General features: G+C 46.2%; 1 protein-coding gene across 1 annotated transcript; it reads left to right on the plus strand.

Moving 5' to 3' along the window:
• Positions 1 to 6,014: 6,014 nt before the first annotated feature.
• Positions 6,015 to 60,527, plus strand: EXOSC3 (exosome component 3). Its single transcript, XM_030192104.1, has 5 exons — positions 6,015 to 6,094; positions 6,804 to 7,203; positions 34,533 to 34,682; positions 41,182 to 41,333; positions 60,243 to 60,527. Exons 1-5 carry the CDS (start codon positions 6,015 to 6,017, stop codon positions 60,448 to 60,450), a joined length of 990 nt encoding a protein of 329 aa, XP_030047964.1. The 3' UTR covers positions 60,451 to 60,527.
• The last annotated feature ends 421 nt before the right edge of the window (positions 60,528 to 60,948 follow it).

Below are 60,948 nucleotides of genomic sequence, written 5' to 3' on the forward strand. Positions count from 1 at the left end.
AACGGTCTTCTATTGCTCACCATTTTAAGATTAGCAGATGTAGCTGTGGCAGGAACAGAAGCAGACATATTCAGAACCTGGAGAGCCCTAGGTATATAGGAAGGTGGCAACTCCTTACAAAACACCCACACAGCGGTAGGATCATCAGATTCCTGACCTGCTGAGCAGAAATGCTTCCCAGCATACCCTCATGTTGTCCTCTGGCTGGTCACAAGAAAGGGGATCTGGTTTCAAGAGCCGAAGTGGCCGTTTGGCTGAGAGAGGCAATTTCTTCAGCTGGCCACTGTATGGGACAGTCTCTCCTGTTGCGGGTGGCAGCGGTTTCTTCCAGAGCACAGTTGACTTCCTTTTCCGTGTCTCGTCTGGCTTCCGTGGCTGCCCTTTGCAGTTCGGCCGGCCCTCTGTCCTGCCATGGATGGCTTTCTTGCAGATCACCCACTTGATCTGCTGTCCTTCCCTTGCCAGGCTTTGCAGGCTTGGCATGGCAGCGCTAGGCATTCCAAATTTGACGTGGCAGCGCATGTAACCGCAGCCTGTGGATCATTGCTCCAGTCTGCTGAGGTTGTAGTACCCCGCCTCACTTGAGGACTGCTTTGGTGCATCCCACAAGTCTGTAGGATGCTATGGAAGGTAAAATTAGTTCTTACCTGATAATTTTCTTTCCATTAGTCCCAACAGATCAATCCAGAGGCCTACCCTTTGTTGTTCTGGGTTGAGTGTTTTCTTCTAGTTGCCTCAGTTTCATCAGATTCCTTCATTTGATTTTTGGCTACAAAAAATAAAAAAAAAAAGACTTCCAGTTGGGTCATGGAGGAGTGAGGACACGAGGGTTCACCGCTCCTGAGGGACCGCTAAAATCTGCGTTATAAAGCCTGCTCCCCCCCCCCCCCTGGGATTTGATAAATCAAAGCAGACGGGCGGGTCGGAGACAGACTAGAGCTCTCTGGGGCCAACTACGAGGCACAGCTGATGCCTAAAAGTGCGCAGAGAGAGGTTAAAGAGAAAAGCCTATCGCAGGAGACAAAGATGGCGGACACCGCTAAGCTCGGTATGGACAGCAGAAATCACAGCTGAAGTGACAACAGCTGTGGAACAAACACTCGGTAGGAAGCTGCAGTTAATTTTAGATAAGCTGGATGGCATGGAAGAACGTTATACGACCTTGGTGGCAGAGTTACAGACGGTCCAGCAGAGGGTGTGGAACATCGAGGACACCATGCAGCAGGTATCGGCAGAGCAACCGCTGCTCTCAACGCGCATCTCAGAGCTCGAAATGAAAGTAGAAGACCTAGAGAATAGGTCTCGCCGCAATAATCTGCGCCTGGTCGGGTTACCCGAAACCCTCCCTGAAAGAGACCTCCGCACATTTTTGGAATCGTGGCTTCCACAAATGCTGCAGCTGAAAGATCAGGATGGTTCACTTCGGATGGAGAGAGCTCATAGAATGGGGTGTATATTTTTCTGGGTTATTTCCAGTCCTTGAGACACCCCAGACCAAATGGAGGTATCCCGAACACAGGAAATTCCCAAGGCTGCTCCCAATATATTCACCTCGTCTATCTGAACTCCTTAATTACCAGAGTTGTGCACTTTACTCTGAATAGTCAAGGGGAAAACAATCGGGAGAACAGTAGATATAAGTTACCAATCAGATACTTTTATTTATGAGCCACCAAGTATAATTACAATTAGTCATTGCTCTGTAAATACAATTCACAGAACACCATTTGTGATGAGAAGTACAACACAATTTGTTATGGGAATATAGTACCCCAGCTACAAATAGGTACTTTCTGGGACTGAGTCTTTAATGTTATATTTCGTTACTCGAAGCCAATTAGTAAATATAAAATATAAAAGACTCTAAAGTTATTCATGAGAAAGCAATTGGGGCTACTTGCAATGGATTGGTTTCCCATGGAGCGAGCAGCCGTGGCCAACTCTCTGGTTTGAAGCAGGGAGTACACTCATTTTATAGGTCTATTCAGGATACAGATAAGCACACCTGATTGGATCTATGTTAATGTCATAGTCAACACCGGTTGGCTATGGTAATGAGTAGCTCCAAATCCTGTAAACATGTTTATATCTTTAGATTAAATACGCCCCCTGCACCTGGCAGTTGTTTACCAGTTACTGGCCATTCTGAACCAGGGGCGTAGCTACGGGTGGGCCTAGCTGGGCCCAGGCCCACCCAATTTCAGCCCAGGCCCGCCCAGCACCCATTGCCGGCCACTGCTGCTTTTCCTGTTGAGCAGCAGGGCCGGCGCTACAAAAAGAAGAAGCGCTAACGGCGCTAAGGACGACAAATGTTTAAAAAAAAAAAAAGTGCGGCACCGGCAGGCACTGTCTCGGCAGCCTTGAGGCATTGGCTGCTGGCTCGCAGGCTCCTCCCGTCTGCGGCATCTTCCATGCCTCCATTTTCAGGAATGCCGCGGAACCGCCTTCTGCCTTCTGCCTCTGTTCTCGAGGTCATCTAGTTTGTATTGAAAGTCCTCTGCTTGCTCCTGCATCTGTGAGACATGTGAATTCAACACTCCATGCTGCTCTTCCTGATCCTCCAGCTTCTCCTCTAGAGTTTCCACTCTGCCCGCCAGTTCCTTCAAATCTAACCTGAGGGCGTCCACATGCTCCAGTATTTCCACCCGCGTTGCTTTTATTTCATCGCGGATCGCCGCCAAACACTTTGCCAGATCCGCTGACGAGCTCTTCTTTGAGGCGGACTGGCGTGATGCCACATGCGAGGCGTCCGAGTCGGAGTCCGACATCGCAGGAGAAGCGTGGCGCGAAAGGCTCCTCGCGGTTTGTCGCTTTGGTGCATGCTCGCCTTTCCGCTGCTGCGTCGCCGATATTTTGCTCATGTTAGGCAGCAGAGTGTCTGGATTGTCGCCAAATGGGATTTTCGCTAGAAATAAGCCTCTATTATCGCTAATTTAAATGCTTTAAGGTAGGGAAGTGTGGGAGCTAGAATTCTAGGCAGCCATTCGTCCTCGTGACGTCACTTCCTCAAAAGTTGGCTTTTTTGGGGGAATATCAAGCCAGCTCTTTCTCCCTTCCTTCCTTCTTTCCTCCTTACCCAGCACTCCCTCTTCCTCTTCAGTAGTATTTACCCACCCCCTTTCTTGTTTCTATCCATCTCCCTCTCTCTCCCCCTTCGCAGCAACGACAAAGTGGATGCAGCAGCTCACAGGTTTGCTTGCTGTGTTTGAGTGAACGGTGATGGCTGCGCGGGGGAGTGGAAGCAGAGACTTACCAAATGGCTTCCTTCCTTACCGTGGACTAGAAAGGAGCCAGCATTTCCACTCCAGCGGCGAACGGGCGGGCGGGCGGCCGAGCGAGCAGGGAGAGAGGATTTATGGAATACTACTGGAAGTCCACGTGTGAGGGGATAGTTGTCATATAGACGAAGATTTATCTGTGAGCCTAGTAAACGACGAAGCGCTTATCACAATAATTGTTACAGTTTAAGTAGTTCACAGGAGGGGAAATAAAATGTTGTAATGTTTGAAATTGTTGAAGTTTAACTAGAGGGAGAGGGTGGTGGGGGGGAGAAAATGATAAAAACTTTGATGACTGCAAGTAACATAATACCTTCATTGTCTATTGATTCTTGATTGATTGAGGTTTGATACATTAAGAATGGTAAAGATATCCATTGTGTGGAAATTGTCATCAATAAAAAACGTTGAAACATAAAACGAACCTCCAATGTTCTGAAGCTGACTGTGTGGCTGAGGCATTCGTGCGCTGCTCTGCTGTAAGGCTACTGAACATCAGGTAGTTCCGGGAACGTCAGCCGCAGCACTGACCAACCGCATGAGGCACCGCCCTGCCGCCCTCGCCGCAACGCCACGCCCCCCAGGTCGCCGCCACCAGGCGTGCAGGCTCGGCCCTTCTCTCTCTGTTAGCTCTGGTCCCGCCCTCAATTCCTCTTTCCGCAATGAGGGCGGGACCAGAGCTAACAAGGCTGCACGCCTTTTAACGCTGCTTTCAAAACCTGGAGCGAGTGCGGCTGGAACTGGGAGGGAGGGAGGAAGGGAGGGACGATGACCCTAGAACTGGGAGGGAGGGAGGGGGACCCTGAAACTCGGAGAGAGGGGGGGAGGGAGCAGGGAGGGGGTGGGAGGGAGCGGGGTGACCCTGGAACTCAGAGGGAGAGAGGGAGGGAGGAGGGACGACCCTGGAACTCGGAGGGAGGGAGGGACGCGACCCTGGAACTCGAGGGGGGGGGGGGGCGACCCTGGAACTTGGAGGGAGGAGCGGGGCAACCCTGCAAATCGGAGGGAGGGAGGGGGCGACCCTGGAACTCGGAGGGAGGGAGGGAGGGGGGCCAACCTGGAACTCAGAGGGAGGGAGGGGGACGACCCTGGAACTCGGAGGGAGGGGGGCCCATGGCACACACTCTCACACACACACACTCGCACCCAGTCTCACTCTCTCTCTGTCACACACACACTCGCACATTCACTCTCTCTCTCTCACACAGTCAGTCTTACACACACTCTCTCAAACATACACACTCCGAGGACAACCTTGCTAGCGCCCGTTTCATTTGTGCCAGAAACGGGCCTGTTTTACTAGTTGTTTATAATTACCAGCACATGGAGATAATAACAAGGGATTTGGTAAATTTGCCAAACAACCTCAACACCATAGGGCAATCACTCTCTCTCTCACACAGTCAGTCTTACACACACTCTCTCAAACATACACACTCCGAGGACAACCTTGCTAGCGCCCGTTTCATTTGTGCCAGAAACGGGCCTGTTTTACTAGTTGTTTATAATTACCAGCGCATGGAGATAATAAAAAGGGATTTGGTAAATTTGCCAAACAACCTCAACACCATAGGGCACCAATTCATTTATTGAGAAAACTGAACAAGCCAAATTACTTCAGATCACTAAACAGAAAATTCATGCTAACAGAATACCTGGTCCCAGTCAATCAAGCAGAAAACAATACCACAGAAAAACTAAACACAAACTAGAAATAAAAATACCGTGTTTCCCCGAAAATAGGACATCCTCCGAAAGTAAGACCTAGTAGAGGTCTTGCTTAAATTTGAAAATATAAGGCCTCCCCCGAAAATAAGACCTAGCAGGGGAGGCCTTATTTTTCGGGGAAACATCGGGGTCACCCCCCCCCACCCGAGATCGCCGGCTCCCCCCCCCCTCGATCAGCGGCTCCCCCCGCCCTCAGTCGCTCCCGGAACTAACCTCTTAATCGCTTCCTTTCACCTTCGCACTCGCCGCAAGCAGCAGGGCTGGCCACTCCTTCTTTCAGTGTCCCGCCCTCGTCTGACGTTACGTTACGTCAGGCGAGGGCGGGACACGGAAGGAAGGAGTGGCCTGCCCTGCTGCTTGCGGCGAGTGCGAAGATGAATGGTGAAAGGAAGCATTTAAGAGGTTAGTTACTTCCGGGAGCGACTGAGGGCAGGGGGAGCCGCCGATCGAGGGGGGGAGCCGGCGATCTCGGGGGGGGGGGGGGGGGGGTGACACCGATGTTTCCCCGAAAAATAAGGCCTCCCCTGAAAATAAGACCTAGCAGGTCTTGGGGAGCAAAATTTAATATAAGACAGTGTCTTATTTTCGGGGAAACACGGTATGTAGACAGAAATTAAACTTAAAACTAAAGAAGCCAGTTTTGCATGTAGCAGAACACCAGAGAAAGAGATTAATTTTTCCCATGCTGTGCCAAAGTTAAAGATATCAGATATCAGGGATGGTGTGTAGGGGGGGGGGGGCAGTTAAATTGCCCTTGACCCTCTGGCCAAAGAGGGCCCCATGATTGCCTGAACCTGAAGAATGCAAAGCTTTGTAGTGGGCTTTGGGGTCCCCTCCCATTCCTAAATTTCTGCCCTGGACTTGGCATTTGCCCCCCACCCACTGCTTGGCAACACTTCCCTTTCTTGTTCTAACTTGGCACCTTTCCCAGAAGCAACAGCGATGCAATCTGTTGCCTGCGCCAAACTCAGTCTTCCCTTTACCACTTGCTGTTTCCTCTCTGGCACGATGCGGCAGCGGGAAGTCTACAGGGCTGGTGCAGGCAGTGGATGTACATCAGTACTGTTGCTGCTGTCGAAAGTGCTAAGGTATGGGGGTTGTTTCAGAGAAAGAGGTATTGCTAGGCTGCAGGGGAGGGGGATTAGAGAAGTGCTGGATCTGGGGACAGAGGAGAGGGAGATAGATGCAGGACAAAAGGGGGAACTTTAGAAGGCCCTCCCATCCAAACTCTGGGCCCACTCAAAATGACAGGTCTGGCTACGCCCCTGCTAGTAAATAAAATATTTTCTGAAATGGCAGTGGGATTGAGGTGTGCCAGGGGGTGGAGCCATATAGAGTGGGTGGCGCGGGGCTGGGGGCATGTACTGATTGAAATCTCCTTTGAGAGGGAGATTTTAGTACCTCTTGGCAGCTCTGACATATACACAAATGTAGAAGTTAGAACACTTTCAAATCATCTCTCAATAACTATAAAAGTATTATTATTAGATTTTGCTCACACCTTTTTCACTAGTAGCTCAAGGTGAGACATTCAGGTACATTGGGTATTTCTCTGGCCTCGGGAGGGCTCACAATCTAATTTTGTACCCGAGGCAACAGCGGGTTAAGTGACTTGCCCAAGATCACAAGGAACAGCAGTGGGATTTGAACCGACCACCTCTAGATGTTAAGCCTGGTGCTCTAACCACTAGGCTACTCCTTCAGTAAAGAAGTACAATTAAAGGTATCTCGTCACAGAGAAATTAAAAGCAATTTGCACAGACAGGTGGCTTAATTTTGGCGGGGTTTTTTTGTAAGGGGAGACGGCAGGGGGCAGCAAGCTGAGGCAGATGTGCTCGTTGTTGCTATTTCCTCACCTCTTGCTTTCTCTCTAGTCTTCGTCTCTACTACTCTCGCTTTCCCAGTGCTGGCGTGGCAGCAGCGCGTATTGGTGCTGCAGATGGCATTGCGAGCAGAGCAGCGGGTGGGGCAGCCAGTGCTGCCGGGAGACGTGCTGCTGACGCCCCTGAAAGACCGGGAGCAAGAAGACGAGCAGGATGGCGCGCGTCTGGCGCTGCGGGTGCCCTCCCCGACGCGGCTTCGCGTAACTTGCGGGCCAGGGCTGCGGCGGCAGGGCGGATCATTGCTCGTCACGCGCAGTGGCATCCTACGCCACCGCGCGCCCTCGCTTTACTGGGTGGATTCACAGCAGAAACGGGTAAGAAAAAAAAAAGTGGGGTGCGCGGGAAATCGGGGATGGCGGTTATGTCCACCAATAAATGCATATTGTGGTGCATGCTTACCAGTGTGACAAAAATGTCACGTTTCCCCGTATTCCATTTGCAAACTCATGCATGTCTGGAGGACTTGGTGTGAAGAGAGATTGTGAAGTGTGTTTTCTTAGGCTAACAGAGGCTGTGAGTCAATATGAGGTATCTCTGAGTGTTGTTGTGTCTGTCTTGAGTGTGCGGGGTTGCAGATGGGGTATGGAGAGGGAGGGCGGGCTTTTGGTAGATATTCTGGCCCTCTCCCTCCATGTGCCCAACTTCTGGAGTGAGGAGTAGCCTAGTAGTGCAGTGGACTTTGATCCTAGGGAACTGAGTTCAATTCCCACTGCAGCTCCTTGTGACTCTGGGCAAGTCACTTAACCCTCCATTGCCCTTGGTACAGAATAAATACCTGAATATATGTAAACTGCTTTGAATGTAGTTGCAAAAAAACTCAGGTAGTATATCAAGTCCCATTTCCCTTCCTCTTCCCTTCTCAACCTCCTACCGTTTGCACACTCTTCCCCTCCCATTTATTCTCCATAGACTCTGCATCCTTCCTACCGTGTTTCCCCGAAAATAAGAGTGTCTTATATTAATTTTTGCTTCCAAAGATGCGCTAGGTCTTATTTTCAGGGGATTTCTTATTCGGGAGTAGTAGGGGGACAGTGGCGGTCGGGAACAGTATTGAAGTGGGGGGCGGTATCCTGCAGGAGTAGGCCGTGGCTCGCCTATCTGCCCACAGTGACTGCAGGACTCGAGCAGAGCAGAGCTGCCCTGGCCGGGCTGGGAATGGAGGAGGGGTAAGAACTAGGGAAGGTAATGGAATGTGGGGCCGGGCTGCTCTGGCTGGGGGTCTCGGGAGGTTGTGAGAGGGCTTAGGGCACAGGATCATCCCTACCGTATTACAAACGTAAAAAAAAATTTCTACGGTAGCTCCGTTCCCCATTGGTGGTGCTTTATGCGCTCCTCCTGTACATTCGCAACACTTTCCATCCTTCTAGTCTGACTTAGCCCTTGGGCGATGGAGCAGCGCCGAAAGGGCTCGGTTACTCATTTTCTTTTCTTTTATTATTTCTGCAAAGGGGATGTTTCTTTTCTTTCCGGGCTCACTTACCGGTAGTTGATCTTCACAAAAGCGTGAAGGAGGTTGGTAGGAGTCCGCTGGACGATAGATTTTCCACCTCAGACTTGTTTCTTGCATTTATTTTATGTTATTTTCGTCTTTGGGTTGCAGCGAAAAAAATTAAGGTTTCTGTGTCCATGTCCCATTGGGGCCAAACAAAAACTTTGGTAGGTCTTACTTTCGGGGGAGGCCTTATATTTAGCAATTCAGCAAAACCTCTACTAGGTCTTATTTTCAGGGGATGTTTTATTTTTGGGGAAACAGGGTATTAGAAATAGCTCCCTGAGACCCTATGCAAAAGAACGTCCAAAAAAAGCAAATTGGTGAATTAATTTATTATTTCAAAATACACTCTTGCAAGAATGGGTGTCTCTGATAGCAAGCAGGCACACCCACCCCTTAATTCTTAGTTTATATTTCTTTCTCTTTGTAACATAGGTTTTTGTTGGATATTGATTTCGTATCTGTAACCTATTACATACTATGTCAGCCATCACTCCTCATTGCTGTTCCCTTCTGAGAACTGAAAATGTTCCATAGAACCTCTATTCATTGTTTAGTTCTTATTCTCAGTTTACATTTTCTTATCTCAGTCTTCAGACCTTAATGTTAGAACTCTGTATCCCTCCAGTCAGCAATTTTAAAGTCATCTTAAAATGTTATATTAATTTCTATGTATTAATATGGTGGTTCTGTGGAGGAGTGGCCTAGTGGTTAGGGTGGTGGACTTTGGTCCTGGGGAACTGAGGAACTGAGTTCGATTCCCGGCACAGGTAGCTCCTTGTGACTCTGGGCAAGTCACTTAACCCTCCATTGCCCGCCGCATTGAGCCTGCCATGAGTGGGAAAGCGCGGGGTACAAATGTAACAAAAAAAAAAAAAAAAAGGGCTTGCAGTATTAGTACACACACTCACACAAATTTAGTTATACTTTTATCCCTAAAGATTACCTTTCTACAAGGGCATTTACCTTTGCAATTTTGTTAAGTGAAAAAGCAATATATTTACATATTTCTCACATTCCACTATTGCATTTCCACATCCCTTTACCTCCCCACAAGATCTCTTCCCTTCTATAAGCAATCTCTTTTCACTTCATCCTCGCACAGAGTCTTTCTTCCTCCATCTCTCATTTTTGATCCCCAGATCCCCTTCAATTCTCACCTCCCATCTTTCATGTCTCTTCTTTCTCACCACTGCACCCACTTGCCATTCTTAGAATTCAAGCACAGTCTGCAGATCTTAGCCATAGCCTCTTTCTTTCTTCTCCTGGGCTCCCTGCTAGCAGACCCCACTCCTCTTCACCACAGCCACATTCTCTCTTGCTGAGGAGAGACAGATTATCTGCTTCGCTCTTCACTACTACCTCAATTTGAATTTCTTTGCTGGCACATTGAAGTTAGCGCCACCATGTGATCTCACCTACCTTTCACAGAATTTATAGTTTGCGCTTGCACAGTCCTATGTATTACAGATGGACTTTAACTCTCCATGATAGGCAGTATCGCTTGGGTGAAATGCACCTAAAAACCTTCAGTTATAACTTAGAGTTAGGATGATGGTCTAGAGGTCCTTGGTCACCCCATTAGGTGTCTGACCATTCCTGGGTTGTGGATGTTAGCTCACACCTCTTTAATAGTATTTCAGGGTAAGTTACATTCAACTGCAGGAGGTATTTCTGTGTCCCCAGAGGACTTAGAATCCAAGAGGCCTGTTTACTAAAGTGCAGTATGCTAATTTGTGCGTTAACTGTCTGCCTTGTTATGAATGTGGAAACTGCAGGTTATGAGTTCAGTTTATTAGGCACTTGCTTGACCACCTTTCAAAATAAAATCAAAGCAGTGTACAATCTAGATGGAAAAGGAAAAGAGCTCCATTATATAAGTTGGCAAAGAATCGGAGAGAAAGAGGGGGAAAAAAAACATAACCAGAATCCCACAATAAACCAGACTAAACTGTTGGACTACTGAACCCCGACCCAGCGAAGTCCGGGAAGGCTAGGGTAAGCAAGGTTTTAGCACTGCTTTGAATTTAGTGAGGGAGCTCTCTCCACAAAGGTAGGAAGGGAATGAATGCCAGAGAAATGGGATGGTACAGAAGAAGGCAGAGTGATATGTGGCCTGAAGGTGAGAACAATGAACTGAAGGAAGCGTGAGATGATTCTTGTAGGATGAATGAGGGGCTCATGAGGGCCTGTAGGGGGAGATTACAGAGGAGAGGTAAACAGGAATATTGGTGTTGGTGTAGAGCATCCTGTGAGTGAGGATCAGTGTTTTATACTGCAAATGGAATGGTACAGTAGCCAACAAGAGAGAGAAAAATTCTAACCTAGTCCTTAGTGGAGCGCATGATCAGGTGCGGGAGATAATGGTGCTGGGGCCACTTCATAACAGTGATCATAATATGATCAGATTTGATATCAACTTTGGAGTAAGTACACACAGGAAATCCAATATGTTAGCATTTAACTTTCAAAAAGGAGACTATGATAAAATGAGGAGAATGGTGAAAAAAAAAACTTAGAGGAGCAGCTGTGAAGGTCAAAACTTTACATCAGGTGTGGGTGCTGTTCAAAAATTCCATCCTGGAAGCCCAGGCCAAATACATTCCGTGTATTAAAAAAGGAGAAAGGAAGACCAAACGACAGCCAGCATGGTTAAAAAGTGAGGTGAAGGAAGCTATTAGAAAATCCTTCAGAAAATGGAAGAAGGAACTGACTGAAAATAATAGGAAACAGCATAAGGAATGGCAAGTCAAATGTAAAGCAAAAGGAAGGCAAAGAGGGACTTTAAACAAAAAATTTTGGGCTGCTTTGACCTGGGCTCGCCTTCTACTTGTTTACGGGGAGTTTTAAGCCGCTGTTTGCGCTGTTTAGAGCTGTCTGCTGGCTCCGCGGTAACAGTTGTGGCAGTTGCTGTGGAACCGGCAGTGGTTTACAACCGCAGTTAGCTGCTCTACGGGCCTACTAAAATCGCGCTCCTCTGTTCCGCCTTAGTGCGGGGCTTTACCGTTTTGAGATCGGGGATCGGGCTTTCCTGGTCTGAGTCGGCGGTTGCTCCTGTTGGCCGCGGTGAACTTCCAGCTGGCTGAAGGCTCCTCTTTGGTTTCCCTGCCCAGCGCCTCCTGCCCCACGGAGCTGACTGAGAGCGAAGTCGCCGCAGAAGTGGGAACAGACACAACTTGGGGGCTTGACCTTCTTAGCGCCCACCCACCTCGTCCGGATTCTGGCTGCTACTGCAGTGGGCGTGTTTTGCCTGCACTCTCCGCTCCTGTGGAGTCTTTTCTGCACCAAGGACTGAATCTGAGCGTGCCTGGGCTCCTGTTTAGCCTGTGCTTCAGCAAGTACACTGTGGCATCCTCGTGGCTGTGTTGCTACCGCATCTGGACTGTTCCTGCTTCTCTCCCCTGCTTTCAAAATGGCCTTGCTTGCATCTTTTCTTGCTTGTCTTTTTCTCTCCTTGTTTTCTTTCTCTTTTTCCCCTCTCTCATTCAGAAAGTACTCCTGTCCCCATTCCCATCCTTCGCACCTCCTGCAGACTGCCAAGTCGTCCTCTCAGACCACATACCAAAGAACGCCAACTACTTCACATCTGCCAATCGCAGTCCTCACCGCCAGCCTCTTGCCCTGTCTTGGTGGGCTACGTATATGAATAAATATAATTTTTGGTATCCTCATTCGTTCTCCTCACTCTTTTGTTTCATATCTCATGGGCTACGTAAATGCCAGATCCATAATCAAAAAAGCCTCAAATTTTAACGATTGGATCATGCAAGAAAGCCTTGACCTGGTCTTTATCACGGAAACCTGGGTCCGCCTCCAAACAGACCCTGTCTTGCTTGACTTATGTCCCTCAGGTTACAAGCTTGTCCACTGGCCGCGTCCAGGTTGGAGAGGTGGAGGTATTGCTCTCATCTATCGTTCCACCTTCGTCGTAGAGCCCATTGCTGGCTCCATTAAGCCACAACTTGAAATCGTCTCAGTGAGAATATCTAATAAAACCTTATTTGGTCATCTAACTTGTGTCCTATTTTACCGACCTCCCGGCAACTGGTGTGATGTGCAACCTATCTTTACTGATTTCATCTCTACAACGTGTTGGTCCTGCCTCAATGTACTAATCCTGGGAGACATTAATCTGCACCTTGAAGATTCCTCCTCTGTACACACGCGAGACTGTTTGGCCTTCCTCCGCTCTTGGGACTTCACCTACTGGAATACTCAGGCTACCCACTCCAGAGGTCACACTTTGGACCTCTTCTCTTTTAAGTCGGCTAACCACTACAATCTGTGCATAGCCAAAGCTTTGTGGACAGCTGTCCCTTGGTCTGACCACTTCAAGCTCACCTGCTCAATTCTGTGGCAGCTAAAAGGGCCACGTAGCCTGCATTCCCCAACAACGTACACAACGAGAGGGTATATTGACCCTGCGGCATTCTGGCAGTCTATATATGAGTCTGACTGGCCTGGCCCGGCAGATCCTGGCAGCTTTTTGCACAACTGGGATAACCATTGTAGAACCACCCTAGATGCTATTGCGCCGCTCAAGGAGTGTTGTATAAAGAGGAAAGTAGCTGCCCCATGGTTCAATGATCACCTCAGAATGCTCAAAGCAAACACTAGAGGCTTGAAAGAGCCTGGCGAAAGTACTAGGACACTCAGCATTTATCTATGTGGAGGCAGTCTCACAGAACGTACAACTACGTACTCAGGCAGGCGAAAAAGAATTACTTCAAGAAAAAAATTGGCCTGGATTTCAAAGATGCCAAGAAACTCTTCTTCTTTGTAAACAAGCTAATGGATACTGCGGTACTTACCTCTACGGGAGGTGGTACCCCGCCTGCTGCCGATTTAGCAAACTTTTTCCAGGACAAACTAAAGAAGCTGCAGAGCGCCCTTCCGCAAAACAATTCCAACATTGGTGACTTTATTGCAGGCTTGGACCCGGGGCCTGACTAGCATCCAGCGGACTGTTTACTCTCCAGCTTTTCCACCCTCTCAGTTGATACTGTCAAGAGGGAGCTTCGCCGATTTGTTCGGAAGTACTGCAGGCTGGATGTATGCCCCAACTATCTGCTTCAAAGTGCCCCTGCCTGTTTCCTTGAAGACCTGACCCTGTACCTAAACCATATGCTCGGTGAAGGCAAGTTCCCAGCAAGCCATGGTAACATCTTGCTGACCCCGGTGCCTAAAGACGCTAAGAAACTCAGTAGCAATTTATCCAACTACCGGCCAATTGCCTCCATTCCCCTTTTCGTAAAACTTATGGAGAGCCTGGTGAATAAGCAACTCAATGCTCACTTGGACAAATTTAATGTTCTGCATGCCTCACAATCGGGATTTCGACCGCTCCACAGTACTGAGACCGTGCTTGTCACTCTCCTATCTAACTTCAAGCAAGAGATAGTTGAGGGGAAGAGCATTTTACTCTTGCAGTTCGACATGTCCAGCACCTTTGATATGGTTCACCATAATATACTTCTGCGACTCCTCGATTACTTCGGTGCAAGCGGAAATGTATTAACCTGGCTTAGAGGTTTTCTAACATCCAGATCCTACCAAGTACAAGCCAACGCCACTCGGTCTTCTCACTGGAAAGCTGACTGCGGAGTGCCGCAAGGCTCCCCGCTATCACCTACCCTGTTCAATGTGATGTTGATCCCCCTGGCAATGGCTCTCTCCAAATTGGGGCTAAACCCGTTTATCTATGCAGATGACATCACTATCTACATCCTGTTTGAGAAGAACCTGAATGAAATTACCAGTCGGATTCGTCACGGCTTTAACACCATGCTTGACTGGGCCCATTCTTTTTGATTCAAGCTCAACGCCGAGAAAACGCACTGATTGGTCCTCTCCTCTTCTTATTGCAAACTCTGGCCTCCTGCGCTAATTACTCCTGAGCTCACCCTACCTATCTCGTTATCCCTAAAAATCCTGGGTGCCTTGGTTGATTGAACCCTGACGTTGGAGCAGCATGTGAACTCTACAGTCCAGCAAATGTTCTACTCTCTAGAGACTTAAGCGTATCAAGCCTTACTTCCCCCGGGGTGTTTTCCGCAATCTGGTCCAGTCTCTGGTGATTAGCCGTCTTGACTACTGCAATAGTATCTACGGAGGTTGTGCAGGTATGCTCCTAAAAAAATTGCAAACGGCCCAGAATACAGCTGCCCGGCTCATCTATGGGAAATCCAGATTTGAAACCTCGAGACCATTGCGTGAGTGGCTGCACTGGCTTCCTGTGAAGGACCGCATCGCGTTCAAGACCTGTGCATTGGTGCACAAAATTATCTATGGAGATGCCCCTTCCTATATGGTCCCTCTTGTTAACCTACCGCCCAGGTACTCCCGAAGATCAGCCCGCTCGTACCTCACTCTCCATTACCCTGCTTCTCGTGGCCTCAAATATAAGGCCATCTATGGCTCCTCTTTTCCTTATCTCAGCACTCAACTGTGGAACGGGCTGCCTCGGGAGATCAAAATCACTTCAGCTCACCCAACCTTTAAGAAACGTCTCAAGACCTTCCTTTTTGGCAGAGCATTTACCACGAGTCCTGCAGGAGCTGCAGCCTTTTAGCCCACAGCTCACTTTGTGATACCCAATCACCCACCCTCTCTTCCATTGCCTCATCAGACTTCTCTTTCCCCCTCCTGTGACCTTGTCCACTGTACTTTGTGCTATTGTGTTATGGTTTGTTTATTAACTATTGTACGCCACATTGAGCCTGCCCATGGGCGGGAATATTGTGGGATATAAATGTTGTAAAAACAGGCAAAAACAGTAAAAAAATTTTTTTAGGTATATTAAAAGCAAGAAGCTGGCAAAAGAATCAGTTGGACTGCTAAATGACTGAGGGATAAAAGGGGTACTCAGGGAAGACAAAGCCATAGCGGAGAGAGTAAATGAATTCTTTGCTTCAGTCTTCACCAAGGAAGGTTTGGGAGAGAGACCAGTGCCAGAAATGGTATTCAGAGCTGACAAGTCAGAGAAACTGAATGAAATCTCTCTAAACGTGGAGGATGTAATGGCGTACTTTGACAAATTGAAGAGTAGCAAATTGCCAGGACCGGATGGTATACATTCCAGAGTACTGATAGAATTGAAAAATGAACTTGCAGAACTATCGTTAGTAATTTGTAATTTATCTTTAAAATCAAGCATGTAACACCGATTTTTTTTTTTAAAGGTTCCAGAGGAGATCCTGGAAATTATAGATCGGAGAGCCTGACGTCGGTGCGAGGCAAAATGGTAGAGACGATTATAAAGAACAAAATTACAAAGAATATTCAAAAGCATGGATTAATGAAATAAAGCCAAGATTGATTTAGTGAGGGGAAATCTTGCCTAACAATCTATTACATTTCTTTGAAGGGGTGAACAAACGTGGATAAAGGTGAGCCAGTCGACATTATGTATCTGGATTTTCAAAAGGTGTTTGATAAAATACCTCATGAAAGATTCCAGAGGAAATTAGAGAGTCATGGGATAGGAGGTAGTGTCCTATTGTGGATTAAAAACTGTTTAAAAGATAAAAAACAGAGAGTAGGGCTAAATGGTCAGTATTCTCAATGGAGAAGGGTAGATAGTGAGGTTCTCCAGGGGTCTATGCTGGGACCGCTGCTTTTTAACATATTTATAAATGAACTAGAGATGGGAGTAACTAGTGAGGTAATTAAATTTGCTGATGACACAAAGTTATTCAAAGTTGTTAAATCGGAAGATAATTGTGGAAAATTACAAGGGGACCTTACAAGACTAGGAATCTAAATGGCAGATTACATTTAATGTGAGCAAGTGCAAAGTGATGCATGTGGGAAAGAGGAACCCGAATTATAGCTATGTAATGCAAGGTTCCACGTTAGGAGTCACCGACCAAGAAAGGGATCTAGATGTCATCGTTGATGATACGTTGAAACCCTCTGCTTAGTGTGCAGTGGTGCTAAGAAAGCAAATAGAATGTTAGGTATTATTAGGAAAGGAATGGAAAACAAAAATGAGGACATTATAATGACTTTGTATTGCTCTATGGTGTGACCGCACCTCGGATATTCAAAAAGATAAAGTGGAGTTAGAAAAGGTACAGAGAAAGGCGATGAAAATGATAAAGGAGATGGGACGACTTCTCTATGAGGAAAGGCTAAAGTGTCTAGCAGGGCTGTGGAGTCGGAGTCGTGGAGTCGGCAGCAATTTTGGGTACATTGAGTTGGAGTTGGAGTCAGCAAAAATGTACCAACTCCGACTCCTCATACATTTGAATAAAGTACTTCTCTGCTGTGAATAAAGCTTAGTACCTAGTTGTTTCACTAGTGTGAAGTCCAGCTGAACTATTTTGTTGGAGAGCTTCCCTCTGCTCAGTCTCCCTTTGCATTTACTGACCTGCTGTAGAGCACCTCCTCTCTGACCCCATAGTGAACTTAAGCTCCAAGAGAAGATCATTCAGCACACACAGATAAGGCAGCAGAGAGACTCCACCCAACTTCTTCTCTCTCTGCAAGAAGAGCTTTATATTTTAGTGGAAGTGGCACACCATTCACAATGGCAAAAAGAATGTCAGGAAACATGACAAAGTCTGCTGTTTATGAACACTTTACAATATCAACAGATGGGAAACATTATGTATGTCAGTGTATTATAGAAGATGATGATGGTGAAAAAGCATGTGATGCAAAAATTAGCAGTTTCAGTGGTTATGAAAAAAATGCACCTACAAGAGCATCAAATTTAAAAAGACACTTGCAGCGTTTCCATCCTAAAGTGTTAGAAGCTGTGAATGAGAAAGATAGCAATGAAAACATTCCATCTACTTCAGGGTCAATAAAAGATCAGAAATTTACTGGAGGCCAGACACAACTATCAAGATTTTTTACAGCTGACAAAGTTACTATAACAATGACACCAGAAAAATTCAAAAACCACATCATTGAAACGGCAGTAAAGAATAGTATACCACTATCTTTTTTTTCACAACCAGCCTTTTTAGGCTTAAATGGAGAAATGGCTAAAAAGCTTGGAGTTTCTCTGGAACGAGAAAGTATAAGGAAACTTATACTTGAAGAGGCCAAATGTAAGAAGGAAGAACTAAGAAAAAGTCTGAAGGGACGTTTTGTCTTTATTAAAATGGATGCATGCACACATCACAGAGTCAGTTATTTTGCAATTAATGTTAGATTTGCTGATGAAAACAAAAAAACAATAACCCGGACATTAGGAGTAAACCAGTGAGTATCTGCAGAAGTTAGTGGAAGGTGTTTTAGAAGATTTTGAAATTAAAAAGGAACACATTCTATGTATTGTAACTGATAATGCTTCAAATATGTTAAGCACAATTGAAAAAATGAAGGAAGTTGATGAAGAAAGCAGCATACACATATCAGAAGATGACAGTTCTGCAATTCAAGAAAGCTGTGAAAGTTTGGATGATATTGCTGAAGAAGCATCTAAGCTTATTACCATTCAACATATGCGTTGTGCTGTTCATACTCTGCAACTAGCAATAAGAGATGGATTGAAGGATCGTCATGCGGCTACACTAATTAGCAAGTTGAGGCAAGTAGCTGTTGCAGCCAGGATCCCTAAAACAGATGCTATTCTGAAGAGACGTGCTGGAAAAGGAGCCATTTTGGATCAAGCAACGCGCTGGGGAAGCACTTACTTGATGATAAAGCGTTTGCTTGAACTAAAAGACTTTCTTGAAGAACTGGACAATGTAAATGTTTCATTAAAAGAAAACCAGTGGGCTCAAGTTACAGAATTAGGCTACTTTTCTTACCCTTTTGCTGTTACCAAGAAGCTGCAATATGAAGATTTAACACCAGGTAAATTCTTCTTGGAATGGAAGGGCTTGATATATAACCTTAACAAAAGTGGGGGGTTAATTGCTGATGGCATTGTATCTTCAATGAGGAAAAGAGAGGAGCTCTGCTGGATAATCAAATTCTCTTAGCTGCTATTTATGTTGATCCAATGAGCCGAATTTTGTTGAGCATTGACCAAATTGCTACAGGAAAACAGGCACTCTATGACATAGCAGTTCGCATGAAAGGGTTGCTACCTGAAACTCATAAACCACTGGATGAAGCTAAAGCTATAAATACTGGTGGTATTGGTAACTCAGGTTCATCCTCTTCAAATGAAGAAGAGAATTTTCAAGCCTATTTGGACAAAATGGAAGCTTCAAAAGCAAAGCAATGTCGGTTAAGCATGGAAAAGCAACCTGTAAATGTCCTTATAAAGAAATTCATGCAAGAGTTTTTTAAAGGATTAAAAGATGTGGAAAAGTTTGACCGCTCATCGAAACTGACTATAGAAGAAGCCATCATTGTTTATCCAGAGATTGTCAGTGATGCAGCTAGAACCGTAACAGCAATGCCACCCACCCAAGTCAGTGTTGAAAGACTGTTTCCAGCACTGAAAATAATCAAATCAGATTTAAGGGCTTCTATGAAGGAGGATCTGGCAGAAGCAATTCTGTTTCTAAGAACAATATATTAGTTAATTTTGGATTATGTTTAACAGCTATTCTACAGCTATTTATGCCAAGTTTAAATAATATATAAGTTGTTTTAGGTTTTCCAAATGTTTTTGGTTTATGTAGGTTAACTTTGATTTTGTTCTAATTTCCAAAGGATGTTGTTCTAGAATTTCCAAAGGATGTGGTGGTTCCAGATTTTTATACTTGCTAATGCTATGATGACTTTATACTTGATAAAAAAAACAATAAACATAACCTTGTTTTTTTATGTGTGTTTTTTTGTTTAAACTTTAGGATTAATGAATATTTATAGTTTCTTTAATAAATAAAATAAAAAGTCACAATGACATAGATTTTAAACCCAAACATTAACATGCAGCCTTGCATGCTGCACTCTTTCAGTCAACATGCAAAAAAAATACATATTAAAAAATGAGGAGTCAGAGTCGGAGGTACCATAAACTGAGGAGTCGGAGTCGAAGGATTTTTGTACCGACTCCACAGCCCTGGTGTCTAGGACTCTTCAGCTTGGAGAAAAGATGGCAGAGGGGGAGATGTGATAGGGGTCTATAAAATAATGAGTGGAGTGGAACGGGTAGACGTGAATCACACATCTGAGAAAATATTTCTTCACTCAATGTGTAATTAAACTCTGGAATTTGTTGCCAGAGAATGTAGTAAAAGCAGTTAGCTTAGCGGGGTTTTAAAAAGGCTTGGATGGCTTCCTAAAGGAAAAGTCCATTGGCCATTATTAAAATGGACTTGGGGAAAATACACTGCTTATTTCTAGAATAAGCAGCATAAATGTATTGTACTGTTTTGGGATCTTGCAAGGTACTTGTGATCTGAAACAAGATGCTGGGCTTCAGTATGGCAATACTTATTTAAGGGGACATGAAGCGAGTGATAGGACGCCAGAAGAAGGGAGACACGGTCACAACGTGACGAATGTGTAAGGAGGTGAACAGCTGTATGTTGGACAGTTTGTAGTCTCTTCAGAGCAGAGTGAAGCCAACGTAAAGAATTAGAATATATATTTATATACCGCCTTTATCCAAGGGGGAAATACAAGGATGATATAATAAAAACACAAACAAGGACATATTCAGGCATTAAAGGACCATTGTTACATAGGCAAGTATACTAGCTTAAAGTGAGTCCATGAGTTTATAAAATAATATTGCAATAGTCAAGCTTAGATAAGACTAGCACATGGAGAAAGGTAGCAGAGGGCAGTATCATCCAAGAAGTATCTCAGGGAACAGATATATAATGCAAATGTGGGATACTAGATTCACAGGTCTTCAAATCTGGCACATATGCAGTGCAGATAGACCCATCGTGGGTCGTATTTCGGCTCACAAGCCTTCATCAGGATTCCTGCAATGTAAAACTTTTAAGGTACAGCCCCAATAAAACAGGGCACAGCATTGTATAAAAGCCAACGAAAGGTGAGATACCAGTATAGCGCTGCCGCATGTGAGGCAAAAGGGTGGTGTCTTTCACAGCAGTTTTCCAAGTACGTTTTTACAGTTCTGTGGAAGACGCTGCCATTTTGCCTTGGATGCGGCAGCGCTATACTGATATTTCACCCTTTGGTGGTTTTTATATACAATTGTGCCTTGTTTTTTTCGGAGCTATACTTTGTTTTACGTTGCAAGACTCCTTATAAAGGCTTGTGAGCCAGAACACGGCCCATGATAGGTCTATCTGCACTGCAAATGTAGCAGATTTGAAGAACTGTGTATCAAGTATTGCATATTTGCTTTGTATTGTGAGGACTGTATTTGTTAATACATTTTCTACAATACCTTGCCTGAGCTCTACCCCTGTGTACTCTCCACAGTGGAAATATGCGCTATGTGAGATAACATGCATATTTACAGAATAGCATGTACACCAACATATATGCTAGTATTTAATTATTTATTCACTTAATGAGCATGTATACATTGGTGTCTATTTTGTAGAATTGTCCCCTTAGTGCTTCCACAAGAGCAGGCGTTAAGTGCTGTTTGAGCAGGGTTGTCCAACCTTGGTTCTTGAGGGCCACAATCCAGTTGGGTTTTCAGGATTTCCCTAATGAATATACAAAATATCTATTTGCATGCATTGCCTCCATTGTATGCAAGTAGATCTCATGCATATTTGTTGTCTGCCTCAAGGACGTCAATTGACGCTTGGTCGCCATTTTTTCCCCCATTCCCAGCAAGGGTTCCTCCAGGGTCGGTCAGCATGTATAATTAAAACACAGAAATCAGCAAGTTAGTCAGTACCCCTGAAGACGCACTACGGCGAAACACATTTGTGTAGGGTGTGGCAGGAGTTTGGATTTATACCTCAAGTGGGAGGAGAGAAGTAAAGTGAAGGAGAGGTGTCTTGAGGAGTGTAACTGGAAGATAAATGGAATAACAGATAAGACACATGTACAAGTGATTTTTGAAGGAAGTGGAAATCAAAATAAGTTAGAAAAGTTGAGACTCGAATGCTCATTTCAACACGAGAACTGAGGCAATATGGCGATCGTCAGTAGCCAATTGCAATTATAAAAGATAAATGGAACTGCAATACCTTTGTCATTGATGGAATTTAAAGACAATTATATTTATAAAGAAGGACAGAACTGCAAATATTTTGTCATGAGTTGATATGTTATAATATTACTTGATACTGATGATGATGGTGTGATTGGTGCCAATAGGGTCCTTGAGGCAGATAACAAAGAGCATTAAGTGAGACAACCGAGTACAACGTAGTTGGTAGGAAAGAGTGCATGTATTGGATAAATGAGATGAGGTTAGGATATTAGAATTTTAAAGAATATCTACATGGTATAAATTATATGTATTTTGATTTATATGTCTAATAAAATAGTTTGATACAATATATATTGACAAAAGTGATTACTTAAGTAGATAATAAATTGCAATCAGATTGGAATTTGGGAACTCAGTAAAGATTTTTATGCATATTTGTTGGAGAAATCCTGAAAACCCTACCTGACGAGGGCTTAGGTTGGACACCCCTGTGTTTGAGAATAAGCATCATACATAGAATATTTCTGTGAAGTTGCAAACCGTACGAGGAGAGACTTGCCGACCTGAACATGTATACCTTGGAGGAAAGGAGAAATAGGGGTGACATGATACAGATGTTCAGATATTTGAAAGGTATTAATCCGCAAACGAACCTTTTCTGGAGACGGGAAGGTGGTAGAACTAGAGGACATGAATTGAGGTTGAAGGGGGCAGACTCAGGAGTAATGTCAAGAAGTATTTTTTCACGGAGAGGGTGGTAGATGTGTGGCATGCCCTCCTGCGGGAGGTGGTGGAGATGAAAACGGTAATGGAATTCAAACATGCATGGGATAAACATAAAAGAATCCTGTTTAGAGGGAATGGATCTATGGAATCTTAGTGGAGATTGAGTGACTATGCCGGTATTTGAAGAATAAAACCGGTGCAGGGCGGACTTCTACAATCTGTGCCCTGATCATGGCTGAATAGATATGGAGGACCTGGAGTGTAAATTTTAAGGGGCTTCGATGTTAGCTTCAGAACGTTTATTACAGGAACAGTGCTGGGCAGACTTTTACGTTCTCTGCCCTTAGAAAGGCAGGGACAAATCAAACTCGGGTATACATATAAAGTATTACATACCATGTAAAATAAGTTTTTCTTGTTGGGCAGACTGGATGGACTGTTCCGGTCTTTATTTGCCGTCATTTATTATGTTACTATGTAAGTAACTGTAGGGGCCATACGGGGTACTGACCTAACAGTTACTGCATATCCTTTGTATCTATCACACATTAATTTTTACATTTAAATCATGGTAAGTGTAGAACTTTACCACACATTAGTTAACAGTCTCCTCAAAACTGAAAAGTAAAGAAAAATAATATTATTTTAAGTGAATTTAACCAAATGAAATCCTAATTATGATGGGTCAAAAAACACAGACTGTTTCCCCTGCCAAATTATCAAATATTTGCACAGGAGCGTTTAGAAAATGTTACCTCCCGCAGCCATGATCCTGGTTCTCTACCCAAGAAACAGTTTCCTCCTTAGCTGTGTGGCACGAGCCATGTTTGGGAAACCTTGAATTTTCTGGCCATAAAACAGAAATTCCTTCTTTTTTTTTTTTTGAATAAGACCAACACTAACAACTTTTCCTTCTCAGCAGCGAACATGACAAGATAACTTGAGAAAATTAAGACTTCCTCTCTCAAGGGAGTTAAAAGCTTCTTTATTCACATCCTTTACGCAAGAAGAAACATAGTAACATGAAGACATTTTTATATTCTCAAATTTGAAATAGCAAGTACCTCCTTAAAATAACTTGTAAGCAAAATTTTTAACAGATAGTTATTTTGTATGGGGGAAATTAAAAAATCAAAGATTTTTGGATCAATGAGAATTTTAATCTTCTCCACTCAGAAACGGGCGGAGAGACTATCTTCAATGGCTAATGAGCCAGTATTCTGTGGAGTTGCAGTCTGAAGCTCAAACATTTCAGCAGCTTATCCATAAATGAAAATTTGTCTCCCTCTAATTTAGTGGCAGTCTGTTGGGAGAAAAGGCAAAATGTCCCACAGTTCCCTTAGTCATATCTTTAGTCCTGGTCTTCACAGTTTGTATGTCTTTCAAAGTAATTTCTTGTGACAACTCATATCTAACCCTGATACCTCTAGAAAGGAACACACAACAGGCTTCAACAGTGGTACCTGAGCTCCCCCAGTCATGGAAACTATAAACACACCAGGTGCTCCAAGCTCCCTTTCAACTGTCCCCTTTGAGGTAGCAGGAACAAATGCAGAAGTGCTAGGCATAGGGGGAAAGTCCTTTTGGTAGAGCTGATAGTGGGCCAGTTTCTGAGAAGTAACCAACGAAAAAGCCCTCACTTCTCCCATCCCCCATCCTGTTCTGGTAGCTGACGTTTATCCATAGGGCCTTGAAGACGGATAATAGAAAGGTATCATGTCCCAAGCCTTCCTTTTCCCTTATGGGGAAACAAAAATTACTCTTGGGGAATTCTGCAAAAAAATATTTAAAATTCTGCATTGTTTATTTTTAGTGTTTTTGCATAGAATTTCCCCATCATAAGGCCTGAAATTTCCTCCTGCCTTTTCCCTTCTCAGGCTCCAACCTCCCCAGTTACATCTCTCACTTCATCTGCAGTTCTCTCTCCCTCTAACTCCCATCAAAACTTCTAATTCTACCTCCAAATTTTCTCTGGTGTGCAATACCCCCACCTCTCAGTCTCCCTCAGGCACACTATCTCTCATTCATCTCCTCTTCTCAGCAGCTAGTATTCTATCTCTCCCACGTTTCCCATGGCATACCCTCAAGCTTGATTTCCCCCCCTACAACCATGGAACATCTTCAGCTTTTGCTGCCCCCCTCCAACCCTTTCCAGGGCTCAATCTTCAAATAAGAGCGACCAAAATGAGAAAGGAGAACAAGATGGCCGCTGAGCTTACTTGCTAACAGCCACCATTTCTACAGCTCTTTGATTACCTATTGAGATGCCGAAGCGACGGGGCAAGTCCGCCTCCTGTGCTCCGCAGCGTTCGGTTTCTTCTTCGCAAGATATTCGGACTTTCTTGCAGACGCCTGTAGTTCCATCTATCGCACTCAGTGTCTGGAGTGTCGGGAGGCAGCCCGCTGATACGCGCCAGTGCGGATGGAGGCATGGCAGCGTCTGCAGGGCTAGAGCTTACGCTCAGCCCCGACACAAGGGAACCACCCCCTCAGCCGTTGGGCTGCAGCACTCCATCAGAGACGACCCTGAACCGGGCCCCCAGAAGCGGTGAGACCAGTTACAGTCGGGAGGCAGACCAACAATCGGTTGGAGTGCAGGAAGCCTTGATGGGAACACCGATACTAACAACGAATTCGATGGGAAATGCTGCTGGCTTGAATCCGGACTCATTATCAGAGAGAGAGAGAGGTACTACCACCACTTTTTTTCCTTTGAAATGCATAAGCCAGCTGAAGTTACTTTGGACTCTTTGTGGACTCTGATAGTAGATTTAGGGAAATCACTTACTCCACAGATAAATAAACTAAACCAAGAAATGATAAAGCAAGAGGAAAAAATAAAGACCATGGACTTAAAAATAGGAAAATTGGAACAGTTAGAAGAAAAAAAATATTTGGATATGAAAAGAATTCTAACCCAGCAGGAGGTTATGATTAAAGATTTGACCTCATTAAGAAGAAAGACTGAATCTCTTGAGAACACTGTTAGAAGTATCAACCTATGTTTGTTAAATTTCCCTAAACAGACTATTATATCTCCTATGGAAATGTTAAAAAAATATATAATGGAGATTTTTGGTGTAAAAGAGGAATTGATTCCTCCTTTCACCCAAGTGTACTATCTTCCGATTAAAGGAAGAAGTGACCAAAAAATAGAAGGACAAGAACAACCTTTGAATGTTACTGAATGACTTGAATTAACAGATAGTGAAAATGTAATTGCAACGACATTAATAGTAACAGTGGCATTGGCACCAGATAAGCAGTGGCTAATGTCCATGTATTTCAAGAATAAAGATAAAACGTTTCTTGGTCAGAAAATACAAATGTTTCCCGATATCTCCAGAGACACGCAAAAGCGTCGGAAATTATTTCTTTTAATGAAACCAGCTGTAACTCAGCTGTGTGCAACATTTTACTTGTGATATCCTTGCAAATGTGTGGTGAGATATCAATCAAATAAGTATATATTTTTTGATCTGGCTCAGTTAACAGCATTTCTTACCTCAAGGCAAAATAGGGGTTCTTAGAACATCTTGTTTTTTCCCTTTAATTTGTAATTATAACAATGTGTAATGATGGCTGTTATCATCTACAGCTCTATCTTAGAAGCTCATGTTTATAAAACAAATTCAAATTCCATTTCTTAAACATTTTGTACCAAATATGTGGACTTGAGCAAGAAATTTCAAACCTTTTTCTTTTGTTTTGTGTTTCCTTTAAACAGATTGAAATGTATTGCTTTTCAAACAAGCATTTGCTTGATTATAAATGTATAAATTTTCATAAATAAAATTTTTTTAAAAAAAAAGAGCGACCAAAATGATAACGGGGATGGAATTCCTCTTATATTCGGAAAGGCTAAAGAGGTTAGGGCTCTTGAGCTTAGAAAAGAGTTAGCTGATGAGGAGATATGATTGAGGTCTACAAAATTGTGAGTGGTATAGAACGAATAAAAGTGAATCAATTTTTCACGCTTTTAAAAACTACAAAGACCAAGGGACACTCAAATTACATGGAAATACAGAAAAATAGGAGAAATATATTTTTTCACTCAAAGGTTAGGCTCCGGAACTCTGCTGGAAGATGTAGTAACAGCAGTTAGCATGTGTGGGTTTAAAAAAGGTTTGGACAAGTTCCTGGAGGAAAAACCCATAGTCTGCTATTGAGAGACACATGGGGAAGCCACTGCTTGCCCTGGGGTTGGTAGCTTGCGATGTTGGTACTAATTGGGATTCTGTCGGGTACGTGTGACCTGAATTGGCCACTGTTGGAAGCAGGATACTGGGCTAAATGGACCATTGGTCTAACCCAATATGGCTATTCTTATGTACTCCATTAAGGATTTAATAGACCTCTATTGTATTTCCCCTCATCCATCTGTTCTCCAAGCTGATGAGCCCTAAACTCCTTAGCCTTTCCTCATCTGATAGTCATAGCATCCCCTTAATCATTTTTGGTCGCCCTTCTCTGTACTTTTTCCAGTTCTACTATATTCTTTTAGAAATGGAGAAGCCACTGCTTGTCTTGGAATTTGTAGCATGGAATGTTGCTACTATTTGGGTTTCTGCCAGGTACTTTTGACCTGGATTGGCTACTGTTGGAAACAGGATACTAAGCTAGAATAGAGGAGTAGCCAAATGGACTTTTCCTCCAGGAACTTGTCCAAACCTTTTTTTTTAAACCCACATATGCTAACCACTTTCCACATCCGCCAGCAACGAGTTACACTGCTTAATTATTCTTCGAGTGAAAAAATATTTCCTCCTATTTGTTCTTAAAGTATTTCCTTGTAATTGCATTGAATGTCTCCCGGTCTTTCTACTTCGAGACTCACTTTTTTTACCTGTTCTACACCACTCAGGATTTTGTAGACCTCAGTTATATCCCCTCTCAGCCATCTCTTTTCCAAGCTCAAGAGCCCTAACCTCTTTAGCCTTTCCTCTTATGGGAGGAGTTCCATCTCCCTTATCATTTTGGTCGCTCTTCTTTGAACCTTTTCTAATTCCACTATATCTTTTTTGAGATATGGCAACCAGAATTCTCCGAGGACACGCAGGCTGGACATCATCACGCATGGGTCGTCGTCTGCGATGGCCCAGGAGCTCCGGAATTTTAAGCAAAAAATTTTAAAGCTTCTAGAAGCAGCGTGACGGGTGCGAGTGACTTCCCGCCCGCTTCCCTCAGTTTTCTTTTTTCCGCTTTGCGAAGAGGGGTTGTTTTTCTGCCGCTCCTCGCGTTGTTCTGGCACAGGAGACGTTTTTTCGTCGCGTTTACACGCTCCAGTTGTAGCTTTTGCTACCTTTTTTTTTCTCTACCTTTCTAAATTAAAAAAAAAAAAAAAATTCCTTATTTTTCTTAGTTTTTTCCCCGTTTTTAAGTTTCCTTTCTCCTCCGGTCGCGGCCGTCTTTAGGCTGCCCGGTCGCGTGGCTTTTTCCTTTTTTCGTACTTTTTCGTTGGTATCATCGAGTCGTCAGATTTTTTGACCGCTATTTTTCCTCCCATGTCATCGAGGACTCCCAGCGGCTTCAAACGCTGTTCCCACTGCAATCGGACCATGTCGTCGACCGATCCTCACGCTTGGTGTCTCCAGTGCCTCGGGCCCGACCATTTGCCAACGTCGTGTAAGTTTTGCAAATTAATGAAAAAGAGGACCCAGGTAGCTCGAGAGGCTCAGCGTGAGAAGCTTTTTCCAGATCGGTCCGGTCCTTCGACGTCGGCATCGACATCGGTACCGAGGTTGACGACATGGACGTCGAGGGAAGTAGCATCGAGAGTCCAGGTAATGGCTGCCGAAAGACCTATTACAGCTGGGAGCAGTGAGGCATCGAGCGGGTCTCCACCCGTCTCCAGGCCTACTGCTATGCAGGCCCCCCGGGACCGCCCTGAGTCGGACCCGGCCCCGAGGAGGCGTGAGGATTCCACGTCCTCCTCATCGGTACTGAGAAGTGTCGATGATGGGCATCGGGCGAAAGCCAAGAAGCATCGCCATCGATCTCCTTCCCGTCACGTTACCGAGATCTCTGGGATCTGAGGGAGTCGGCACCCGAGAAGCGTCGGCGCCGGGAGGATCATTCACCCTCCATTCAAGAGGTGCCGACGCGTCGGTCGTCTGGCAGCCAGGTACCGGCTCTCGAACCTCACCTGATTCTACCACCGACTCCCGTACCGATCCTACAACTTGTTCTGATGGCAGCCCTTGATGAGCGTCTCCGGGCCATGCTTCCAGGCCTTCTGGAGGGGATGATGCGTCCTGCCTCGGTACCGCAGGTGCTTGCGCCTCCAGTACCTATTGCTCAGACGGCGTCTGCCCCATCTCCTGCGAGGAGGTCCCCGCCCTCGGTACCGCTTGCGGTGCCTGAGCCGGTTGCCACCCGCGTGGACTCTCCTTCGACTTCGGTAGAGGAAGCTTCGCCGGATTCCAGGCAAGGGTCCACTTCTCGACGCCCTTCACGAGGACATTGATCCTCGAGGTCGAGGCAGGATCGGGTTCGGGCTGGTCTTCGAGACACCGAACAGGAGCACTCATGGAGTGAGGAAGAAGACCCCATATATTTTTCGGAGGAAGATACTCAGGGGCTTCCATCTGATCCCACTCCACCTATTGAGGTTAGACAATCTCCACCTGAGCGTCTCTCCTTTTCATCTTTTGTGCGGGAAATGTCTAGGGACATTCCCTTTCTCATGGAGGCTGTGGATGTGCCCAGGGCTGAGATGTTCTAGGTCCTGGATTATCCTTCTCCGCCAAAAGAGGTTGCAACGACCCCCCTGCACAATACACTCAGGGAAGTGATGTTGCGGAATTGGTTTTGCCCTCTATCTAATTCAGTTGTCAACAAGCAGTCCGAGTCCCAGTACAGAGTCCATGGTGAGCCTGTGATGGTGAAGGCCCAACTTCCTCACGATTCCATGGTGGTGGACTCTGCTCTCAGAAGATCCAAGAGTACTAGGGACTATGCTTCGGCGCCCCCGGACAGAGAGTCTAGGACCTTGGATTCTTGTGGGAGGCGTACGTATCAGGCCGGAACGCTTGCGACCAAGATTCAAACATACCAGCTGTACACCAGCATCCACTTACGGAACTCGATAAAGCAACTGTCCAGTTTGGTTGAAGCTCTTCCTCCTGAGCTTGCCGAGCCTTTTCACCAGGTGGTCAGGCAGCAGAAGGCGTGTCGCAAATTCCTGGCCAGGAGAGCTTTTGATTCCTTTTGATGCGGCATCCTGGGCGGCTGCTCAAGGTATCATGATGCGCAGACTCTCCTGGCTGCGTGTCTCAGACCTGGATCAGAAGACCCAGCACCGTATGGTGGATGTTCCTCACCGGGGGGACAATCTTTTTGGAGAGAAGGTTGAGGATATGGTTGATTCCCTCAAGAAGCACCATGATGCTATGGACTCTCTCGCCCGCCGGACGCTTTCTGCTACTACCTCCTCCTCTAGGAGGATTTTTGGAGGGAGGAGGAGGGCTCCCTATTCCTCCAATAGGCGTAGGTACACTCCTGCTTCTCGACAGCCTGTTCAGGCTCACCCCCAGCAGGCCCCTCTCGTCAGCGGCGTGTGCCTCAGGCCCCTCCGGCTCCCCAGCAAAAGCAAGGGACAAGCTTTTGACTGGCTCCAGAGCAGCATAGCCGACATAAAGTGTCTGTACCGGACGATCTTCCTGTCGGAGGGGGGCTTATATTTTTTCACCAAAGGTGACCTCTCATAACCTCCGACAGGTGGGTTTTACAAATAGTCCAGTCCTGATACGCCCTCAATCTGGAATCAAAGCCTTCAAATTGTCCTCCGGGAGCTCAATTTTTCAGTTCCCGCCACAAGTAGGTACTTGCAGAGGAACTCTCCGCCCTTCTCAGCGCCAATGTGGTCGAGCCTGTTCCACCCGGGCAAGAAGGGCTGGGATTCTATTCCAGGTACTTACTTGTAGAAAAGAAAACAGGGGGGATGCGTCCCATCCTAGACCTAAGGGCCCTGAACAAATATCTGGTCCGACTCCGAGAAAAGTTCAGGATGCTTTCCCTGGGCACCGTTCTTCCAATGATTCAGGAAAACGATTGGCTATGCTCTCTGGACTTAAAGGATGCCTACACTCACATTTCGGTGCTCCCAACTCACAGGCAGTACCTTCGATTTTGTCTGGGAACTCAGCACTTTCAGTACTACGTGCTGCCCTTTGGTCTCGCCTCTGCACCCAGAGTCTTCACAAAGTTCTTGGCAGTGGTCGCAGCATCGCTACGCAGACTTGGGAGTACATGTGTTCCCCTATTTCGACGATTGGCTGGTGAAGAGCACCTCGGAGGCAGGAGCTCTACGATCCATGCAGATCACTATTCAATTGCTCGAACTACTGGGGTTTATCATCAATTATCTCAAGTCCCACCTGGTTCCTGTACAGAAATTGGAATTCATAGGAGCTCTGTTGAACACACAGACGTCGCGAGCTTATCTTCCCCAGGCACGGGCGGACAACCTTCTTGCCCTCGTGTCCTCGGCTCGAGCATCCCAACAGATCACAGCTCAGCAGATGTTGAGACTTCTGGGCCACTTGGCCTCCACAGTTTATGTGACTCCCATGGCACGTCTACACATGAGATCAGCACAGTGGACCCTAGCTTCCCAGTGGTGTCAAGCTGCGGGGGATCTAGAGGATGTCATCCATCTTCCCACTGAATTTTGCAATTACCTTCACTGGTGGACCATTTGCTCCAATCTGACCTTGGGACGCCCATTCCAAATTCCTCAGCTGCAAAAAGTGCTGATGATGGATGCATCCCTCCTCGGGTGGGGAGCTTATGTGGATGGGCTCCACACTCAAGGAGTTTAGTCCTTCCAGGAAACGCATCTTGAGATCAACCTCTTGGAATTGCGAGCGATCTGGAATGCTCTAAAGACTTCCAGAGATCGGCTGTCCAACCAAGTTATCCTAATTCAGACAATCAGGTTGCTATGTATTACACCAAGAAGCAGGGGGGCACCGGATCTCGCCCTCTGTGTCAGGAAGCCATCAGGATGTGGCTTTGGGCGACTCAGCAAGGTATGCTTCTCCAAGCCACATATCTGGCTGGCGTAAACAACGGCCTGGCCGACAGGTTGAGCAGGATCATGCAACCTCACGAGTGGTCTCTGAACATGGATGTTGTCCTCAAGATCTTTCGAGCGTGGGGCACCCCCTCGGTGGATCTTTTTGCCACTCAGTACAATCACAAAGTTCCTCAATTCTGTTCCAGGCCCACTGCAGGCTAGCGTCAGATGCCTTTCTCCTTCATTGGGGAACGGGTCTCCTGTATGCTTATCCTCCCATTCCTTTGGTGGGGAAGACTCTGCTGAAACTCAGCCAAGACCGCTGAACCATGATTCTGATAGCGCCTTTTTGGCCTCGTAAGATTTGGTTCCCTCTTCTTCTTGACTTGTCCTCCGAAGAACCGTGGAGATTGGGCTGTTTTCCGACCCTCATCACTCAGAACGAGGGGGCGCTTCTACATCCCAGCCTCCAGTCTCTGGATCTCATGGCTTGGATGTTGAGAGCTTAGAATTCGCCTGATTGGGTCTTTCTGAGGGTGTCTCCTGAGTCTTCTTGCTTCCAGGAAAGATTCCACGAAAAGGAGTTATGGGGTTTAAATGGAGGAGGTTTGCCATCTGGTGTGACAGCAAGGCCCTAGACCCTTTCACTTGTCCTACACGGTCCCAGCTTGAGTACCTTCTACACTTGTCGGAGTCTGGTCTTAAGACTAACTCAGTAAGAGTTCACCTTAGTGCAATCAGTGCTTATCATCACCGTGTAGAAGGTCAGCCTATCTCTGGACAGCCTTTAGTTGTTCGCTTTATGAGAGGTTTGCTTTTGTCAAAGCCCCCTGTCAAACCTCCACCAGTGTCATGGGATCTCAACGTCGTTCTCACCCAGCTGATGAAACCTCCTTTTGAGCCACTGAATTCCTGCCATCTGAAGTACTTGACCTGGAAGATCATTTTCTTGGTGGCTGTTACTTCAGCTCGTAGAGTCAGTGAGCTCCAAGCCCTGGTAGTTCATGCTCCCTACATTAAATTTCATCATAACAGGGTACTCCGCACTCATCCTAAGTTCCTGCCGAAGGTGGTGTGTCGGAGTTCCATCTGAACCAGTCAATTGTCTTGCCAACATTTTTCCCCGTCCACATACCCACCCTGGTGAGGACAAGTTGCATACCTTGGACTGTAAGAGAGCATTGGCCTTTTACATAAAGCGGACTAAGCCCTATAGACAGTCTGCCCAGTTATTTGTTTCTTTTGATCCCAACAGGATGGGGGTTGCCATCCGAAAACACACAATCTCCAATTGGCTAGCAGATTGCATTTCTTTCACTTACGCCCAAGCTGGGCTGACTTTAGAGGGCCATGTCACGGGTCATAATGTCAGAGCCATGGCTGCGTCAGTGGCTCATCTGAAGTCAGAGATTTGCAAGGCTGTGACGTGGTCATCAATCCACACATTCACATCTCACTACTGCCTACAACAGGATACCCGACGCGACAGTCGGTTTGGGCAGTCGGTGCTACAGAATCTCTTTGGGGTTTACAATTCAACTCCACCCTCCTAGGCCCATTTCTATTCTGTTCCAGGCTGCACTCTCACTTAGTTGTATTTGTTTTTAGGTCAATTTCAGTTATGTCCTCGCCGTTGCGAGGCCCAATTGACCATTGTTCATTGTTTTGAGTGAGCCTGGATTCTAGGGATACCCCATGCGTGATGATGTCCAGCCTGCTTGTCCTCGGAGAAAGCGAAGATACTTACCTGTAGCAGGTATTCTCCGAGGACAGCAGGCTGGACATCAACACAACCCTCCCTCCTCCCCTTTGGAGTTGTTCTCTTTCTCTTGCTTGTTATATAACTGAGGGAAGCGCGCGGGCGGGAAGTCACTCGCGCATGCGCGGTGCGTTGTCCCCGCACCCGTCGCGCTGCTTCTAGAAGCTTTAAAATTTTTTGCTTAAAATTGCGGAGCTCCTGTGCCGTCGCGGACGACGACCCATACGTCATGATGTCCAGCCTGCTGTCCTCGGAGAATACCTGCTACAGGTAAGTATCTTCGCTTTGAATGCAATACAGAGGGTGAGGTTGCACCATGGAGCGATAGACATTATTTTCTTGGTCTTATCCCTTTCCTAATAATTCCTAGCATCCTGTTTGATGTTTTGGCCGCTGCCATATACTGGGCAGAAGATTTCAGGGTATCGTCTACAATGACACCTAGATCTTTTTCTTGAGTGCTGACTCCTAAGGTGAACACTAGCATCAGGTAACTATGATTTGGATTATTCTTCCCAATGTGCATCAGTTTGCATTTGTCCACATTAAATTTCATCTTCCATTTGGATGCCCAGTTTCCTAAGGCCTTCCTGTAATTTTTCACAGTCTGCAGGTGTTTTGATAACTTTGAATAGTTTAGTGTCAGTTCAGTCACCTCACTTGAGGATCCAATTTCTAAATCGTTTATAAATATGTTAAATATCATTGGCCCCAGTGCAGATCCCTGTGCCACTTCACTATTCACCCTCCTCCACTGAGAAAAATGTCCATTTAACCCTATCCTATGTTTTCTGTCCGATAACCAATTCCTAATCCACAGAAGGACATTGCCTTTTATCCCATTTCTTCCACCTCTGCCAGCTTAGACCTGACTGTGTGTATGAACTGTGTGGGGCTGTATGAAGGCCCACACAGTTCATATACACTGTTGGATCTAAGCTGGCAGAGGAGAAGTGTCCTGTTGTGTAGTGGTTTAGTTCCTTTCTTGCCACGCAATCTCTGCGGGTGAGGAGGAGAGAACAGCTAATGCTGGCAGGTTCATAGAATTCTGCACAGCAGGTTCAAAATATGTGTGTTCTGAGGGTTGGGGAATTCTGCACCAATTCTGTGCTGCATAGTTGCACAGAATTTCCCCAGGAGTAAAAAATCCAACTCAGGATTCAAAGGTAGATCTCAATAGGTTTCAGTGAAAACAGTCACTCCACCAGCTCTCCAATGGTCTAATGGGCAAGGTATGCCCTGCAGCTGTCCACAGTTGGTAGGGCTAGCTTTTTAGGTGTTTTGTTCACTTACAAATGATATCGCCAGCAGCATCCGTTTCTGTCAGCTCCCTCTAATGCCAATAATTGGGCATAACAGAACTGGGTCACCGCCACTTGCCTCTACACCACCAGGCTCTCTCCTTTCTTATAAGGTGCTTTCATTAGGTTTTATAGCTTGAGGAAGTGATCATTATAGTCCTAAAAGGTATGCATAATTAAGGTTGATATATTTTCTTTTGATGCATCAAATGGTTCTTAATTTTTATTCAAACCACAAAATTTGTGTACTAAAATTTCTTGCCTTCTTATTAGTTTATTTTGGGAATATTTTCTCCACACTCTTAGTTGTATTTTCTCTCTGCTTTGCTCTTTTCTCTTGCAGTATGTGCCGGTGAAGGGTGACCATGTGATAGGTATAGTGACAGCAAAATCAGGTGATGTTTTCAAAGTAGATGTTGGAGGAAGTGAGCAGGCCTCTTTGTCATACTTGGCTTTTGAAGGTGCAACCAAAAGAAACAGACCAAATGTGCAGGCAAGTGTTTTTTCTTGTGTGAGTACCTGCTGTCATAATTTCTAATTGAAATGAAAGTGCTACCAGCATTCACACATTACACAGAGATAGATATCTGACTGCATGTTGAACCTGGAGTCTTTTTATCATTTGACTACCTCTTAATAGTGGTCAGATCTTAGGAGAGGATCTTCAGAGGTCCGGCAAGGCTCTCCTCTATCACCAAGTATGTCCCTTCAGTCATCATGCGGATCGATTCATTCTCAGGGAGTTAGAAACAGTTTTAGTATGCTGATGACATAGAGGCAGTTCTAGTGATATCTGAACTCTGTGTTGCTTTAAAAAGCCGACAGCATTGGTTAAACTTATACTGGAATATTCAGCACCAGCTATTCGCTGAATGACTATTTGGGCAAGTTGGGGGTGGGGAGGGTTACTAAGTGGCGGTAAGCCTAACACAGGCGTACTGCTGGGATACCTCAGCCCAGCGGTAGTTCTCACTCCCAGCATGTGCCATTTCTGACGGTACAAAAAATGTGTATTTTTGTAATGCAGGTGTTTACCCAGCAGTAATCGGGCAGTGCCACACGTTGCCTGGTTACCGCCAGGTTAGCACAGGAGCCCTTACCACTAACTCAATGGGTAGTAGTAAGTGCACCCTCCCAAAATGGCCATGCGGCAAGTGCTTCACTTGCCACATGGCCGTTACGTTAAAACAAAACAAAACAGCCTTTTACCTGCTGCAGTAAAAAGGGACCTCGGCGAGCGTCAGAAACACACGCTGACTCCAGCGCAGGCTTCCTTTTTGCTGCAGCTTAGTGAAAGAACCCCTGGGGTAGCAAACCAGCTGTCCTAACTTGCCTGGATAGTTGTACGGGTACTGTTGCTGGATACTTGGGGACTGTCTGTATGTCACCACAGTCTTAATGTGCCAGGATCGACCTGGTACTATCTGGTTAGTGCCAGGGTGGTCAGTAGAGGTTTTTAGCCACATAATCTGGATAATTCTGCTGAAATTTGGGCATGGCCCCATCACCTTATCCTGATAAGTGCCGTTGACTATCAGGGCCAGCATCTTCAATTTAATTCTTCTGGACAGCATACCTTTGATTAAGTGGTTGTTTTAATGTGATCAAAAGCTAGATGCAATCCAATTCACTAAAAATTAATGGGGAAAAAAATCAGTGATCATTTCCAGAGCTGCCAAGTTGCTCATTTCAGGAGGGATACTTTTTGGGTGGTCCTGGTTTTAAACATCTGAATTATTGTAGCACTGAGTATTTTGGCCTTACAAACAAGTTATTTTAAAATTTTGGTTAACAGTTTTTAAGATAATCTGGGGTATGGCTTCAGTATGTTTTTCTCGTTCGGCAGTTAGCACAGAACATAACAGTCTCGAGATCAACAAAGTCACAGTCACATGTTTAGCTTTTGATATTGTTACATCCTCTGCCAATGACAGCCCATAGTTACAAACCCTTCTCTGAAATAGCCTCATCTTTATAAGATTTTAAAGGTAATAAAACATGGAAAAGAAAATATACCTTTTTTATTGGACATAACAATACATTTCTTGATTAGCTTTCGAAGGTGGCCTTTCTTCGTCAGATCGGAAATAAGCAAATGTTGGTAGATGACAGTATATATGAGTGAAACATCAAAGCATTTCAGTGACATTCTAACAGGATGGGGATGGATAGGTGAGAGTCAGGGAGACAGGAAGGTGACAGAGCAATACAATTTACAAAGCAATACAATTTTATGCTTTATAAGGGGCTAGGAAACTCAGATCTTTGTTAAGTCCTGTCTGGTGGGTGTCAAAATATTTGCTCATTCTGACTTCAAAGGTCTTACGTTCCTGTATTGTTTTAAAGTTCCCTTTTAGGATTCTTACCATGAAATCACTGGTACATATTTCACAGGACCCCACGGTCATTCACAAAGGAAAACATATTCAACATTATGGAATCTTTCACGTGCTCATCTTCCAATGTGGTATATATCATTCAGTGTAAAAAAATGCAACAAATGCTGCTACATTGGAGAAACAAGTCAGAAGCTAAAGAAGAGATTTAATTTACATAGACACTATATGAAAAATGCTAGTACCAATAAAGATGTCACGCCAGTGGGGCAGCACTTTACAAAACCAGAACACTGTACCAGTGATTTCATGGTAAGAATCCTAAAAGGGAACTTTAAAACAATACAGGAACGTAAGACCTTTGAAGTCAGAATGATCAAATATTTTGACACCCACCAGACAGGACTTAACAAAGATCTGGGTTTTCTAGCCCATTATAAAGCATAAAATTGTATTGCTTTGTAAATTGTATTGCTCTGTCACCTTCCTGTCTCCCTCTCACCTACCCCCCCATCCTGTTAGACTGTCACTGAAATGTTTTGATGTTTCACTCATATATACTGTCATCTACCAAACATTTGCTTATTTCCGATCTGATGAAGAAGGGCAACCTTCGAAAGCTAATCAAGAAATGTATTAAGTTTATGTCCAATAAAAAAGGTGTCATCTTATTTTCTTTTCCATGTTTTATTTTGTTTTGTTTCTATTGATTACCTATAAAAGTGGACTAACACGGCTACCACACCTCTGTACTATAAGATTTTAAAAATAGAGCCCAGAAACCCCCCTTCCTTAGACAACAGTTACAATTCCCTCACTCTCTGGTTACCTGCATAGCTCTCTACAAACTGGGACCACGTTTCCTCACATTGTCTACTTCTCCATCTTCTCCTTTGGCGTTAATTTTTACATATTGTAAGTGTCCTGCATCATGGCTCCAATGTGATGTCTGTGTTTCGATCCACGTTTTGGCAAAGTCTCTTCAATAACAGAATAGTTTGAGTACATTGGTTTAAATTATGATCTACTAGACTAGGGGACAGACTCTTGTAGGAAAAGCTCTAGTTCCTTGAAATCAGTCGCAGATTCTTTGTTTACAATCAAACTGTCTTGTTTATCTCTCAAGCCCTGGTTATTTTCTATAATTGGAGAATAATCTTTTATGATGTGAATTTATTAGGAATATAATTTGTCAAATTATTTTCTTTTACAGAAGAACATAAAAATAGCCATACTAGGTCATACCAATGGTCCATCTAGTCCAGTATCCTATTTCTAACAGTGGCCAAGCCACGTCACAAGTACCTGACAGAATCCCAAATCATGGCAACATTCTATGCTACTAATCCCAGGGCAAGCATTAATGTTAGAAATTGAGTCAATATTCAGCTGGCATTGGTGAGTGTTTTGCTGACCACCGCTTGTATTATTCCCGGATATTGAGTGCCGGGCCATGTCTGGGCTTCAACATTGAATATCCGGTTTATGCAGAGCCGGCTAAGTCGATATTCAGTACTTAACTGGCCATGGCATAAAGATAGGACTATGCTTTATGCAGTCCTATTTATGCAGCCTGCCTGGCCGGTTAACTGCTGAATATTGGCACCTAAATGGCCAACTGATGACTCCACCCCCAGAACGCCCCCAAAATAGCCAGTTTTCACTTAGGCATTAACTGCTAATTCAGCAGCACTTAACCAGTTATCACCATTGAAAATTAGCAGATTGCCCCGAACAAGCGATTTAACTATTCAGCAGCCATTTATAGCCGGTTAAATTGTTTTGAATTTCGGCCCCACTTGCAATTTATATTATCAAAATGTATTGAAATTATGTACATAAGTAATGCCACATTGGGAAAAGACCAAGGGTCCATCGAGCCCAGCATCCTGTCCACGACAGCGGCCAATCCAGGCCAAGGGCACCTGGCGAGCTTCCCAAACGAACAAACAATTCTATACATGTTATTCCTGGAATTGTGGATTTTTCCCAAGTCCATTTAGTAGCAGTTTATGGACTTGTTCTTTAGGAAACCGTCTAACCCCTTTTTAAACTCTGCTAACCGCCTTCACCACGTTCTCCGGCAACAAATTCCAGAGTTTAATTATGTGTTGGGTGAGGAACAATTTTCTCCGATTTGTTTTAAATTTACTACACTGTAGTTTCATCACATGCCCCCTAGTCCTAGTATTTTTGGAAAGCGTGAACAGACGCTTCACATCCACCTGTTCCACTCCACTCGTTATTTTATATACCTCTATCATGTCTCCCCTCAGCCGTCTCTTCTCCAAGCTGAAAAGCCCCAGCCTCCTTAGCTTTTCTTCATAGGGAAGTCGTCCCATCCCCGCTATCATTTTAGTCGCCCTTCGCTGCACGTTTTCCAATTCCACTATATCTTTCTTGAGATGCGGCGACCAGAAATGAACACAATACTCAAGGTTCGGTTGCACCATGGAGCGATACAACGGCATTATAACATCCTCACATCTGTTATCCATACCTTTCCTAATAGTACCCAACGTTTTATTCGCTTTCCTAGCCGCAGCAGCACACTGAGCAGAAGGTTTCAGTGTATTATCGACGACGACACCCAGATCCCTTTCTTGGTCCGTAACTCCTAACGTGGAATCTTGCATGCCATAGCTATAATTCGGGTTCTTTTTTCCCACATGCATCACCTTGCACTTGCTCACATTAAATGTCATCTGCCATTTAGTTGCCCGGTCTCCCAGTTTCGTAAGGTCCTTCTGTAATTTTTCACAATCCTGTTGCGAGTTAACGACTTTGAATAACTTTGTGTCATCAGCAAATTCAATTACCTCGCTAGTTACTCCCATCTCTAAATCATTTATAAATATATTAAAAAGCAGCGTTCCTAGCACAGACCCCTGAGGAACCCCACTAACTACCCTTCTCCATTGAGAATACTGCCCATTTAACCCCACTCTCTGTTTCCTATCCTTCAACCAGTTTTTAATCCACAATAGGACATTTCCTCCTATCCCATGACCCTCCAATTTCCTCTGTAGCCTTTCATGAGGTACCTTGTCAAACGCCTTTTGAAAATCCAGATACACAATATCAACCCCCTTTGTCCACATGTTTGTTTTCTCCTTCAAAGAATTGGTCAAGCAAGATTTCCCCACACAAAAGCCTTGCTGACTTGGTCTCAGTAATCCATGTCCTTGGATGTGCTCTGTAATTTTGTTTTTGATAATAGCCTCTACCATTTTCCCCGGCACCGACGTCAGACTCACCGGTCTATAATTTCCTGGATCTCCCCTGGAACCTTTTTTAAAAATGGGCGTTACATTGGCCACCCTCCAATCTTCCGGTACCACGCTCAGTTTTAAGGATAAATTGCATATCACTAACAGTAGCTCTGCAAGCTCATTTTTTAGTTCTATTAGTACTCTAGGATGAATACCATCCGGTCCAGGAGATTTGCTACTCTTCAGTTTGCTGAACTGCCCCATTACGTCCTCCAGGTTTACCGTGAAGTCAGTAAGTTTCTCCGACTCATCCGCTTGAAATACCATTTCCGACACCAGTATCTCACCCAAATCTTCCTCGGTGAAGACCGAAGCAAAGAATTCATTCAATCTCTCCGCTACGTCTTTATCTTCCTTGATCGCCCCTTTTACCCCTCTGTCATCCAGCGGCCCAACCGATTCTTTTGCCGGCTTCCTGCTTTTAATATACTGAAAAAAATTTTTACTTTGTTTTTTTGCCTCTAATGCTATCTTTTTTTCGTAATCCCTCTTGGCCTTCTTTATCTGCGCCTTGCATTTGCTTTGACACTCCTTATGCTGCTTCTTGTTATTTTCAGATGGTTCCTTCTTTCATTTTCTGAAGGTGTTTCTTTTAGCCCTAACAGCTTCCTTCACCTCACTTTTCAACCAGGCCGGCTGTCTTTTGGATGTCCGTCTTTCTTTTCTAATTTGCGGAATATGTCTGGGCCTCCAGGATGGTATTTTTGAACAGCGTCCATGCCTGTTGTACAGTTTTTACCCTCTCAGTTGCCCCCCTAAGTTTTTTTTTTTTAACCGTTCTTCTCATTTTATCATAGTCTCCTTTTTTAAAGTTAAACGCTAACGTATTTGACTTCCTGTGTATAGTTACTTCAAGGTTGATACCAAAATGGATCATATTATGATCACTGTTATCAAGCGGCCCCAGTACCATAACGTTCCTCACCAGATCATGTGCTCCACTAAGGACCAAGTCTAGAATTTTTCCTTCTCTCGTCGGCTCCTGCACCAGCTGCTCCATAAAGCTGTTGTACCTCTCTAGCGTGTCCCGATGTTACATTTACCCAGTCTATATTTGGATAATTGAAGTCACCCATTATTATCACATTGCCCATTTTGTTTGCGTCTCTGATTTCTTTTATCATTTCTGCGCCTACCTGCTCATCCTGCTCATGTAAGACAAAGCAGACTTATAAATGTCATAATTAAATTAATAACTGGTTGGCAATCGTTTTTTTGTGATCACTGATGAATGTTGGAAGCCACTCTGTCTGGAACTGAATCAGCAGGATAAATATAGTAAACTTCTCCACAGTGTGACACTGTAACCGTACCTGCAAAGTCTAATGTTGGGGTAGGCAAGGCATATGTTTTCTGTTACATTAAACAACATTTCTTGTTCTAGGTTGGAGATCTGGTTTATGGACAGTTTGTTGTTGCCAACAAAGATATGGAGCCTGAGCTGGTCTGTATTGACAGCTGTGGAAGAGCTGTGGGCATGGGTGTGTTTGGACATGAAGGCCTCCTGTTTAAGGTGTCCTTGGGTTTAGTAAGAAAGTAAGTAAAGTCTTCATTGCCTGTCAACATTTCATATTCACAGCATGAACTGTAAACTGAGGCTCAAGCCCATTTTTTTTTTTACTTTCCAAGATTAACTTTAAGTTGAAAGCTATAAGCAGCCTGTCAGCAGAGATTTGTCTGTCAAACTTCTCCCTAGTAACTGTGTATTGAGTTTTGTGGAATAAGTTCCATCAGCAGCTCCGGTATAATCTATTAAGTGGTCCTTTGACAGGGCACTGAATACAGTGTTCTCCCCAAAAATGTTTGTTTCAACTATTTTATTGAAAATACAACAGGCTTTATTCACAGTCTTCAGTTACAACCAGGAATTCTTCTCCAAAGTAACAGTTCTATAGATTGGGTATATTCGCCTACCAAAATTTTATATCCCCCTCCCCAACCTAATGAACACATCCAGCCCGCCCCTAATACTAGGAAAGCTCCCCACCCTGCCTAAACCTCAGATACAAATGGAAGCACCTTCCCCGAGTCAACATCAACTTGCCTCAAGCAAGCATGTGTAACCTAAAGGTTGTTATGGTTCCTAATATTAATCAGGATGATAAGGGTGACTTACACACCAGAATCTATACACACATTCAGTCTTGTGATCCCCAGAACATTGAACAAAGTCAGTATCAACAAATATTCTAACTTCTGCCCCCTAAACTTCCCCCCTCCTCCACTCTCCCCCTACCTGCCATCTCCCCAGCCCATCCCCTACTACTGGATAAGGCACATTACCAACATTTGTCCAGACTCCCCTCTAATGGGTAATCACCAAACTGCGTCCTTTAGGCATCCACACTTGGGTGAACATTTTCTTTCTCTTAGGTGAAACCCTCGCTTCCCTTGCCTCCCAGGAGATGCACCTGATTCCGCCAATGCCAGTATGCTGGCGGCTCAGAGGAGATCCAGTATTGTAGAACACATTTCCGAGCCACCAAACTCAATTTCTCACACAGAAGACTGGGGTGACGGCCCAAAGAAGCAAAAGCACCTGGTTGATCCAGCAGGAATTGACCCTTTGTCCCCTGAATTGTCTCCCCAACAATACTATAACAAGCCTAACCAAAAATACTCTCACCTGCGACCAAAATTGTTTAATGGCTGGACCCGACCAAATCGCATGATAGAACGATTGGGAAGTAAATCCACATTTGACGCAAGCAGAATCCCTCCCACTCCCAATATATGCTAATTGAGCCTTGGTCATATAAGCTCGTAACACCACCCGGTAACTGCATTCCCGCAATCTCTCATCTGTTGTAATTCCGTGTATATTCCTCAATGTAACTGCCACATCCCAGGATCCAAGTTCCACCCCCAAGTCCTCCTCCCATCTAGCCTTCACAGCTGCATAAACTCTATTAAGCGTACGTCTAATGAATCCCTGAAACCAGGGACCATTCTTCCATGCATTCATCAAAAAAGGCCTGAATCTGTGCACCCAAATGAAATCTCAGAGCTACTTTATCTAGAGATCCTACATAATGTTTAACTTGCGCATATGCAAAATGATTCCCCCACGTGGGATCCACCTTTTCCTGTAACTGCTCAAACCTAGTCAGTTCCCCATCCTCATTCAGTAAATGCTCCAGTACGGAAAAACCTTTCCTCTCCCAAGTTAGAAAAGTCGAATTATCTAAGCCAGCCTCGAAAGCAATATTACCTCTAATTGAGATTTGATCTGAGATTGCCGGATTGCTCCCCCCACCCCAATCCATCTCACCCACCATTGACAGGTCTCCCTCAAAGATCAAAGCAGCACATTGCTTTGCAAATGTCTCGGCAGCTGGCCAGATGAAAGGTGTAGCAAGGAGAAAAAATTATATGGAGCCAAATATTCTCGTTCCAAATCTATAGGTATGTATTTGTGTGTCTGTCGAAACTAGTCTCCCAAACGGCGGAGGAGGCATGCGTGATTATAAAGAAACAAGTTAGGAAATCCAAACCCCCCCGATTCCAGCTGCCTTTCATAATTTCTTGAGCGATTTTTGGCTTTTTGCCTGCCCAACAAAAACGACTAAACAACCTGTTCACCAGCCTTAAATCCTTCTGCAGTAACCGAAGGGGTAACGTCTGTAGGACATAAAGCCATCTAGGAAAAATAACCATCTTGATCAAGTGTATCCTACCCCCCACCCCCCCCCCCCCAATGTCAAGGGGAGTCCCATCCAACCTTTCAGCTGTGTTTTGGTATGCTCTAATAGGGCCGAAACATTCAGGTGGTGCAGAGAAGAGTTGCCCATTGTGAGCCGAATAACCAAGTATTCGAAAGAGGTGTTTGCCAATTGCAGAGGAAAGTCTAGGCCCCAGGCAATTCCTGAGGCTGCTGATGAGGTTAGCGCTTCCGATTTGGCTAAATTAAGACAAAATCCTGCGTAATCCCCATATTCCCGAAACGCCTCCAAGAGGGCCTCTAAAGATTCCCTCAGGTCCGTAAGGTGCACCAACAGGTCATCTGCGAATGCTGTAACCTTAAGTGTCCAAGCCTAGCCAGAATCCCTTTATCAAGGGATTATCCATAATGTCCCTAATGAAAGGATCCAGTGACAGAATAAAAAGGAGCGGCAAAAGGGGACAACCTTGTCGTATTCCTCGTAAAATAGGAAAAAAACGAGATTCTATCCCATTAACCAAAATCGTCGCACTCAGATTCGAGTACAGGGCCTGAATAGCGGAAATAAACCTCCCTGAAAACCCGTAGCTCTCCAGCACTAAAAGAAATCCCAGTGCACCCGATCAAAGGCTTTCTTCACACTGAAACTTATAAGCAGCGACGGTAGCACATCTCAATGTCCCAATTCCAAAGTGGTTAAAAATGGAGCTTCTCCGTTAGCGCGTTTTTCTGGAGCAAGTGCCAGTGGTAGTGCATCCGTGTGCATACGTGCGTGTGGTTTCTGAGGGTGGTATACCCCAAAGATAGGTAGGTACCAGCACTCTTCGTTCTCTTTCAATGGTGGGGACAGCTCTGCGTGACCGTTGATGAGCATGTTCTGCATGAAAGTTATGAAATGCTGCCTCATCTCAGGCTTCCTCCTCAAGGTTTTCCTCAACGAGACAAGTTGGGAGAGAACATAACTTCTGTTGTTTGGGAGTCGAAACCTGAGTCTGCGGAATGGGAGGGGTGCCACCCAGCTGTTTGACTCATCGTTTCTAAGCTGTTTGTTCATAATGTTCAAGAATTCTTTATCTTTTATGGAGAAACCAGGTTTGTCATCATCTTTGGTGGTCTGGAACACTGAGCTTCCCAGATGTTGTCCTAAATCTGCTGCAGAGATGGTTTTATAAAGTGTCGAGACAACGCTCCTCTCTTTGTAAACAGGAGCCTCTTTGATAGTTAGGTGGTTGTTACATGTTTCAAACAGTGAAGTGTGCCCGTTTTCTAAAACATTGGTGAAGAGCACGTTGATATTTGCTTTTCTCGATTGGTTGAGGCAGACTTTGCTCACGATGGTCCACCCCAGGTCGAGACGTTGCGCATAAGGAGCACCACGTGGACCCTTGCACGATTCATGGACCTCCAGGAGTTCTGATGCGTCTCGGCCCAGCAAGATTTCAGCATCTGGATCTAAAGGTGCAAGTTGATTGGCTATGGGCCTCAGATGGGGGTGGTTACAAGCAACCTCTGGTGTAGGAATCTCATCCTTATCTGGAATCTGTTCACATTCAATTACTGCAGGTAATCGTGACTTGGTGCTTCCATTCATTATTCCTATCACAAAGCCACTTACTACCCTCCCCGACATTTGTGCAACTGCTGCACAAGTTTTGTTGCTATATTAGGAGTAGTCTTGCTGGATCTCAAACAGGTCGTAAAACTCTGACCTTGCAAGGGACCGGGTGCTCTGCTCATCTATGATGACGTACATTTTGATTGCCTTCTCAGGCCGCCCTTCAGGATACATTTTGGCCAGGCATATCCTGGTACAGGATCTACCTTCACGGCCTTTCCCACACACTGTTGTGCATTTCAGAGTGACTTGGAATGTCGTGTATTTCCCTCTTCCTTCTCCCCGCCATGATTCATCTCGGGGTTGGGACGTGGCTTTGCCCCTTCTGGGTGTAGGACATAGACGTGTTGGTCGCTACCACACTCTGTGCACTGGACAGGTACTCTGTAGTCTCTGGCGAAATGGTCTGAGGAAGAACAGCACATGTAAAAGAATCTATACCTTTTTAGTAATTCTTTAGGCTCCCTCAAAGGTTTCCCTATGAACCCTCGGCACTTTCTGAGAGGGTGAGGTGCTCTGTGTATAGGGCACTGTTCTTTGGGTTCCCCTACATTCTCTGTGGTGGATGAAGAATCAGTCAGTGTAGACATTGAGGCTGACACTTCTGTCTTATGTACAGATATAGGTTTTTTTGTACAGTTTAGCTGGTTTCCCTTCCAGGAACTGGCTTGATTCAGGTGGCTCAACCATGACCCAAGGATCATTTCTTCTTTTAGCTATGTCTCTAATGAACCTTGTGAAGATGTTAAAAGGAGGATATTTCCCTTGATTTTCTTGCTTGTATTGTGTGCCAACTACTGACCACTTCTCCCTTATGTCGTGTGGTAGCTTTACTAAGATGCTTTTGGTGCCCTGAGGTGTGTCTAGCTGGCTGAGGTTTGGAAAACTGTTCTCGACCTTGACTGCTTCCAGCTCGTGAAGGAGGTTTCCCAACTCTTGCAGCTTGTTGTTGTCTTTGCCTGATATCGTTGGGAATCTGTCCAGGAACAGTGAATTTTCTATGGCTTCTGGGCTGCCATAGTACTCTTCAAGTCTTTCCCACATCTCTTTTAACCTTTAGAAGGGTCATTCAAATATGAATGTTTCAATTCCTCTACTCGTGCGGCTGTTTCTTTCCCCAGCCAGTGTAGCATCATGTTCATCTCTTGTTTGGGAGTAAGCCTCATGCCCTTGATGGTGTCCTTGAAGTCTGATTTCCACGCCCTGTACGCTCAGGCCGGCCGTTGAACTGAGTAAAGCCCTGAGCCTCCCAGGTCCTTGCGTGCTAGATACCTTATTAGCTCGTCTCTTGTTGAGGTTTCAGTTTGAGCAGTTGAAGCCGCTGCGGGCTGGCTGGCCTTGTCTTCTGAGGGGATAGATGTGGAATACGACCATCCTGCTGGTTCTTGCTTGCATGAAGAGTGAATAGCTGGTGTTCCTCTGGGAAATGGTGACTCAAATTCTCCTTGCCTCCAGCTACTATGTGGCTCTGCAGCTTGTGGCTGCAGTGAGGTATCTGCTTCGTTAACCACTCTCAGGACATGAGCTGTAGATAGTGCGTCAGAGCGTGTAAGAGCATTTAGGTTGGTGGGAGGAAAGCTGGCTATCATGCCTTGTTGTACCTTGAGCTTTTTTTCCTCAGGTGGTATTCCCACCGATAAAGATGGTTTTGGCTCCTCAGCATCCGAGGACTCCCCTGAATTCAACTGTTCCAATGCCCTGGTAAATGGTGGAGAGTGTGTCAACACATAATCATTGGCTCTTAGGGCAGGGTCTTCAGAGACAAAGTAGCTAAGTCGTTTGTTTCCATCATTATGCCCCAAAGCGTCTTCAAAAACATTAGCCTTTGCTTCAAGCGCGGCAATTTCTTTGTCTTGCTGGAGCACCTCTATCATGATGTCCTACCTCTATCATGATGTCAAACTCAGCCTTTCGACGTGCTGCCTCCGTTTCCATTTCAGTTTTTGCACGTGCTGCCTGAGCTTCCTTTTCAGCTTTTGCACGTGCTGCCTGAGCTTCCATTTCAGCTTTTGCACGTGTTGCCTCAGCTTCTCTACACGCTGCCTCAGCTTTTGCACGTGCTGCCTCAGCTTCTCTTTCAGCGTTTGCATGTGCTGCCTGAGCTTCCAACTCGGCCCTTTGTACCTTCAGGGTGGTTTCTTTCTCACTATGGCCACGGCGAGTCTTGGCTATTTCCACCATAGCCCGTGCCTGCAGGGCTGCCGAGCTCGCTGCCGATTGGCTGGAGTGATTTGTTGCACTTGATCTGGAGGATCTTGAGCTTTTGGACATATGTTTAGATGAGTGAGAGTATACAGAGATACTATCTTGTGGATCTGCAATTACAATCTACTACTACTACTACTATTTATCATTTACAGCCTCAGCCACTTCCGCTTTTGATCTGTGGCTTCTTGAAGTTCCTTTTCTACAAAACTATGCTCAGTATTTGTCTCATCTAAGAACTGGCAGTACTCTGCTGACTTTTGCTGATAACATGCATAGCTGGTCTCTATTGATGACAAACAAGCGCCCTTATCTGCCCCTGCCTTTGAAGCACTAACTATGTTTTCTTCTACTTCTCTCCAGAGGTTGCTTAGCTTCTCTGAATACTTCTCCTGTGTTGCTTGATAACTTTCCAGGAATTTCTGGGTTAATTTGCGAATTCTTTTACCCTTGACTCTTTGTTGAGGCTGCTGTGGATGGCTATCTACTGAATCTGCGTCGCCCTCTAGCTGCTTCTGTGAATCTTGTGCAGGGAGTACTTTATCTGTTTAAGTCTGTGTGATGTTGAGCTCTGCCATCCTGTGATTGCTATATCAGTCTGTATTTAGTAAGAAAACAGCTCTTATTTAAGAAGCTGGAAGTGATCAGGTACTCTGTGTACAAGCTGTAAAGAAAATTCTCCGAGGACAAGCAGGCTGCTTGTTCTCACTGATGGGTGACGTCCACGGCAGCCCCTCCAATCGGAATCTTCACTAGCAAAGTCCTTTGCTAGCCCTCGCGCGCACCGCGCATGCGCGGCCGTCTTCCCGCCCGAAACCGGCTCGAGCCGGCCAGTCTTCTTTTGTCCGCACTCGGTACGGTTGTGTTTTTCGCCATGTCGAGCCCCGGAAAGTCGACCTCGCGCGTCCTTTTTTCTGTGACGTGTTTTTTCTTCGGAAAATCTTTAGAATTTGGTTCGGGAAGTGCTCCGGAAGCCCCTCCGGTTTCGTTGCCCCTTCCCGTATTTTCAGTCTTTGCCCCGGTAAGTTTTCTTTCGTCGTCGGGGTAGGCCTCTTTTCGGCCTCGGTCGAGATTTTTCTCCCTCTAAGTTTTGGTGCTCGTTTTCGTCATTTCGGATTTTGATTTCGCCGGCGTGATTTTTCCGCCCATGACATCGAAGCCTTCCAGCGGCTTCAAGAAGTGCACCCAGTGCGCCCGGGTAATCTCGCTCACTGACAGGCACGCGTCGTGTCTTCAGTGTCTGGGGGCCGAGCACCGCCCTCAGGCCTGTAGTCTGTGTTCCCTCTTACAAAGGCGGACTCAGGTAGCGAGATTGGCCCAGTGGAACGTTTTGTTCTCGGGCTCTTCATCGGCACCGGGGGTATCGTGTGCATCGACGTCTTCAGCGTCCAGAGCTTCATCCTCGGCCGCCAGTGCATCGAGTGCATCGAGGCATCGGCCCTCTGCATCGGCGCCGAGACATCGGATAGCTGCATCGACGTCGGTGGTACCGGGACCTCGTCTGCTGATGTCGTCGGACGGTGGTGCATCATCAGGAGTGCAGGTGAGGGCTGTCCATTCCCCTGCTGGTGGCGGTGAGCCTTCGGGTGGGTCTCCTGCGGTACAGCCCCCCCGAGACCGACCCCCTTCGGCCTCGGCCCCGAGGAAGCGACGGCTGGATTCTACGTCCTCCTCGTCGGTACCGGGAAGCTCCGGTGACATGCTTCGTTCCAAGAAGTCGAAGAAGCATCGTCACCGGTCCCCTTCCCGTGTCGGTACCGAGAGCTCTGGGTCGCCGAGGGAGTCGGCACCCAGCAGGCATCGGCACCGAGAGGACCGCTCACCTTCTGTTCAGGAGGTGTCGATGCGCTCCACTCTGGACAGCCTGGAACAGCCTCCTCGCCCGGAACAGGTTCTGACGTCGACGCCTGCATCGACTTCCATGCCTTTCTCTGCAGCCGCTCTGAACGAGAGCCTCCGGGCCGTTCTCCCAGAGATCCTGGGAGAGTGTTGCGCCCTACCCCTCTGGTACCGGCGGTGCTTGCGCCACCGGTACCGTCGAGCGTGGCGCCGGCTGGCCCCTTGCCCGAGGTGAGGTCTCCGGCGTCGGTACCGCGTGCGGTGCCGGCTGCCGTCGCCTCCCAGGAAGGCTCCCCGACTACGTCGGCGGAGGGAGCTTCGCCGATGCGGGCGAGGGAGTCTACCTCTCGACGCCCCCATCGTGGACGTGGCTCCACGGAGTCGAGTCGGGCACGGTTGCAGACACAGGTCCGTGAACTTGTGTCTGACACCGAGGGTGAGGCCTCGTGGGAAGAGGAAGAAGACCCCAGATATTTCTCCGACGAGGAGTCTGAGGGTCTTCCTTCCGATCCCACTCCCTCTCCTGAAAGACAGCTGTCTCCTCCTGAGAGTCTGTCTTTCGCTTCCTTTGTCCGGGAGATGTCTACGGCCATCCCCTTCCCGGTAGTTGTGGAGGACGAGCCCAGGGCTGAAATGTTTGAGCTCCTGGACTATCCTTCTCCACCTAAGGAAGCGTCCACTGTTCCCTTGCACCATGTCCTAAAAAAGACATTGCTTGCGAACTGGACAAAACCATTAACTAATCCCCACATCCCCAAGAAGATCGAGTCCCAGTACCGGATCCATGGGGACCCAGATCTGATGCGCACCCAGTTGCCTCATGATTCTGGAGTTGTGGATCTGGCCCTAAAGAAGGCTAAGAGTTCTAGGGAGCATGCTTCGGCGCCCCCGGGCAAGGACTCTAGAACCTTAGACTCCTTTGGGAGGAAGGCCTACCATTCTTCTATGCTCGTGGCCAAAATTCAGTCGTACCAGCTCTACACGAGCATACACATGCGGAACAATGTGCGGCAGTTGGCGGGCTTGGTTGATGCTCTCCCCCCTGAGCAAGCCAAGCCTTTTCAGGAGGTGGTCAGGCAGCTGAAGGCGTGCAGAAAATTCCTGGCCAGAGGGGTGTATGACACCTTTGATGTTGCGTCCAGGGCCGCTGCTCAAGGTGTGGTGATGCGCAGGCTCTCATGGCTGCGTGCCTCCGACCTGGAGAATAGAATCCAGCAGCGGTTTGCGGACTCGCCTTGCCGTGCGGATAATATTTTTGGAGAGAAAGTCGAACAGGTGGTAGAGCAGCTCCACCAGCGGGACACCGCATTCGACAAGTTCTCCCGCCGGCAGCCTTCAGCTTCTACCTCTACAGGTAGACGATTTTTCGGGGGAAGGAAGACTGTTCCCTACTCTTCTGGCAAGCGTAGGTACAATCCTCCTTCTCGACAGCCTGCGGCCCAGGCTAAGCCCCAGCGCGCTCGCTCTCGTCAGCAGCGTGCGACTCAGCAAGGCCCCTCGGCTCCCCAGCAAAAGCAAGGGACGAGCTTTTGACTGGCTCCAGCAGAGCATAGCCGCCATCCAAGTGTCAGTGCCGGGCGACCTGCCAGTCAGAGGGAGGTTGAAAGCTTTTCACCAAAGGTGGCCTCTCATAACCTCCGATCAGTGGGTTCTCCAAATAGTCCGGCAAGGATACACCCTCAATTTGGCCTCAAAACCTCCAAATTGTCCACCGGGAGCTCAGTCTTACAGCTTCCAGCACAAGCAGGTACTTGCAGAGGAACTCTCCGCCCTTCTCAGCGCCAATGCGGTCGAGCCCGTGCCATCCGGGCAAGAAGGGCTGGGATTCTATTCCAGGTACTTCCTTGTGGAAAAGAAAACAGGGGGGATGCGTCCCATCCTAGACCTAAGGGCCCTGAACAAATATCTGGTCAAAGAAAAGTTCAGGATGCTTTCCCTGGGCACCCTACTTCCCATTATTCAGGAAAACGATTGGCTATGCTCTCTGGACTTGAAGGATGCCTACACACACATCCCGATACTGCCAGCTCACAGACAGTATCTGCGATTTCAGCTGGGCACGCGTCACTTCCAGTACTGTGTGCTACCCTTTGGGCTCGCCTCTGCGCCCAGGGTGTTCACAAAGTGCTTGGCTGTGGTAGCAGCAGCACTTCGCAGGCTGGGGGTGCACGTGTTCCCATATCTCGACGATTGGCTGGTGAAGAACACGTCCGAGGCAGGAGCCCTGCAGTCCATGCAGATGACTATTCGCCTCCTGGAGCTCCTGGGGTTTGTGATAAATTACCCAAAGTCCCATCTTCTCCCAGCACAGAGACTCGAATTCATAGGAGCTCTGCTGGATTCTCGGACGGCTCGCGCCTATCTCCCAGAGGCGAGAGCCAACAACTTGTTGTCCCTCGTCTCGCGGGTGCGAGCGTCCCAGCAGATCACAGCTCGGCAGATGTTGAGATTGCTGGGCCACATGGCCTCCACAGTTCATGTGACTCCCATGGCCCGCCTTCACATGAGATCTGCTCAATGGACCCTAGCTTCTCAGTGGTTTCAGGCTGCTGGGGATCTAGAAGACGTGATCCACCTGTCCACGAGTTTTCTCGAATCCCTGTATTGGTGGACGATTTGGTCCAATTTGACTCTGGGACGTCCTTTCCAAATTCCTCAGCCCAAAGAAGTGCTGACCACGGATGCGTCTCTCCTGGGATGGGGAGCTCATGTCGATGGGCTTCACACCCAAGGAAGCTGGTCCCTCCAGGAACGCGATCTACAGATCAATCTCCTGGAGTTGCGAGCGATCTGGAACGCTCTGAAGGCTTTCAGAGATCGGCTGTCCCACCAAATTATCCAAATTCAGACAGACAACCAGGTTGCCATGTACTATGTCAACAAGCAGGGGGGCACCGGATCTCGCCCCCTGTGTCAGGAAGCCGTCAGCATGTGGCTCTGGGCTCGCCGTCACGGCATGGTGCTCCAAGCCACATATCTGGCAGGCGTAAACAACAGTCTGGCCGACAGACTGAGCAGGATTATGCAACCTCACGAGTGGTCGCTCAACTCCCGAGTGGTGCGCCAGATCTTCCAAGCGTGGGGCACCCCCTTGGTGGATCTCTTCGCATCTTGAGCAAACCACAAAGTCCCTCAGTTCTGTTCCAGGCTTCAGGCCCACGGCAGACTGGCATCGGATGCCTTCCTCCTGGATTGGGGGGAGGGCCTGCTGTATGCTTATCCTCGCATTCCTCTGGTGGGGAAGACTTTGTTGAAACTCAAGCAAGACCGAGGCACCATGATTCTGATTGCTCCTTTTTGGCCGCGTCAGATCTGGTTCCCTCTTCTTCTGGAGTTATCCTCCGAAGAACCGTGGAGATTGGAGTGTTTTCCGACCCTCATCACGCAGGACGAAGGGGCTCTTCTGCATCCCAGCCTCCGGTCCCTGGCTCTCACGGCCTGGATGTTGAGAGCGTAGACTTTGCCTCTTTGGGTCTGTCAGAGGGTGTCTCCCGCATCTTGCTTGCTTCCAGGAAAGATTCCACTAAGAGGAGTTACTTCTTTCTATGGAGGAGGTTTGCCGTCTGGTGTGACAGCAAGGCCCTAGATCCTCGCTCGTGTCCTACACAGACCCTGCTTGAATACCTTCTGCACTTGTCTGAGTCTGGTCTCAAGATCAACTCTGTAAGGGTTCACCTTAGTGCAATCAGTGCATACCATTACCATGTGGAAGGTAAGCCGATCTCAGGACAGCCTTTAGTTGTTCGCTTCATGAGAGGTTTGCTTTTGTCAAAGCCCCCTGTCAAGCCTCCTACAGTGTCATGGGATCTCAATGTCGTTCTCACCCAGCTGATGAAACCTCCTTTTGAGCCACTGAACTCCTGCCATCTGAAGTACTTGACCTGGAAGGTCATTTTCTTGGTGGCAGTTACTTCAGCTCGTAGAGTCAGTGAGCTTCAGGCCCTGGTAGCCCAGGCCCCTTACACCAAATTTCATCATAACAGAGTAGTCCTCCGCACTCACCCTAAGTTCTTGCCAAAGGTCGTGTCGGAGTTCCATCTGAACCAGTCAATTGTCTTGCCAACATTCTTTCCCCGTCCTCATTCCTGCCCTGCTGAACGTCAGCTGCACACATTGGACTGCAAGAGAGCATTGGCCTTCTACCTGGAGCGGACACAGCCCAACAGACAGTCCGCCCAATTGTTTGTTTCTTTTGATCCCAATAGGAGGGGAGTGGCTGTGGGGAAACGCACCATATCCAATTGGCTAGCAGATTGCATTTCCTTCACTTACGCCCAGGCTGGGCTGGCTCTTGAGGGTCATGTCACGGCTCATAATGTTAGAGCCATGGCTGCGTCGGTAGCCCACTTGAAGTCAGCCTCTATTGAAGAAATTTGCAAAGCTGCGACGTGGTCATCTGTCCACACATTCACATCTCATTACTGCCTGCAGCAGGATACCTGACGCGACAGTCGGTTCGGGCAGTCAGTTCTTCAGAACCTGTTTGGGCTTTAGGATCCAACTCCACCCCCCGAGGGCCCTGTTTTGTTCTGTTCCAGGCTGCACTCTCAGTTAGTTGGTAAATTTTTTAGGTCAATCTCAGTTATGTCCTCGCCGTTGCGAAGCCCAATTGACCATGGTTGTTGTTTTGAGTGAGCCTGGGGGCTAGGGATACCCCATCAGTGAGAACAAGCAGCCTGCTTGTCCTCGGAGAAAGCGAATGCTACATACCTGTAGAAGGTATTCTCCGAGGACAGCAGGCTGATTGTTCTCACAAACACGCCCGCCTCCCCTTTGGAGTTGTGTCTTCCCTTCTCTTGTCTTGCTACATATGAGACTGGCCGGCTCGAGCCGGTTTCGGGCGGGAAGACGGCCGCGCATGCACGGTGCGCGCAGGCGCGCGAGGGCTAGCAAAGGACTTTGCTAGTGAAGATTCCGATTGGAGGGGCTGCCGTGGATGTCACCCATCAGTGAGAACAATCAGCCTGCTGTCCTCGGAGAATACCTTCTACAGGTATGTAGCATTCGCTTCAGTTGCAGTGGCTCTCTCTATTCAGTGACTCAGGTTATTGAACATATGAGATGGGAGGGGTAAGAGTTGCTCTGTGCCAGAATCCTCCCTCCTTTTGTGTGGCTTAGCAAGAACACACCCTCCTCGCTCTAGAGGGTTGTCAGTTCAGGTTTCTATCCTAGCTGCAGGCAGGGGGCGGAGCTTCACTAGAGCAGAGCCAGCAAGTTGTTGCAATTTGATCTAATCTGTAGGCAGGGGGAGGAGCTTCACCTGAGCTAAGCAGCCAGATTTTTTTTTCAGTGTGGAACTGATCATTAATGTGCTGAACTAGGAACTGCCAGCATCTAACACAGGAATCAACTTTCTCTATATCTTCTGCTTTCCCATAAGCTTAACTTCTTCTGCTGAATGACACAATTCAGAAGGCTTTCACCTCAAGGCTCAAATACAGTTCTTAGGCTCTCTTCCAAGCTGAACCCTCCTTTCTTCTATGGTTATTTACTGACTTTCTTCCTTTCCTGTTTGGCTAGATCTTCTGCCACCCCTCTGTCAAGTTAGTTTTACTTTAGTTTTTACTGTGCAGGCCTCTAAGACTTGTTGCTATAAGTCCTATATCCCACCGTACAACCTTGGCACACCAGTTCACACCTGGAGACTCTATCTCTCTGAAAAGGTCTTTATTGAATAACAATGTTTGCTCACAGTTAACTGCAGATCAGAGGTTCTGCCCACTGGCACAGAGTCTCTGTGGTACTGAGATTGGCAGTAGCAGAGCTGGCAGAATGGTGTACAATGCCCTTTTTCAGCAATCTTCAAGGTAAAAACTAAGTGCACTAACCGAGGGTAACACAAGAAAGGGTTCTGAACTGTCTTACAAGATGGCAACTACCTCATGACTAGAGGGAATAAAACAGGGGACGCTCTGACCCAGTAAGCAGGATGGAAACCCACCAATGGGAACAGAGCTTACCAACTGGCAACAGCTTAATCAATCATTTAAGTTCTAAACAGACAGGCAAGTGGAATCACATTGCCCTATAACTAAACCCACCATAATGCATTGCTGATGTGATTCTGCAGTGAGCATAACAGAAAAAGTGTCACACTCACCCCAGAGTCACATCACAACCAAGAAAAGTCTGTCAGAGGACAGAACAATCCTCACTCATTGTTTTATACAATTCTGCTCGCAGACCATCCGGCACTGGAACTTTTGCCAGTGGGCTCCGAGCTATCACTAATGCCACCTCTTCCTCGCCGATCAGCTCATTAAGGCAATTCAATTCCGACTGTAGAGGAGTGTGGTAGCCGTGTTAGTCCACTCTTAAGGTTATCAATAGAAATCAACAAAATAAAACATGGAAAAGAAAATAAGATGATACCTTTTTTATTGGACATAACTTAATACATTTCTTGATTAGCTTTCGAAGGTTGCCCTTCTTCGTCAGATCGGAAATAAGCAAATGTGCTAGCTGACAGTGTATATAAGTGAAAACATTCAAGCATTACTATGACAGTCTGACAGGGTGGGAGGATGGGGGTGGGTATCTGACAGGGTGGGAGGATGTCATAGTAATGCTTGAATGTTTTCACTTATATACACTGTCAGCTAGCACATTTGCTTATTTCCGATCTGACGAAGAAGGGCAACCTTCGAAAGCTAATCAAGAAATGTATTAAGTTATGTCCAATAAAAAAGGTATCATCTTATTTTCTTTTCCATGTTTTATTTTGTTTGAATTCCGACTGTGAAAGCCTGGGCAAACTGACGTTCTCAAGATATAAATGGCTTGGGAGCCCCGTCTCTGATGGAGGGCATCCAGGTCCTTATAAAAGGCATGGAAGACTTCACATATTGCTTCATCTGAATGGGACAAGCTTCCCCCTTTCTGTTTAATCGTTAAGATTTTCCGGGGGCCCCCCAATGGATGGATTAACTGCACCAACAGTTTGCCTGCTTTGTTCCCATGTTTATATAGCATATATCGGAAGTATGATTGGGATTTAATCGCCCTCTGATGCAAGAGCTCATTTAATACGATTTGTAATTCAAGCACCTGTTGTTTATGGCTAGTAGCATGCATCTGGCCAAAGCGTTGACTTACCTGGGTAAGCTGTTTGGTCAGCCTCAAAATCTCTCTGTCTCGGGAAACCTTAACAGGTCATAGTTGTTGAGGGCATACAAGTTACAAATAATCACTTTCTGCCAATCATCTATAAACAATGGAGTAATTTCCGAGGCCAACCCTTTCCTAAACAAAATCACTACTCTCCCTTTTTTCCCCTGCGCATGGGCCGCTACACTCACCCCACCCATCATGTCTTGAGTTTGTCATGTTCTAATTGCTTGAGGTGCATCTCCTTCTGCAAGGCTGAATCAAACTGTATTCCAAGGGTCGTGACTTGTGATTTGAAGAGGGAGTTTACTCCGATTTTTAAGAAGGGTTCCAGAGGAGATCCGGGAAATTATAGACCGGTGAGTCTGACGTCGGTGCCGGGCAAGATGGTGGAGGCTATTATTAAGAATAAAATTGCAGAGCATATACAAAAACATGGACTGATGAGACAAAGTCAGCACGGATTTAGTGAAGGGAAGTCTTGCCTCACCAATCTAATGCATTTTTTTGAGGGGGTAAGCAAACATGTGGACAATGGGGAGCCGGTTGATATTGTATATCTGGATTTTCAGAAGGCGTTTGACAAAGTGCCGCACGAAAGACTCCTGAAGAAATTGCAGAGTCATGGAATCGGAGGTAGGGTATTATTATGGATTAAGAACTGGTTGAAAGATAGGAAGCAGAGAGTAGGATTGCGTGGCCAGTATTCTCAGTGGAGGAGGGTAGTTAGTGGGGTCCCGCAGGGGTCTGTGCTGGGTCCGTTGCTTTTTAATGTATTTATAAATGACCTAGAGATGGGAATAACTAGTGAGGTAATTAAATTCGCCGATGACACAAAATTATTCAGGGTCGTCAAGTCGCAGGAGGAATGTGAACGATTACAGGAGGACCTTGCGAGACTGGGAGAATGGGCGTGCAAGTGGCAGATGAAGTTCAATGTTGACAAGTGCAAAGTGATGCATGTGGGTAAGAGGAACCCGAATTATAGCTACGTCTTGCAAGGTTCCACGTTAGGAGTTACGGATCAAGAAAGGGATCTGGGTGTCGTCGTCGATGATACGCTGAAACCTTCTGCTCAGTGTGCTGCTGCGGCTAGGAAAGCGAATAGAATGTTGGGTGTTATTAGGAAGGGTATGGAGTCCAGGTGTGCGGATGTTATAATGCCGTTGTATCGCTCCATGGTGCGACCGCACCTGGAGTATTGTGTTCAGTACTGGTCTCCGTATCTCAAAAAAGATATAGTAGAATTGGAAAAGGTACAGCGAAGGGCGACGAAAATGATAGTGGGGATGGGACGACTTTCCTATGAAGAGAGGCTGAGAAGGCTAGGGCTTTTCAGCTTGGAGAAGAGACGGCTGAGGGGAGATATGATAGAAGTGTATAAAATAATGAGTGGAATGGATCGGGTGGATGTGAAGCGACTGTTCACGCTATCCAAAAATACTAGGACTAGAGGGCATGAGTTGAAGCTACAGTGTGGTAAATTTAAAACGAATCGGAGAAAATTTTTCTTCACCCAACGTGTAATTAGACTCTGGAATTCGTTGCCGGAGAACGTGGTACGGGCGGTTAGCTTGACGGAGTTTAAAAAGGGGTTAGATAGATTCCTAAAGGACAAGTCCATAGTCCGCTATTAAATGGACTTGGAAAAATTCCGCATTTTTAGGTATAACTTGTCTGGAATGTTTTTACGTTTGGGGAGCGTGCCAGGTGCCCTTGACCTGGATTGGCCACTGTCGGTGACAGGATGCTGGGCTAGATGGACCTTTGGTCTTTCCCAGTATGGCACTACTTATGTACTTATGTACTTCCCAAAAGAGATTTTGATGTCAGGTATGTATCCACTTGTGTTAGGGACCCAGAGAAGTTCGGTTTTACTTGGGTTCAGGCAAAGTTTGTTGTGTTTAGCCCATTCTTGAATTGATGTTAGACAGGTAATCAGGAATCCAATTAGTGATTACTTTGGGGTCCTTTTACTGAGATGCTCTAAATAAGATGCCAATAGGATTATAATAGGCATTTTATCATTTAGCACATGTGCCAAATCCATTAGCACACCTTAGTGAAAGAACCTTGTTTTCTTTTGACTACTGCAACTTACTGCTCACTGGCCTCCCACTTAGCCATCTATCCCCCCTTCAATCCGTTCAGAACTCTGCCGCACGTCTTATCTTCCGCCTGGACCGATATGCTCATATCACCCCTCTCCTTAAATCACTTCACTGGCTTCCGATCAGGTACCGCATATAGTTCAAGCTTCTCCTACAAATGCACTCGATCTGCAGCCCCTCATTACCTCTCTACCCTCATCTCCCCTTATGTTCCTACCCGAAACCTCCGCTCACAGGACAAATCCCTCTTCTCAGTACCCTTCTCCACCACCGCTAACTCCAGGCTCCGCCCTTTCTGCCTCGCCTCACCCTATGCCTGGAATAAACTCCCTGAGCCCCCTCCCTGCCCATCTTCAAATCCTTGCTCAAAGCCCACCTCTTCAATGTCGCCTTCGGCACCTAACCATTATACCTATATTCAGGAAATCTAGACTGCCCCAACTTGACATTTCGTCCTTTAGATTGTAAGCTCCTTTGAGCAGGGACTGTCCTTCATTGTTAAACTGTACAGTGCTGCGTAACCCTAGTAGCGCTTTAGAAATGTTAAGTAGTAGTTCTTTTAATTTTTTTTCTTGCTTCTTTTTCTGATTGATGCCAGCAGAGATTTTTATCATGTAATGAAATTGTTTGTTCTGCTTATTCCTTTAAGGTCCATCTCCTGTCTTCCCATCTGTTGCTGGTCATAGAACAGTCATGTATATCCGCTGGTGTTTAACCTTTCCTTTCTCATAGAGAGACTACATACAGTAGAATCCTGTGGCCAAATATAAGCTGCATTTCCCCTAGCAGTTATTCCATGGCTGTCATGAAAGCCATATATTAGTGCTTATCAAACTTTCTGTAGCTGCAGCCTATTATTGTCCATGCTGCTGCTCCTAGCCCTCCCACAGCAATGCAGTTGATGCTGCTGCCATCATCCCTGTTCTGTAGAGCACATTTGGGGTTGTGACACAATTTGTGAAGCCCTGCTGTACCTTAACTCTATTGTTTGCAGGGTTCCCAACTCCAGTCAACCTCTGGAGCTGCAAGCCTGTCTCCTGCTTGGTGGTTACTGGCAGAGCATCATGTTAAATCTAGAAATCCATAACAGGGCCAAGTCGGCTTACCGGCTTAGAGCTCTGACTTGGAGACAGTAACTACCGTGTTTCCCCGAAAATAGGACATCCTCCGAAAATAAGACCTAGTAGAGGTCTTGCTGCAATTTGAAAATATAAGGCCTCCCCCGAAAATAAGACCTAGCAGGGGAGGCCTTATTTTTCGGGGAAACATCGGGATCACCCCCCCCCCCCCCCCCGAGATTGCCGGCTCCCCCCCTCGATCGGTGGCTGCCCCCGCCCTCAGTCACTCCTGGAACTAACCTCTTAAACGCTTCCTTTCACCTTCGCACTCGCCGCAAGCAGCAGGGCAGCCCACTCCTTCCGTGTCCCGTAACGTCAGGCGAGGGCGGGACACGGAAGGAAGGAGTGGCCTGCCCTGCTGCTTGTGGCGAGTGCGAAGATGAATGGTGAAAGGAAGCGTTTAAGAGGTTAGTTCCGGGAGCGACTGAGGGGGGGGGAAGCCGGCGATCTCGGGTGGGGGGACGACCTCAGGTGTGTGTGTGTGTGGGGGGGGGGGGGGGTGACCCGATGTTTCCCTGAAAAATAAGGCCTCCCCTGAAAATAAGACCTAGCGGGTCTTGGGGAGCAAAAATTAATATAAGACAGTGTCTTATTTTCGGGGAAACACGGTATTTTCTGTAATCCCACTACATAAGATATACATGAATTGTGATTACAGTAATACACAAGGCTGCACGACTGACAGCAGCAAATAGCTCAGAGGAATACTAGCTGATTTAAAAATTAATATCATATATCCTATATCTTTCAAGATGACTGTTTTCATTTCTCACAATTTTTTCTATCTAGGCTTTTAGTCCCACAGGGTGAAATCATCCAGGAGCTTGGGAAAATCTATCCATTTGAGATAGTGATCGGAATGAATGGCAGAATATGGGTCAAGGCAAAAACTACTCAACGAACTTTAATTGTAGCAAACATTTTGGAGGCCTGTGAGCACATGACCGCAGAACAAAGAAAACAAGCATTTGCAAAGTTTTCAGACAACATGATGTAAATAACATGTACTTTAATTTTATTGTTTATTGGTTTGTATATACATGAAATAAAGTTCTCAAAACTTTTCCGTTTCAATATTGCTGGTCCTTATATCATATAATGCCTGGAGGTGTCAGAAATTCATTTCAGTGTTGGGGTCATACTGGGAAAAAAATCCACTGTAAGACTGCAATCCAGAAAGCGATACAAATTTTGTTGTACTTCATTAAAATACAAGTCTTGAGGAGCTGCTGCTCTTACTGAGTGGGACTGTTGTCCTAGGGATTAAGCTTTAAGCAGTGATGGGTTAATTTAAGGTGAAGGTCTAAGAGGTGACATTAGAATCCTATAGATGCCCATATTCCCTAGTAAGGGACCTGAAATCTTCAGCAGCCTCCCTGGCTGCAGGCACATCATCTGTTTCATCTCCAACTTTTTATGAGAGTTCAAGCAAAGCATAGGGTGACTATGAAGCAGAGCTGTTTTCCACAGTGTTCACCCCTCAAGACTGAGCAGG

This window comes from Microcaecilia unicolor, chromosome 2, assembly GCF_901765095.1.
Source record: "Microcaecilia unicolor chromosome 2, aMicUni1.1, whole genome shotgun sequence".
Classification (NCBI taxonomy): domain Eukaryota; kingdom Metazoa; phylum Chordata; class Amphibia; order Gymnophiona; family Siphonopidae; genus Microcaecilia; species Microcaecilia unicolor.

Bases quoted from the DNA above. Each gene is read 5' to 3' on its own strand.
- EXOSC3 (XM_030192104.1), top strand. From the start codon at position 6,015: ATGCGGCAGCGGGAAGTCTACAGGGCTGGTGCAGGCAGTGGATGTACA. The intron at 6,095-6,803 runs GTATGGGGGTTG...TTTTTTTGTAAG, and splicing joins CTGCTGTCGAAAGTGCTAAG to GGGAGACGGCAGGGGGCAGC. The intron at 34,683-41,181 runs GCAAGTGTTTTT...TTCTTGTTCTAG, and splicing joins GAAACAGACCAAATGTGCAG to GTTGGAGATCTGGTTTATGG.